The sequence below is a fragment of the Cetorhinus maximus genome, chromosome 15 (genome assembly GCF_964194155.1).
Source record: "Cetorhinus maximus chromosome 15, sCetMax3.hap1.1, whole genome shotgun sequence".
NCBI lineage: Eukaryota > Metazoa > Chordata > Chondrichthyes > Lamniformes > Cetorhinidae > Cetorhinus > Cetorhinus maximus.
This window is the reverse complement of record NC_135893.1, coordinates 18,570,566-18,642,654: the sequence shown is the minus strand read 5'-3', so window position 1 is coordinate 18,642,654 and position 72,089 is coordinate 18,570,566. Positions and strand designations below refer to the sequence as shown.

The window sequence follows — 72,089 nt, the reverse complement described above, 5'->3', positions numbered from 1 at the left end:
GCTTGCTAGGCCATTTTAGATGGCAGTTAAAAGTCAACAACATTGCTGCGGGTCTGGAGTCACATGTAGGCCAGGCCAGGTAAGGATGGCAGATTTCCTTCCCTGAAGGACATTAGTGAACCAGATGGGTTTTTACAGCAATGGTTTCAGATTAGCTTTTAATTAAGATTTATTCATAGAATTTAAATTTCACCAGCTGCTGTGGTGGGATTTGAACCCATGTCCCCAGGGCATTAGCCTGGGCCTCTGGATTACTAGTCCAGTGACATTACCACTACTGCCTCCCCACTTGTATTTTATCTGTCTTCAGCCTCAGGATGCAGATTCCTGACTGGTGACATGAACCATCTTTTTAGCGATAACACTTGCCTCCAAAATCTAATCATCCAGTTGTGCTGCTGGCATGAAGAGCTTTGGCACCTGGCAGTGCTTGAGGCTATAGACTTTGTGGCTACTCTCAGGGTACGGTACACACAACTGCAGGATCCGCTGGCAGTAATCGCACACAATTTGCACATTCATGGAATGAATCCCTATCGGTTTACAAATGCATCTGGCTGACTCCCAGTGCCTGATAGCCACATGTATACAGTCGATTACCCCTTGCATTTTGGGGAATTCAGTGATGGCCCCAAAGCCACTGACTTTCTCAGCATGGCTGTCTCATCACTGTTAAATCTGATGTAGTTCTCCATTCTCCTAAACATTGCATCTGTGACAAGCCTGGTGCAATGTTGGGCTGCTGACTGGGAAATGCCTCAGAGATCTCCTGATCCTTGATATGATCCTGAGGCATGGAAATTCAAAGCCACCATGATCTTTACAGCCATAGGCATTGGATAGTCATCCACACTATTTGAGCTTATATCCCCTGCCAGCATCTCGCAAATAGATGTGACTGCCTTCCTGGAGAGACACAGCTGCCTAAGGCACTGGCATTCTGACATCTGGAGGTAATTTTAGCACTGTCTGCACACCCTGCCTTCAGAGTAAGCTCTTCTCCTTGGGCAGCCCTATGCACAGCACTCTCTGAAGCCTTCTGGTGTTTCAGCTTCACCATGCCCCACAAGTGCCTGGCCAGCAGGACTCTGCTGTCCCTGGCCAGTTGCCCTCCTTCTTCTTCTCTCATCGCTTGAGGAGCCTCTGCTATTCCCATGGCCACAGGACCCTGTGACTCCTCTGCATCAGCTTGGCCTGTAAATATCCCTGCATGGCTGCAGGCCCCCTTCACTCTGACTCCCATCCAAGTGATGCCTTCAGTGGCTCCCCTTCAGAAGTGTGCCCAAAGTTATCAAAAACAATTCCCTCACGTTTCATACAGTTTCAGCTGCAGCCTCCAACTCTTCATGTTAAGCTTGTCATCAGCCCTTTTATCTATCCCACCTGTGCACTGCTGAGACAATCCTGCTGTGATTCCCTCCCCGCAACCCATGAAAACAATGTTAAATTGCATGAAGAGTGAAAAATTGGGGCCCATGGTAATTCAATTACCTCAACATGGACTTGATTGGCCTTTATCGGAAGGTGGATGGGCTTCAGGCTAGGGCTCTGAGGTTGTGCCCCGCTCATTTTTCATTTAATTGCAGACTGACATCATGACTTCGGGAACCAGACCCAATGTCACGACACCCAATTTTATGGAAGGGTGGAAGGGACAGCTACCCAATCGGTGAGTGTAAAATTCTGCCCTCTATCTGTCCCATTTCTCTCTATCTCTATCTCTTCCTCTGTCTATAGCTCTTCTTCTTTCTTTCTCTATCTCTCTCTCTCTCCTGTCTCTATGATTATCTTATTGATTCTATAATGGTCAGTGATCTTTACTCTCTTGTTCCTCCTAAGCTCCTGCCCTTACTTGTTCTTCATCCGATTAACTACCTCAATGTGTCAGAATCAAAACTCATTGCACCATCTGCTTCTTTTCCAAGACAATTGCAACAATAACTTTATTTGTGTAGCACCCTTAACATAGAAAGAAATACCCCAAGGTGCTTTATCCTTTCCTTTAGAAGGAACTAAAAGCTTGATCATGGTGGTGGATTTTAAGCAGGTTTCAGATAAGATAGAAAGGCAGAGGGCTTTAAGGAAGGAATTCCAGAGTTTGGGTCTAAGTGGCCATGAGATGTAAGCTGTAGAATGGAGTATAGTCATTAGGACTCTTTTTTATTTATTCATAGAATGCGAGCATCACTGGCAATGTCAGTATTTATTGTCCATATTGCTCATCTCTAATTGCTCTTAAGAAGCTGTTGATGAGCCACCTTCTTGAACCACTGTTATTCGTTTTGTGAAAGTATTCACATTGTGCTGTTAGGTCAGGAGTTCCAGGATTTTATCCAAGTGACAAGGAGGAGGTGATATTCCTATGCACCTGCTGCCCTTGTTTTTTTTTGATGGTAGAGGTTCCAGGTTTGGAAGATGATGTCAGAGGACTTTGCAAATGCTGCTGTGCATCTTGTAAATGGTACACACTGCTGCCACATTATGCCGGTGGTGGAGGGAGTGAATGTTTAAGGTGGTGGATGTGGTGCCAAGCAAGTAGGCCACTTTGACATGGATGATGTCAAGGTTATTGAGTGTTGTTGGAACAGCACTTATCCAGGCAAGTAGAGAGCAATGTTCTGTCTAAACTGCATGGGTGCACAGCCACACAAACATCAAGGAACTGTGTGGTGCAACAAATATGCCACACGTCGCAAAGAGAAAGAATCTCTCTTGTTGGAGATGGTCATTGCTTGTGTAACGCACTTGTGTAACGCAAATTTTGCCATTTATCAACCCAAATGTGGATGTTGTCCGGGTCGTGCTGCATGCAGACACAGACTACTTCATTTTCTCAGGAATTGCAAATGGAACTGAACACTGCTGTCATCAGTGAACATCCCCACTTCTGACCTTATGATGGAAGGAAGGCCATTGATGAAGCAGCTGAAGATGGTTAGGCCTGGGACACTGCCCTGAAGAACTCTTGCAGTGATATCCTGGGGCTGGCATGATAGGCCACCAACAATCACCACCTTCTTCCTTTGTGCTAGGTATGGCTACAGGCAGTGGAGAGATTGCATTCCCCCAACCCTTCCCCCCACCCAAGTCCCCCGATTCCCATTGACTAAAATTTTACTAAGGCTTCTTGGTGCCACACTTGGTCAAATGCTGCCATAATGCCATGGGCAGTCACTCTCACCTTACCTCTGGAATTCAGATATTTTTAACATATTTGAACCAAGGCTGTAATGAGATTTGGAGCTGCATGGCCCTGGCAGAACCCAAATTAAGCATCAGTCAGCAGTAAGTGTGACTTGATAACACTGTTGACGATGCCATTTTCTACTTTGCCTGGTAGATGCTAATGTTGTAATAGTACTGGAACAGCTTGGCTGAGATATGGCTAGTTCTGGAGTACAAGTCTTCATCAGCATTGCAGCTGGGATTTTTTGCTGTATCCAATGCACTCAGCTGTTTCTTGGTGAATTGAATTGGCTGAAGACTAGCCTATGTGATGTTGGGGACCTAAGGATGAGGCTGAGGTGGATCATCAACTTGGTACTTCTGGCTGAAGATGGCTGTGGATGCTTCAGCCTTGTCTTTTGTACTCGTTTGCTGGACCCTGCCATCATTGAAGATGCAGATGTTCATACATTTCCCTCCCACTAGTTGTTTAATTGTCCACCAGCATTCATGGCTGGATGTGGCGGACAATTTTCACTGCCCGCCTGCTTGGTTTCTGCCATTCAGGCAATGTTAAAATTGCTCCTGAAATATGGAGACATTAAGTAAGGACAGCTTCAGGCTCACCTGTAATTCCCCCCATGATCAAATAGACAGTTAGTGCTCACTTTGGTCGGATTGGTCACACAAATAACGTTGTCTTGGGTGGGTTAATCAAGGACCTGCAGAACTGAACAGGAGCAAAGGTCAGCACTTTCAGGAGAGAAGAATAATTAGAAGCAAAAGATCACAGAAATCTGTGGAATCCATTAACAAAGTCTCATGAGTTTAACAAGACTATAGCTTAGTACAAAGAATTTAAACATCCTGTCAGTCGTTCGTACTCTAACAAACAAAAATTCCATAAATTGTGTTCCCCCTACTCTGCTGAGTGTTAATTTGACATATCAGTTCTCCCATCTCAGACTAAATGCCTCCTCCCTTAGCACGGTTCCCTATCCCAGACTGACTAACCACCCCTCCTCCCTCAGCACCGTTTCCCATCCCAGACTGAAAGCCCTCCTCCATCAGCACTATTCCCCAGCCCTGACTGACATCCTCCTCTCTCAGCACCATTCCCAGTCCAGACTAACTGGCCCCTTCCTTCAGCACTGCTCCCCATCCCACACTGACTGCCCCCCTCCCCCCGCACCATTCCTTGGTCCTTACTCTCCTCTCCCCTTCCTCAGGTCAATTCTCAATCTAGTGTTTTGGGGACATACTCCAGTATCTGTGACGTAAGCTGGATCTCAGAGGCTGTCACTAGATATATGACTCACTCACTATGTGGGAGGACAAGTCATGCAGGAAACAATGCTCAACAGAGCCAAAATTATGGGTTTGAGAACAGGAGTCGGTTTAAGAAACTGTTCAGAAATATTCAGGTTCAGTTTAATCTTGAATAAACAACTGATTTCCATTAACCAGTTGAGAACTGCAACATTCAGATCTGCAAGGAAACCCTTCACACTGAAATCCAGCTCAGGGGCTCTTTATTCTTAATGGAAAGTGCCGAGGCTAGTGTGAGACTTCTCCTGTGGAACTGCCTATCTCGGGACCCGAGTGACTAAAAATATGTATATATAATCAGCATCCCAATGTGTAAAGTGCAATGAGTTTGAGTTGAATCACATGTTGAGTCAGCTGCGACTCAGTGGGTTGCTCTCTTGCCTCTGAATTGGAACAATGTGGATTTAAATCCCGTTCCAGAGACTTGAGGGCAAAATCTAGACTGACCCTCACTGGCATTCGCAGTGCATTACTGAGCGAATGCTGCACTGATGGAAGCATGGGCGAGAAGTTAGAGGCTCCACCTGCCCTCTGAGGTGAATGTATAAGATCCCGTGGCATAATTAGTGGAAGAGCATGGGAGTCCTCCTTGAACTAAAATAAAAACTAGTTATTCAGCTCATTGCTATGCACAAATTGTATGCTTCCTGCACAATAACAGTGACTACACTTAAAAGGTCATTCATTAGTGTGAAATACGTAGGAGTGCCCCAAGGGTGTGGTAAGATGCTGTATCTAAATGTTGGTTCTTCTTAATCAACCTCTGCATACGCTCAGTATAGTTTGTACTTTGTCGTCACAATAGTCTTACTCTTTAAGACAAACCTTAACAGTTCACTCGGGAAGTAGATCACCCAGCATAGAACCTATCAATGCAGGTTCCAACTGTGGACTGTGCTGAGTAATGCAGTCTCAGCAAGCAGGCCGAATTGGCAACTCCAACTGGTCTCAGTGCTCTTGACTTGAGATGGCGAAATGACTGAGGATTTCCACTCCTGATCACTATCCAGTGGAAAGGAAGTGTGTTTGTGTGTGTATGCATATCGATGAGATTAGGATCAGGCTCAACTGTGATGTATTCTACGCTCGAATAGTTGCCTGCATCCCCTAAAGCTCATAGAGTTTGCATTTATATAGCACCTTTCATAATGTCTGTGTTTTATAGTCAATTTTTGAGGTGTAGACACTACTATAATGTAAAAGCAGCAGTAATTTGTGCACAGCAAGATCCCACAAAGAGGACTAAGATAGTGACTGGTTTATTTTAGCAAGTTTATATTACTTCTTCGAATAGTATCATGGGATCTTCTGTATCCACTCAAAGAACAAACAGGGCCACGGCTTAATATCAGCATCTGGAAGAAGGCACTTCCTCAGCACAGCTTTTTTGTGCCACCCTAGATTATGAGTTTAAGTCTACCGACCTGGATTTGAACAGCAAACTCCCATTAGCAGAAATGAGAAAATAATCAGAAAATCTTTTTCTTAGTGATTGTGGTATAGATATTGGGAAGCAGCATTAAGGATCATTGCTGCACTCTACATTTACCCAGTGAGCCATCAGAGGAAATGTTGGTATCTGTGTTCATTTTGAAGGTGAAAGGCATTCATGTTCGTTTTTGGAGCTATTTGAATACTTAGGCAGAACTGTAGCATAAAGGAGCTGCCGCGGACATCTGATACAATGTACGGAGTGGGGCGCTTGCTATCTTGAACCTACTGGCGTTGCCACCTTGCAAAGCCCTCCCCTTGCCTCTTCTCCCTTCCACTCCCTCTCCTCCCCGGCCTTCACTCCCTCTCCTCCAATTGCGTCACCTAACCCTCAGCTCTTCTCCTCTCTCCCCTTCCTTCATCCCTTCGCTCGCCTCCCCTCGTTTTTCCATGCCTTTCCTCGAGTCGCCACCCCTAAACCTTCCTCCCCTCGCCTCTCCCTCACACACTCATCAGATTGGAATGGTTCTGGCCGTGGTACAAACTCCCTCTGTGCAGGGTAAATCAGACGATCCGGCACCTCCAAGAAACAGCACCCTGTCAGCGGAAGTGGTTTCATTAGCCCGCACACCTGAAAGGGTTAATTCAGGTCAATTTACACACACTTGTCAAATCCTTGGTGGTGTTGTGGCACTGTTAGGAAGGAGAGGTGCCAGCAAAAGTACAGACCTTATCTCAGAGTGGAGCAATAATTACTCTCCCTCAGGGCGGACTTTGAAATTTATGACTGAAGATCACGGTTAGAGAACTGCACAACATCCTGATGACAGCTGGGAGGATCTGGTTCTGACACGTGCCAGGGTTACATTCCATTGCCTTCGCTCAGCCAGGGCACTGTATGTTCTCCGGCAGAGAAATGGGTTCAGTATAGCTCAGAGGCGCGGCATCAAATCAAGAAACAGGAGTTAACAAAAAACCCATAATATACTTAAGTTATATAACATGCCTCTCAGCTTTATGTATCAGTAAAAGCAAGGGTAACGATTCTGGTGCAGAGAAATTAATTGAAAAATTGTTCAGATTCAAAATAATCTGGGCTCATAATATATAAACCGCCGGGACCTGGGGTTAATTTGGTGCCCAAGTGATGTCTGAGAGTCTGTATCTAAGATCTTGTAGCGTTGTGTACTCAATGCTGAACAAGGATCATGTGGGGCATTTGAGACTAAGACCGCTGGGTCAAAATTCTGAACTGCCTTCCTACTTCACACTGTGGGTGTACCTACATCAGATGGGCTGCAGCTATTTAAGAAAGCAGTCACCATCACCTTCTTAAGGATAATTAGGGATGAACAACAAAAATTGGCCTTCCCAGCAATGCTCACACCCCATGAAAAAGTAATTTAAAAAAACTTACCAAGGATCCCTGTAAATAAAAACACACTTCCCGAGAACCCCTGTGTCTGTGCCAATTAACTGAATGTAGTTGATGTGGCAATAGACTGTTCCATGGTTGTCTCAGCCTAAAACTGAATAGATGGTAAAAGTTTGGCTTTGAACCAAGACCATGAGCCCGCATTGGGCTTTGGAAACACTGATAACTACTCCTCAGCTCGTCTTGTCCCCGTATAGTCTGTACTTGGCATTGCCTCACTTGGATCTTACCTGACAGGCACATTGTGAAATGATTTACTGCATAGGTGAATGTTGTGTTTTCCTTCAGCTCCTTTTTGCATGTCATCTTCTCTTGGCCTTTTGCTGTGTTTTTCTAAATTCTCCCCTTCTTTCCTGAAAGCACTGATTCCTACTGGGGCACAATTCCAAGCTGGCTGCCCTCCAGTACATCACCAAATGCCCACTCTACATGTTGAAGCCCAGAGAATAAAATATCAGTAAGTTATTCAACTATAGAGGGCATCACTTACCAGGTCTGATCCAGTCCTCATCCACCATATGCACACTTTCCAACAGGTATCCCTGGATAATGATCACAATGTGAACCCTACCCCTCTTTTGGAGGAGACGTTAAACTAAGGCCATATCTATTCAGGCAGATGTAAAAGATCCCATGCACTATGTCAAAGAAGAGTAAGGGAGTTATTCCCTGGTGTCCTGGCCTATATTTATCCCTCAATCAACATTGCTAAAACAGATTATCTGGTGATTAACACATTGCTGTTTACTGTGTGTAAATTGGCTGCCTCCTTTCCTACCTTACCACTTTAAATGTACTTAATTGGTTGTAAAACACTTTTGGATGTCCTGAGATCATGAAAGACACTATATAAATGCAAGTCTTGTCTATTGTTTCCCAGCTCAGGGGTACAGGGGCTAACATTAGTGCCTTTACCACAGCCCCCGAGAATTGACTACATCCTAATCAAAACTCATTCAGGTAACCAACTGGTTCTGTGGCTAATACTGGTCACTTGTAGTACCTGAACTGATACAGTGGATGGAAGGGGATGTTCATCAATTCTGTGAGTCCAACAGGCAGCCATGCTTCAGGTTCATTTTTGTTTTATTCGTTCACAGGATGTGGGCAACACTGGCTAGGCCAGCATTTATTGCCCATCCCTAGTTGCTCTTGAGAAGCTGGTGATGAACTGCCTTCTTGATTGACTGTAGTCCATGTGGTGTAGGTACAGGCCTGACTTGGAGTAACATCTATTTAGTGTTGATTCTCCAGCCGACACTCCCCATCCAGCATTGCCGCTAGTTGGGAGAATGAGATTGGGGAATGTCTTGTCTCTGACAGCTTTTCAACTGGGACCGTCCACCGTCCATCACAGACACACCATCTTGGGAGTGTTGATATAACTACATTCTACATAAATACATATATATATAATATAAATACACTGGGATAGAACGTCCACTGGGATTCATCCAATCTCTATAGCTACACTAGGTCATCAGTGGAAACCCTGGAGAGAGTGTGAAATTAGAGTGAAATTTTACCCCACTATATATAAGGACACTATATACAAATATAAAGTGTACAAATACAGTAATTTATATAAATACAGTACACTGTAAATAGTCAACACACAAATATATTGTATTATATAAAAACATTATACAACAAATCACTGAATATTGCACATGGAATTATGAATAATTATGCATGCCAAGTTAGACATAGAATTTTCTGCTATTAGCATTTGAATGTTCACTTAGCTTTAAAGCCAACTAAAATAGAAGAGGGAGAATCTGGACCAACAGGGGCCAAACAACCAGGTGCCCATGGGCTCTAGAAATATGTTTGACTCCATATGGGGTCAGATGATTGTTTTGGGCATCTGGGGCAGCCACCTAAAACTGATGTGAAGCCTCTTGCATACACTAGTGAGGGATTAACCCTGTTTTAGGAGCCCTCTGGAAAATTGGTCTGCCAGGAGCCCGAACAGACCCGCAATCATTTTAAAGCAGTTCTAGCTAACTGTTCATACCTAAACCCTATATTGTATCACTCCATATACTTACTATAAATGCCTTAGCTTTAAATGCATCCTATAAATGCATTATACATAAATACAATATAAAAATACACTTTATACAAATACAGTATATAAATACACTACATATAAAGACACTACTTGTATAAATAACACTACATATGAATACTATGGATGATTTTTTGTTTCACTTTTCTGTTAGGGTGATCGCATGCTTTCTATAGAACCCCCTGATTTTTATTCGATTGATTCTGGAGTTTCTGCATTGTCACATTTAAGCCTCACTGGCTCCCATCAGGATCATGGAATGACCCCTAATTTATACAATAGTCTGGAGGTGCTTCAGGGTGAACTCATTGCTACTTGTTGACTTACAGGGAATCACTGTCTCACTTTGTTTAACATAAAACACAATTTCCTTGGCATATTTCAACTGGAATTAAAACCCAGTTTCAGTTACAGCTTGTAAATCTAATCATGACTCCATGTTTACTGCAGCCAGATTGAGTCATCCGATAATTGAAGGGGAAATGTAGTCCCAAGGTTCCATCTAGTGCTTATATTCATGCACTACAGGTTTTTATTCAACACAGAATGGCAGGGCCGGGGGGAAATTGCATTAGGCTGGAAAACTGGAGCAGAGGCCACAGTGTGAGATTAACCCTCTCCTGTTAGTAGCAAAGCCATCAGGACACAAACTTTGTGTTGCCTGCTAGTTGCCTGCAGAGGAGATTTACCAGGATGTTGCCTGGGCTGGAGGGTTTTAGTTATGAGGAGAGATTGGATAGACTGGGGTTATTTCCCCTGGAGCAGAGGAGATTGAGGGGGGACATGATTGAGGTGTATAAAATTATGAGGGGCATAGATGGGGTAGACAGGAAGGAACTTTTCCCCTTGGTGGAGGCATCAATAACCAGGGGGCACAGATTTAAGGTAAGGGGCAGGAGGTTTAGAGGGGATGTGAGGAAGAATTTTTTCACCCAGAGGGTGGTGGAAATCTGGAACTCACTGCCTGAAAGGGTGGTACAGTCAGAAACCCTCATAACATTTAAGAAGTTTTGGCTGTGCACTTGCGATGCCATGGCATTCACGGCTATGGGCCTAGTGCTGGAAAATGGGATTAGAATAGTTAGTACTTGTTTGACTGGTGCAGATTTGATGGGCCAAAGGGCCTTTTTCTGTGCTGTAGGCCTCTATGACTATAGTGTAAATGAGTCTGCTATATGGTAGCACACTTCAGCAAGGGGCCCCAAGATTGTGCAAGGCTAGCACCACTTAAAGCCAGGCTGCAGCTCTTAAAGGTGAGGTGCATTCTGTCCTGACTGGAACTGGTATGGAAGACTGAGCAGAAAGAGTGGAAATGGAGCAACAGGCTAAGGAGCATGCTCTAAGGCTCGCTGTGCAGCACTGAAGGGTTTGGCACAGGAGAGGGCCAGAAGGAGAGAAAAGTTCTCTTCCCTCAGAGGGCCAGAATACCTTCCAGACAGACACTAAGGCAGCATTGGTAGCAGAGAGCCATCATAGTCAATGCCAGCAGTCTAGCCCCAAAGACCTGGATGCAGTGCAGGAAGAGGTTTTTAACAACCACTGATGAGTGGTCAAGGTCAGTGAATGCATCTTCACATGCCATATTCTTAAACATGAAACACTAGCCTCACACAGTGCTCCATTCACGGTAACCCCTTCCCACAACTACCATCAGTATCTATCAAGTACAACAGATCTCACATTCATAGCTTCAACTCACTCTCACACACTTAGCATTGCCGTAAGCCTCATACCCACAACTCACAGCTTGTACACACTACCAGCTGTTCAGCTATCACATCAGTAACAGATCACCCAAACACATTGCACCACACTCATTGATACACTTCCCTCTCTCCTGCAGGACAAGGTGGCACATTACCAGAGGCTGAAGCACCTAAATGACAGGGGCAGACATTGGTGCAAGCCCTCACTGGAGGAGAGGGTGCTGATCATCACTTGATTGGCCATAACTAAAGTCATGGCCAATGGTGGGGCTGAAAACAGAGGATGACAGTATGTTCCCACCTAACCCACCTTCTTACATCCCACTTTCCCATCATCCCACAATCTCTTCTGAGTTACAAGCTGCAGATAATGTAAGCATCCATCTCTTGCTTTCCTGCCATTCCCTAACCACAGCCCTGTCTTTATACCTTATCTTTTCAGATACTCAAGAACTGTTATTTGGTTACATGCAGGTGCAGTGTCATGAAATGTAGAAGGAGCAGGACACTGATGAAGAAGAAACACCACCCCTCATTCTCATGCTCTCAGCCACTAGCTCAGAAACTGGCACTGCATCAACTTTAGTGTATAGCATAGAGGCAGGATCAAGGTGAGTCACAGCACACGACTGGCCTGTAGTCAGAACAGGAGGAAAGGATAGCTCAAGTGCCAGGTCCCTGGAGGGAGGGCTCGCACACGAATTCTATTCAGATGAGGGCTTAGATGAGGCAGTGTATAGAAAAAGGTTGACGTGTACAGAAATGCTTGGTACATTGGCAGGACTGCCGAAAGCCTGGTATCACTGCATAGGAGAATGGAGGGGTCTGGCTCCTACTTGGCACAGAGCTTTGTGCAGAGATTGAAGCCTATCCTTTCCAGTGTGGAACTGGTGGTCAACTCCATGAGAACACTTGTGGACCTGAACATGTTGCAGCGCCTGATGGCTAATGTTTCAGCTTCCATTGCAGCTCAAGCAAAAGCCACCTATTGTCTGAATGCTGCAGTGGAAACTCAGAGTGAGGTTACAAAATCAAATTGTTGCCATTATGATTGCAGATTCAAGTGCTCAAAGGGGCTATTAGGATCTCATTGCAGTCTAGCAATCTGTGCTGCAATGGATTATTAGGATTGTCGAGGCGCTGCCTGGGAGGATGGCAGGAGCTCTGTGGATCACAATCTTGCTGTCTTCTCTCAGGATGACAGCATTTGTGCTCTCACCACTGTGATTCCACCAGTGCCCCTGCTGTTGCCTGTCAACTAGTCAGCACAGACTGCTGCCACCCATGTCGAGATAGTGCAGTCCAAAGCCAGGCTTTCTAGGCCCAGGGCTGCTCAAAGGTTTCTGTAAGACCATCTTCAGTCCCCCCCACTGAAATCAGCAGCCTTCCACGGGTCACGCAGCAGCCACTGGGGTAGCACGGTGAAAGAGCACTAGGACACGCAAAAGCATCTGTAAGACAGGCAATAACAGAATTCATAAGGGTGATTAGCCAACTCTTGTATGGAATATTGAATGGTTTGCATAAGGTTAGCTTGAATTGGTTGTTTTGTGGTGGCTTTTCTTTAAGCATTGTGGCCAAGAGGATGCTATAATGGTCCATTACAGAGCGATGGTTTGGTATGTGACTGTTGTATAATAGGAATTTGGTGTTGCATTAGTATTATGGGGTGGTGATGGTGTAGTGATATTGTCGCTCAACTAGTAATCCAGAGACCCTGAGTAATGCTCTGGGGGACCGGGTTCGAATTCCACCATGGCAGATGATTAAATTAAATTAAATCTGGAATTAAAAAGTCTAATGATGACCATGAAACCATTGCCGACTGTTGTAAAAGCCTATCTGGAAATCTGCCGTCCTTACCTGGTCTGGCCTACATATGACCCATGAGGTGTCTCTGACTCTGAAATGACCTAGCAAGCTACTCAGTTGTACCAAACCGCTACAAAGCCTCAAAAAGGAATGAAACTGGATGGGTCACCCAGCATTGACCTAACTCAACCCTGTTGACTCTGCAAAGTCCTCCTTACTAACATCTGTTAGTCTCACAAACGAGTCAAGCAACAGCCTGACATAGTCAACCTCACTGAGTCATATCTTACAGATAATGTCCCAGACACCACCATCACCATCCCTGGGTATGTCTTATCCCACCAGCAGAACAGACCCAGCAGAGGGGACAGCACAATGGTATACAGTCGGGAGGGAGTTGCCTTGGGAGAGTCCTCAACGTCGACTCTGGACCCAGGTCAAATATGGGAAAGGAAACCTCTTGCTGATTACCAGATACCGCCCTCCCTCAGCTGATGAATCAGTGCTCCTCCATGTTGAACATCACTTGAGGAAGCACTGTGTGTGGAAAGGGCACTGAATATACCCTGGATGTGGGAATCCGATGTCCAACACCAAGAGTGGCTCGGTAGCACCACTACCACAGAGCTGGCTGAGCCCCAAAGGATAAAGCTGTTAGACTGGGTCTGCGGCAGGTGGTGAGGGAACGAACAAGAGGGAAAAACATACTTGACCTCATCCTCACCAACTTGCCTGATGCAGATGCATCTGTCCATGACGGTATGGGTAGTAGTGACTACCGCACAGTCCTTGTCGACACAAAGTCTCGCCTTCATATTGAGGATACCCTCCTCTGTGCAACTCAAGACTGGGCATCCATGAGGCACTGTGGGCGATCTGCATCAGCAGAATTGTACCTAAACATAATCTGTAACCGCATGGCCCGGCATATCTCCCACTCTACCATTACCATCAATCCAGGGGATCAATCCTGGTTCAATGAAGAGTGCAGGAGGGCATGCTAGGAGCAGCACCAGGCATACTTAAAAATGAGGTGTCAACCTGGTGAAGCTATAATACAGGACTACTTGCATGCTAAACAGCATAAGCAGCAAGTAATAGACAGGGCTAAGCGATCCCACAACCAACGGATCAGATCTAAGCTCTGCAGCCCTGCCACATCCAGTCGTGAATGGTGGTGGACAATTAAACAACTCACTAGAGGAGGAGGCTCCACAAATATCTCCATACTCAATAATGGGGGAGACCACCACATCAGTGCAAAAGATAAGGCTGAAGCATTTGCTACAATCTTCAGCCAGAAGTGTCGAGTGGATGATTCATCTCAGCCCCCTCCAGAGGTCCCCAGCATCACAGATACCAGTCTTCAGCCAATTCGATTCACTCCATATGATATCAAGAAACAGCTGAAGGCACTGCAAAGGCAATGGGCCCTGACAATATTCAGGCAATAGTACTGTACTCCAGAACTTGCCCTAGCTAAGCTGTTTCAGTACAGCTACAACAATGGCATCTACCCGGCTATGTCGAAAATTCCCCAGGTATGTCCTGTACACAAAAAGCAGGACAAATCCAACCCAGCCAACCCCATCAGTCTACTCTCGATCATCAGTAAAGTGATGGAAGGGGTCATCAACAGTGCTATCAAGTGGCACTTGCTTAGCAATAACCTGTCCACTGACGCCAAGTATGGGTTCCGCCAGGGCCACTCAGCTCCAGACCTCATTACAACCTTGGTTCAAATATGGACAAAAGAGCTGAACTCCTGAGGCGAGGTGAAAGTGGCTGCACTTGACATCAAGGCCGCATTTGACCGAGTGTGGCATCAAGGAGCCCTAGCAAAACTGGAGTCAATGGGAATCAGGGGGAAAACTCTCCACTGGTTGGAGTCACACCTAGCACAAAGGAAGATGGTTGTGATTGTTGGAGGTCAGTCATCTCAGCTCCAGGACATCACTGCATGAGTTCCTCAGGGTAGCGTCCAAGGCCCAATCATCTTCAGATGCTTCATCAATGACCTTCCTTCCATCTTAAGGTCAGAAATGGGGATGTTCGCTGATGATTGCACAATGTTCAGCACCATCCACAACTGCACAGATACTGAAGCAGTTCATGTTCAAATGCAGCACGACCCCAACAATATCCAGGCTTGGGCTGACTAGTGGCAAGTAACATTTACGCCAAACAAGGGCCAGGTAATGACCATCTCCAACAAGAGAGAATCTAACCATTGCCCCTTGTCTTTCAATGGCATTACCATCACTAAATCCCCTACTATCAACATCTTGGGGTTACCATTGAGCTGGACAAGCCATATAAATACTGTGGCTACAAGAGCAAGTAAGAGGCTAGGAACCCTGTGACACCCCAAAGCCTGTCCACCATCTACAAGGCACAAGTCAGGAGTGTGATGGAATACTCCCCACTTGCCTCGATGAGTGCAGCTCCCACAGCACTCAAGAAGCTTGACACCATCCAGGACAAATCAGTCTGCTTGATTGGCACCACATCCACAAACATTCATTTCCTCCACCACCGACGCACAGTAGCAGCAGTGTGTACCATTTTCAAGATGCACTGCAGGAGCTCACCAAGGCTCCTTATACAGCACCTTCCAAACCCATGACCACTACCATCTAGAAGGACAAGGGCAGCAGATAAATGGGAACACCACCACTTGGAAGTTACCCTCCAAGTCACTCACCATCCTGACTTGGAAATATATCACCGTTCCTTCACTGTAGCTGGGGTAAAATCCTGGAACTCCCTTCCGAACAGCACTGTGGGTGTACCTACACCTCATGGACTGCAGCGGTTTAAGAAGGCAGCTCACCACCACCTTCTTAAGAGCAACTAGGGATGGGCAATAAATGCTGGCCCAGCCAACGAAGCCCACATCCCGAGAATGAATTTTTTTATAAGTTGAAAAAGACAGCACTGGTGTCAAAATAAATGTGACACACTGACATCAGAATCTGCCTCCTCGGCATTCTTCAGGCACATCCTTCAAAATCCTGTGCTAATGCCTCACCAAGTTGGTTTTGGTGTTCTGAGAAATATGCATGCGTGGCACAAGTGCCATTTTGGTACCAAAATGACACCTTAAGTACGGAGACTACGGGCACTACAGAGCTCAATTTTGTGGTCAATGCATTTTTCCTCTACTCTCTTATATTTATTTCTTTTCTATCTTCTTCCTTTTTCTCCTGAAGGTGCTGACTCTCACCAGGGTTCAGCTCCCCTCCTCTCCTGAAGGTGCTGACTCTCACCAGGGTTCAGCTCCCCTCCTCTCCTGAAGTTGCTGACTCTCACTGGGGTTCAGCTCCCCTCCTCTCCTGAAGTTGCTGACTCTCACTGGGGTTCAGCTCCCCTCCTCTCCTGAAGGTGCTGATACTCACTGGGGTTCAGGTCCAGGGGCACCAATAGCAGCAGCAACAACAACTCGTATTTATCTAGCACCTTTAACTTACTAAAATATGCCAAACTGCTTCGAGTGGGTATAGGGATCTTGGTGGTAGTGTAGGTATGTGGTCAGAACTCATTTCAGTGTCAGTTGCCAACAGTCTGGTTCAGCTCAGACAGTGGGCAGAGTGAGGCATGAAGTCGGTGACTAGGGAACAGATTTTGTGGTGGATGAAGGCAATGGCTTCAGTCCTCAGATAAAAAGTTGGTGAAAATTTCTGTTCATCCAATACTGGATGGCAAACAAGCAGCCTGACAATTTAAAGACAGTGGAAGAATATAGAGAGATGGTGGTGAGGCATAGCTGGGTGTTATCAGTGTACATTTAGAAACTGAGGCTGTGCCTTCAGATGATGCATCCAAGGGGCAACATGTAGATGAGAAATAGGAAGGGTCTATGATAAATCATTGGGCAACACTGGACGTAACAGTTTAGATGCAGGAAGGGAAGCCATTGCAAATGATACTCGGGCAATGACTGGATAGATAAGAATGGAACCAAGTAAATGTAGTCCCACCCAGCTGGATTACAGTGGAGAGACGTTGAAGGAGGATGGTATGATCAACCATGTCAAAAGCTGCAGACTGATTGAGAAGGGCTAGTTTACCTTTGCCACAGTCGCATTTGTTGTTGATTGTGACTTTGATAAGACCTATTTCTGTACTGTGGCTGGGTGCAAGCTTGATTGCAGGGATTCAAACTTGGAATTCTGGGAAAGATGGGCAAGGATTTGGAAGGAACAGCACACTCAAGGACATTGGAGAAGAAAAGGAGGTTGGAAATAGGGCCGTAGATTGCAAGAATGGAAGGATCAATGATTTACTTTTGGAGGAGAGGGATAATGAAGGCAGCTTCGAAGGAGAGGGGACAGTATCTGAGGAGAGAGAACAGTTAACAATACCAGCTAACATGAGAGCAGGGAGGGAAGTTGGGTGGTCATCAGTTTAGTGGGAATAGGGTTGAGGGAGCAGGAGGTTGGGTCACATGGACAAGATGAACTTGGAGAGGGCATGGGGGAGGTAACTGAGAAACAAAATGAACATGTGAATACAGGATTAGGGCAAGGGGAAAATTAAGAGGAAGTCTGGCCCAGTGGGCTAGGGAAGGGAGGCCTAGTTTGTGTAATCTCTGCTCAGAATTTAATGCCTGGAGCGCAGGTAACATTCTACTGAATGTGCGTTGCATTCTCTGCAAGGCCAATATATTCTTTCTGAGGTACAGTGCCCAGAACTGTAGCCGGAAATCCTGATGTGGTCTAACCAGGGCTTTGTATAGCTGTAGTAAAATTTCCTCCCCTCTGTATTCTAGCCCTCGAGCTTTAAAGGCTAACATTCCATTTGCATTTTTGATATTTTTTTTGTACCTGACTACCACATTTTAATGATCTGTGTATATGGACCCCTAAATCTGTGGACTACCCCTGTTTCCTAGCTTTTCACAATTTAAATACTTGAATGTATCCATTTTTAGTCAAAAATAGATGACCTCACACTTACCTGCATTGAAATCCATCTCCACAGTTCCGCCTACTCACTTACTCTATTATTGTCTCTTTGTAATTTTATTCTTCCATCTAAACTACTTACAATATCAATGTTTGGGTGGAATCGTCCCAGATTTGCACAAAGTGTGGTAGCGGGCGGGAAAAAGGATGTTTTACCTGCTGGTCACAATGGCGACTTTTCACACCGTATCATCCCATTCCTGGCACATCCTACCTCATTAATATATTCTCTGGAAAAATGCCAGATCGCTGGTGGGACATCCTCTGATTAGCCCGCTCCGTCGTCACCTCAGGCCTCCAGTAATCCGGACGCCATATTTAAAGGGCACCCCTGCACAGAGCTAGCTCTCTCTAAGGCATCGGAAGCTACTGGAAAGTCATGGCTGCCAAAGGGAGGAAACTTGCTGTCCCCAAATTTAGCGACGCCCCCTTTGGGTGCCTACTGGACACTGTGGAGGCCTGCTATAAAGTCCTCTACCCATGCTCTGGGCAAAGGCCAGCAAGCAAAGTCACCAATCCAGCATGGGAGACGGTGGCAACGGTGGTCAGCAACACTCCACAAAAGAGGACAGCCACCCAGTGCAGGAAGAGAGTAAATGATCTCCTCTATTCTGCCAGGGTAAGATACTCATCTCATCACTCTCAATTCACACACTCACAAGCCCATCACATATTCACAGGTATCTCATTCACTGCCAGCTCAAGGGATATCACCATTCACTTTCTCACACACACCTTCATCTGCCCTGTGGATCATGTCCTCATCCCGTCCATAGCACCACTCAGCACCCACACATGCGAGGCATCATCTGACCTGCCAGGCATTCTGCCTACACTCTCTCCATCTGTATTCATGCAGGACAAGCTAGCAGACAACAAAAGGCAGAGGTCGCAGACTGGTGGAGGAATGACTGACATCAAGGTCCTCACAGACTTTGAAAACAGAGTCATCAAGCTGCCTGGCAACAATCTGGACCGTTCCTGTGCTGACGGTGAGGTCGGCTGTGCTCAACCAAGTGAGGATCCAGCAGCACAACATCCATCAGACAACCATGCTGTGAGTCCGTTTCCTGGTTCCGCAGTCCCTGCCATGCACTAATTATCTTTCCTTGCTTTCGCAATCTGGGAAGCAGCTGAGGAGGTCCACGACCCAGCTCCTTGCTTCGAAGGCGCCTCAGAAGAAGAATCTGATGACACCCTAACTGAAGATCCATCACAGCGCTCACCCATACTCTGCATCAGCGCAGAGACGCACACCTCGGTGGGATCTAGTTCTAGAGTAGCCTCAGGGTCACAATCTGGTGAGCACATCACACTGCCTGTGTCCACAGCAGCTGGCGGCAGGGACTTCCCAGGTTTCTGGCACTCAGAGGACTGCTGGAGGCCAGAAATCCGCAAGTCAGATGATGAGCCTCTGAACTTGGCCATGTCACAGTTGCTGGAGTTGCAAATGCAAGCTTGGGAACATCAGGAAGGGATGTTCGCTGCACTCCTCAGATTGCAAGGCACGATGGAGGAGTCCGTCCGCCTTCACTCTGAGGTGATAGCACCGGCATGCCAATGCACTGAGGCCAACGCTGGTAGGATGGCGGCCACCATGGAGATCTTGGTCCAGGCTGAACTGATGCCATAGTTGACCTCCAACGGTATCAACGCGAGAGGGGTGTGGGGCAGCTCGATCTCACTCCACCTTCCCCTTCTCCTCAAGAAGTCAGTCAAAGGGCCCTTGGGAGGAAGATCATCAGATGCACACCCTGGGGCCATCCACCCGGGTAACTCCGGGAGTGTCCAGTCCATCCAAATCCCCTCTTCCTGTGACCCTTGCAGCTCCAGCACCACAGGCCGTGCAGGGGCCACTGCCATGCAGCAGGACCCTGAAAGCAGGCCGGGGCCCTCCAGGTCTCGGCCCTCCAGAGGACACCTGTCAAGGCCATCACAGACAGGGCGTAGCAGTCAGCAGGCTGCCTCCACCTCCACTGTGGATGTCAGGGGAGCATCAAGACATAACAGCTGGGTTAGAAAGGTGAGGAAGATATAGTTGCACAGCCTGGGCACAGGTGTTAGTCACTTGTACTTAATGTTCTCTATTGTAAATAAACTCCCAAGAATGTCTGGAGGAACAGCACCTCATCTTCCAATAAGGAACCTTACAGCCTTCCAGACTTAACATTGAGTTCAACAACTTCAGACCATGAACTTTCTCCTCCATCTTGACCCCTTTTTTTAAATCCATTATTTATTTATTTATTTAAAATTTGTTTTATTCTTTTATTTATTTGTTCATTTTTGAATTGTTTTTCCCCAACCCCCACCGCCGCCCCCCCCCCCCCCCCCCCAACTCCCCCAACAGGACCATCTGCATTTGTTTTTATGTTTTGCTTTCAGAGCGCTGACCCTTGTTCTGCTATTAACACCTTCTGCTATCTTACCTTTATGCCACTATCAGCACCTTCTTTGTTCTTTACCACGACCATTTACACTCCCTTTGTCTTATGTCTATGACAGCTTTGTCAATCTCTCCTTAGCTGTCACCTATCCCTGACTTTCTATCTCATTCCATCTCCTCCACCCTCTCTTAAACAGTATAAAATCCATTATATTTCTACTTCTCTTTAGCTCTGAAGAAGTCATACGGATTTAAAACGTTAACTCTGTTTCTCTCTCCACAGATGCTGCCAGACCTGATGAGTTTTTCCTGCATTTTCTGTTTTTATTTCAGATTTCCAGCATTTGCAGTATTTCGCTTTTATCCCAAGAATGGCTCCTTGACAATGGCTCCTTGTTCTGACAAGCAGTGTTCATGTCATTCAGATGTGAAACTTTAGTTCCTGCACAAGATGAAGGCAGGTGTCTCAGTCCAGGGTCTCTTTCCTGTGCAGTGTGTAACCTTCAGACCAAAGTGATGTCTGGCTTAACACTCACTGGATACATTACCAATGCCTGCATCTCGATGGTGCTTATCATTGCTGCCAGAATGTCATGGGCTGGCATCACAGAGTTTTGTCATTTTCTCTGTGTGCTCTCAGCACCTCTGAGGTAGGGCTGGCCCTCCATCTCTTCAGCATCTGTGACCGGTAACACTGTGCTCCTGAAGAGTTCAGGTGCTGAAGGCTGACAAAGGATCAGGCGCATTTAAAATTTTACGGCTGCATCTCCATGATATGATCCTGATCATGGATCGCAAGCGAGATGCCCTCAGCTAGACAGGCATCAAGCATTCACAGAGGCTATGTGAAGATCTATGGAGTGTCCTCACTTCATGTCATCATCATCCTCCTGGATTCTAGCAACTATTATGGCCTCTGCTGAGTCTCCACGATATAAGCCTGAGCATGAGGGTATGTGCGCTGCCATCAGCCACACAGGGATCAAATGTTCACCAATGCAAAGTGAGGATGTCAGGACTCTCCTCATTGCATCTCGTCATGATCCTCAATGAATCTTGCAGCTATGAGGGCCTCCCGAGCATGCTTGCCTTGTCTGGCCAGTGCGATGGTGTCATCAGCCACATATCTGTGGGTAGCCCTTGAGCCTGAGGAGCCAACCCTGCAGCCTCTCTGGACCCTGGAAGATGTCAGGGATCTGAGGTCTGCTAAGGATGTAGGAGTCGTGGACGCTCCCTGGGAATTGTGCGCAGACATGCTGGATGTGTTTGTGGTGGTCGAACACCAGCTGAACATTCAGTGAGTGGAAGCCCTTGCGGTTGACGTAGTTGACTGCTTATTGCCACGGAGATCTAAGCACCACAGGAGTGCAGTCGATGGCGCCCTGCACCTGTGGAAAACCTGAGATCTGCGCAGATCCCGGCACCCTTGTTCCCTCCTTTTCCCAATTCTGGGTGAAATGCACAAAGTTCTGTGCATTTGCGAAGGTGGCGTCCGTGACCTCCTGGATACACTTGTGCATAGAAGCTTTCAAATTCCCACACAGGTCACCTGAGTGTCGCAGTCACTTTCATGGCCACTGACAGTGGATGTACTCCACGTCCCTGTGGTGCCAAAGCCTACAGCAGGTGGCATATGTGACCGACCAGTTCCCTAGACATGCGCATTCTTTGGCGACACTGGTTCTCAGTCATCTGCAGGAATGACAGGTGCCGTCTATAGACCCTGGGTCTACTGAGGCGTCTACAAGTGACGGCTCTCTGTGGATCTTCAGCTGCGTGCACAGCAGGCCCTGCCGTCCCTTCATCTTGAGGGAGCTGCTCCTCCCTTTGCCAAGCCAGGCAGCTCCGCCACTCTCTTCTTCTACTTCTCTGGTCTCTGTAAGCCATGAGGCATGCTGCTAAATCAGCAGGCTCCAGGATCCTAATGTTCTCCTCCTGCAGGATCAAAGAGAGAGATGCGTGCGTTGGTATATGTGTCCTAAGAACCTCTCTTGGTTAAGTCTGAAGGGTCCTTCACGCATGCGGGAGAGTGCTAGCCACCACTTGGATTGCCAGTGTGTACTGCACTCATTGGCTGTCTGAAACCCTACCCACCTCCGCCTCACTCCACTTGACTGGCGGCAGCTTCGGCTACTGGACTGCATGCTGTGCTCTCAGCTCAGGTGCAGGCATTCTCCAAACCGCACTGCAAGGCTGCGCTGTTAGCTTAAACCATAATAGATACTGGTCCACAACTTAATAAAGACATTGCAAGGGGCTGTAAGCTCCTCCACCAGTGAATGCACCGTGGCCACCTTTCACAAGGTGATTGTACTACTTGCCTGGTTGGCCAATTGCTCTGCTGCCCCCTTAAACGCACATTAATTTGTAGTCTGCGCCCGAGGGGTGAAAAATTCTGGAACATTTGATGGCATTTCCATGTTTTTGCATTGTTTGAGTGGGCAGAAGAGCTTCAGAGGGCCGACTCCAAGTATGTCAATGGAGCTGCAGCTGAATGGCCTCAGCTGCAGAAGAATGCTCACTTTTGACAACCTTTTCCAAGTGCATGGTCGCTTCCCTCACCACCCCACCACCAAACCCCCGGCATGTGCTTGAGTCTTTCCTTCAGTCTGTCTGTGCTGCCTTTCCGCCCCCCACCCCCTCAGCCCCACCTGCAGTCTGACCCGCTCTGGAACCCTTGCCTGGCACCACATTGAAAGCCAGCCAGGGAAAAGCGACTTGTCTGTGCCCCTAGCAAATGCAAAGCACCTCATCCTTGATGTCCTACGGATGATGTGCTTGAGCGTGCCCAAGGTTCTGTGCACTCGCCTCCGAGTTCCCCTCGAAGTTCAGGTCACCAAGTGCATACCTTTTAAAGGCAGTAGTGAAGAATGCTGTTCTGAAGTCACGCTGATGTGGGCGGTAAATTTGACTTGGGAGGATGATTCCAGCGAGCAGGGCTTATAATTAGATGCAAATGTATTAAAACGGAGTTCCCAACATCCGGCGGTGGGAAATGTGGCCCGCCATTGATGAGTGGAGTGGACGATTGCAAACTGGTTTCACAACGGCATAAAGCCGATTTTTGGCCTTCTCGCCATATTGTATCGCCCGCCCGCCATGTCACCTGACGCAATGGGGCCATAAAATTCCAGCCTTTGTGTCATTGGCAAACTTGGATAACTGGCTCTCTATTGCATTATCTAAGTCATTAATAAATAGGGTGATTTTTTTTTAATTCATTCATGGGACATGGGTGTCACTGGCAAAGCCATTTATTGCTCATCCCTCATTGCCTTGAAAGGGAGTGGCAAGCATTTTTCTTGAACTATTGCAGGCTGCATGGTAAAGGTACTGTTAGGTCGGGAATTCTGGGACTTTGACCTAACAACAATGAACAAGTGGTAAGACATTTCCAAGTCAGGATGGTGTATGACTTAGAAGGGAGCTTGGAGGTGGCAGTGTTCCCATCTGCCTGCTGCATTGTCCTTCTAGGTGGTGGTGTTCATGGATTTTGGAAATTCTATCAGGGAAAAAAAATAGTTGAGGCCTCAACGCAGATCCTTGTAGCTCAGACTAGAACTAGGGGACACAGTTTAAAATTAAGGGGTCTCCCATTTAATGAAGAGAAATTTTTTCTCTCAGAGGATCATGAGTCTGTGGAACTGTCTTCCCCAGAGAGCGGTGGAGGCAGGGTCATTGAATATTTTTAAGGCTGAGTTAGATAGATTCCTGATTGACAAAGGAGTCAAAGGGCATAGGGGGTAGGAAGGAAAATGGAGTTGAGGTGACAATCAGATCAGCCATGATCTTATTGAATGGTGGAGCAGGCTTGAGGGGCCAAATGGTCTGCTCCTGCTCCTAATGTGTATGTTCATATGAATGACAGCACCAGTCACTTCCTTCCAATTCAAGAACATGCTCATTATTGCTCCTTAACAGCTTTTGGTTGCCTATCATAATATCTCTTCATGCAGCTCTGTGTCCAATTTTGTTTGAGAACTCTCCTATGAAGCACCTTGGGACCAGGATTTTCCCCTTGGTGATTTGGGGGCGGGGCCCGCTCGCCGAGGGGAAAATGACGCGGGATGACGTCGGGAGGAACCCCCAACGTCATCCCGGTCCCTTTAAATATTCATGAAGGCGGGTGGACAGCGAAATCAGCTGCCCGCCCGCTGACCTGTCAATGGCCAATTAAGGCCATTGACAGGCTAATTAACATTATTAAACATCCTGCCCGGCCAACCTTAAGGCTGGCGGGCAGGCCAGGAGCCCCAGCGGGCTGCAGATTATTAATGAAACTTCATCCACTGGCGGGATGAAGTTTCATGTACGTTTTTAAAAAAATTTAATAAATTTTATGTGTTTATTATTAACATGTCCCATCTCATGTGACATTGTCACATGAGGGGGGCATGTTAATAATTTTAATATTTCTCTATTTTTAGAGTTTACTTACCTTTCACTAAACTCCCTGAGACAGGACTTTGCCTCAGGGAGCAGTGCATGCGCGAAAGAGCGCACTTTGACAGATGGGGATCCCCTCCACCCCCTGTCGGGCTTCCGCTGGGCGGGACTTAATTGGCCCGCCTGCTCAAAAATGGCGGCGGGCCCTGTTTCGGTGGCGGGGTTCGGCTGTCCACCCGCCAGCCAAGGGCTAAATTCTGCCCTGGGTCATTTTACTACTTCAAAGGCACTAACTAAATGCATGATGTTGTGTATTTAATTTGTACCATTCAGCACCAACTCCATTTTCCATTATATAGAAATACTAATTCAATACATAATGCCAGTTGCTTCCTTTTGCAGCACCTACTGTTGTCCTTTCCCATTTATCAAATGAATACAGCTTCCTGAAACTGAAAAATCTGCATTCAATGTCATGTTTTTAATGAAATTCCCTCATTTAGCAGGTGGCAACATACTGCTGAAACTGCGCTTTGCTGTAGGGTGAATCTCAGTTCAAAGGTCCAATGGTCACCACTTTAAAATTGGATCAGATTTCCCTGCTTAACAAACAACAGTTAAAGCTAAAGGCTAAAAGCTAAAATTACGACAGTACAAGGAAAAGTCAATAACAATGCTGCATTTGTTGTGGTGGTGTGTTACAGTTCATTCAGAAAGTCCATATTTCTGTGGCAACATACACTTTCACATGCATGTTGTAGTCTGGAACCATGGATAATAATGGTAGAGGCGCCAACATTCTTTCCATCACATGGCTGACCAGGAACCTCTCCCACTCTTCCCACCTGCCAACAGCATATATTGGAAGGATTTGCAGGATGATAGTCAGCCTGTTTGGCTGCGTTACACACCTTCCTTGGTCATCAAGTCCTGTAGTGGGAGTCAAACCTGGAGCTTCTAGCTCACAGGCAGGGACACTGCCCACTGTACCACAAGACCTCCACACACACAAACAAAATGAGCAAACAAATTAACAGCTACTTAAAGGGGCACTGTAACAAAAGACAAAACTTTAAAGGAAACTTAATAAATCAAATTATAATGTGCTTCTGGGGATGATGATGCACTCCAGCTCCTGCAGCGTCCACCGGTCATGGAAAGCCTCAGTGTGTCAGTGGACACTGCATGCTCCTTCTCCAGGGGCACCGGGGCGTGAACATAGCTGTGAAATAGGGGCAGTCAGGTCTAATGACCCTCTCCATGGCCTTCTGCCTGGACCTGTTAATAGCCAACTTGACTAGGCACAGGAGCAGTCCAGCGAGGAATCTGTCCGATCGGCCCACCCTGCACCGCACCAGGTGGCCAAAGATCAGAAGCGTGGGGCTGAAGTGCAACCAGAACCTGAGGAACAGAATCTTCAGATAATCAAAAAGGGACTGCAACCTCTGACAATCTATATACACATGGAATACGGACTCCTCATGGCCGCAGAAAATACAGGTGACCTGGCAGCCCGTGAACCATCTTAACCTATGGTTGCAAGGGACTGCTGCGTGCAACACCGCCCACACCAAATCCCCGATGGTAAAGAGGAGGACTCCCACATAGACAGCCCTCCAATGGGGGCCTCCCCACCTCCTCCAGACTGCAGGACGAATGCCACGGCGTGCCCAGATGGTTGACTAGGGTGAGGAGGTGAAGAGGAAACCTCTCCATGCAGAATGAAAAAGCACAGAGGAAATTCTGCGAGACGGCTCAAACAGTGGGGCCAAGGTTCCTGAGGGAGGTTTTGGACACAGGGGCAATGAGAAATTCTGTCCGAATGGTGGTCAGTTCAGACAGAAGTCCACTGCTTGCTTAAACCTCCAATGTTTTTTTTATTCATTCATGGGATTTGGGCGTTGTTGGCTAGGCCAGCATTTATTGGCCATCCCTAATTGAGAAGGTGGTGGTGAGCTGCCTTCTTGAACCGCCACAGTACATGTGGTGTTGATACACCCACAGTTCTGTTAGGGAGGGTGCTCCAGGCTTTTGACCCAGCAATAGTGAAGGAACGGCAATATATTTCCAAGTTAGGATGGTGAGTGACATGGAGGGGAACTTCCAGGTGGTGGTGTTGCCATGTATTTGCTGCCTTTGTCCTTCTAGGTGGTATATGTCATGGGTTTGGAAGTGCTGTCTAAGGAGCCTTGGTGAGTTCCTGCAGTGCACACTGCTGCCACTGTACGTCGATGGTGCAGGGAGTGAATGTTTGTGGATGAGGTGCCAATCAAGTGGGCCGCTTTGTCCTGGATAGTGTCGAGCTTCTTGAGTGTTGTTGGAGCTGCACTCATCCAGGCAAGTGGAGAGCCCAAACACAAATGACATACACACTCTCCACACTCCTGACTTGTGTCTTGTAGATGGCGAACAGATTTTGGGGAGTCAGGAGGTGAGTTACTTGCCGCAGGATTCCTAGCCTCTGACACGGTCCTGTAGGCACGGTATTTATATGGCTAGTCCAGTTCAGTCTCTGGTCAATGGTAACCCCTGGGATGTTGATAGTGGGGGATTCAGCGATGGTAATGCCATTGAATGCCAAGGGGAAATGGTTAGATTCTCTCTTGTTGGAGGTGGTCATTGCCTGGCACTTGTGTGGTGTGAATGTTACTTGTCAGCCTAAGCCTGGATATTGTCGATCTTGCTGCATTTGGACATGGACTGCTTCAGTATCTGAGGAGTCGCGAATGGTGCTGAACATTGTGCAATCACCAGCAAACATCCCCACTTCTGATCTTATGGTAGAAGGAAGGTCATTGATGAAGCAGCTGAAGGTGGTTGGGCCTCGGACGCTACCCTGAGGAACTAAGGAAATATTAGCACACTTCAAATCAATCTGATTAACTTTCCTTACACAGGCGCAAACACAAATGACATACACAAGATACACATGCACATTCAAAACAAAGACGAGTACATATACAAACACAGTCACGCAACACATATACACAAAATAACAACATGTTTGATACAGTGCCTTCCACATAGTAAAGCATTCCAAAGCACTTAAACAAAACATCCATGACATAGACACGCACACACATAAAGACACAGACACAGACACAACACAGACATACAACTACAAGAACCTAACACCTTTAACATAATGAAACCTCCCAAGGCAGTTCACAGGAGCATTGTAAAACAAAGTATGACACCAAGTCACAAATGGAAATATGACAGATGACCAAATGCTTGGTCAAAGAGGTAGGTTTTAAGGAGTGATTTAAAAGAGGAAAATGAGAAAGAGAGGCAGCGAGATGTCGGGAAGGTATTCCAGAGCTTGGAGCCTAGGCGACTGAAGGTGCGGCCACCAATGGTGGAGCAATTAAAATCAGGGATGCACAGGAGGCCAGAATTAGAGGAGCACAGATATCTTGGAGGGTTGTGGGGCTGGAAGAGATTACAGATATAGGGAAGGGCAAGGCAATGGAGGGATTTGAAAGCAAAGGTGAGAATTTTAAAATCAAGATGTTGCTTGATCGGGAGCCAATGTGGTTAGCAATAACAGGGGTAATAGGGGAACAAGACTAGGTGTGAGTTAAGACATGGGCAGCAGAGTTTTGGATGACCTCAAGTTTATGGAGAGTAAAATATGTGGGAGACCAGCCAGGATTGCTGGTTGGAACAGTCAAGTCTAGAAGTAACAAAGACATTAGGGTTTCAGCAGCAGATGAAATAAGACAGGGGTGAAGTCAGATGATGTTACGGAGGTAGAAATAGTTTTCGTGATGGCACAAATGTGAGGTCAAAAACTCACCTTGGGGTCTAATGTGACTGGCTTAATCTCAGACTGTTGCTAGGGAAAGGGAGGGAATCGGTAACCAGGAGATGAAGTTTGGAGCGGGGACCAAAAACAAAACTTCATGTGAAAATTAACATTGTGCTTTTGGATGATTTCACCAAAGGGTAGCATGTAGATGAGAAATAGGAGGGGCTAAGGTTAGATCATTGGGAACACCAAAGGTAACAGCAGCAGGAAGAGAAGTCATTGCAAATGATTCTCTGGTTATAATTATCCTGGAATCCACAATGATCCTGGAATAGTGAGCAGTTTTAACAGATGAGAGTAGGATCCAATAGTGTTTTAAATGATCCATCCAGGTCTGGCAGTGAAAGGCTAAATCGGTTGTCTACGATATCCTTTCAAGTCTACAGCCCTTGACTTCAGAGAGCAGAGATGAGGGCTGCACTGGGGAACAGCCAGACTGAGACAAATTAATGGTTTTATTGGGGACTAGGGCATCAAAAGTGGAAACAAGGATTTGGCTAAGCAAATTCAGAAATGTTGTGGCAAACAGAGGGCCAAAGGCTTGACAGTCGGGATTTTGCAGTGAAGTTGTAAGTGAAATGGAGAATCGATTTTTTTTTCCAGGCACAGATACAGAAAGGGATAGGATTGGGGTGTGAAAAGGGGATGTGGTAGTGAGTGATACAAAGAAATGATCAGAGATGGCCTTAACTGTAATTCATATGATGCAACTAGCAAGAACATGTGAGATGACAAAGTCAAGGGGTGGCCAAGAGTAGAGGCTCGGGATTTTACATGGAGGGAGAGACTTAGAAAGGAAAGATACACAACACATACACACACAGCATAGCCACACCCAAAACAGACACAGAAAACACAGACACGGCATAGATACACACACAAAACAGACAATATATACACAACACAGATACTTGCAGCACAGATACACACAACATAGACACATGGAAAACAGACACAGCATAGATACACACATAAAACAGACAATACAAACACAACACTGACATATAATACAAAAACAGAATTACCTGGAAAAACTCAGCAGGTCTGGCAGCATCGGTGGAGAAGAAATCAGTTAACGTTTCGAGTCTTCATGACCCTTCGGCAGAACTGAGTATAGTTAGGAGAAAGGTGAAATATAAGCTGGTCTAAGGTGGGGGGCGGGGGGAGAGAGAAGTTGAGGATGGGATGATTGTGGAGATAAGCAAGCATTGATAGGAGCAGATAATCAAAAGATGTCACAGACAAAAGGATCAAAGAGGTGTTGAAGGTGGTGATATTATCTAAGAAAAGTGCTAATTAAGAATGGAAGGCAGGATACTCAAAGTACAGCTCTAGTGGGGGTGGGGTGGAAAGACTAACAAAGTTTAATTGTTGGAGTGTCTGTGACATCTTTTGATTATCTGCTCCTATCACTGCTTGCTTATCTCCACAATCATCCCACCCTCAACTTCTCTCTCCCCCCGCCCCCCCACCTTAGACCAGCTTATATTTCACCTTTCTCCTAACTATACTCAGTTCTGCCGAAGGGTCATGAAGACTCGAAACGTTAACTGATTTCTTCTCCACCGATGCTGCCAGACCTGCTGAGTTTTTCCAGGTAATTCTGTTTTTGTTTTGGATTTCCAGCATCCGCAGTAGCTTTTAGCTTTTTGTTTTTATCACTGACATATAATAATCTAGAGAACATGGAGTTTGATAGAGAGGAAAGGATTGATGAGGACGGAGAAAGTGACAGAGAAGGAGTGGTCATAGGGACGGAGAGTTATGGGAGGAGAGTTTGTTGAGGAGGGAGGAGTGGTCAAGTGGGAGGTGGTGATGGGGAGGGAGGCAGTGATGTGTGGGGGAGGGAAGGAGTGATAGGGTTGAGGGGGTATTGGGGAGGGCAGTTGTTAGGGTTGAAGACTGGAGAGGAGAGGACAGGGTAAAATAATTCTCTCTCATTGGCTAAAATTCCCATCTGCTCTATCTTGATAATAGTCCCATCGACCACATGGTCCCAGGACCTCATCCCTCTGGGGTTCCTCCTGCCTCCCCCCTGCACTCCTCTCAATGGCCACCTCCACCATCACTACCCCTGCTCCTGTCCATTCACACTTCACACACCACTCCCTCCATGCCCATTTCTCTAGGCAGCTGCTCTGCTACTTGCTGTCACATCCCCTCACTGCCCCCAACTATGCCTTTCACCCCTCAGTCTCCCCACCTCCTGCCCCCCTCCCCCTTCTGTTTCTTTCACTTGCTTCTGCTCTTTGCTGAACAAGTTTTCCCCATTTTAATTCTGTTCCGAAAAACAGTCATATTGGACTCGAAATGTTAACTCTGTTTCTCTCTCCCTAGACGCTGCCAGACCTGCTGAGTTTTTCCAGCACTTTCTGTTTTTTATTATTAATTCTGTGGGCCTTAAATGCTGGGGTTTGCTCTCAGCTCTGCGATTGGTAGATTTAGGATCTATTATCCACACACAGGCTTTGTAACAAGGAAGCTTTGGGTCTGGGCTCTGCATTCCCATTGGTCAATAAGGCTGCACCTGCCTCTTTGCTGGTACTGGTCCAGTGTCAGTGCCTGGGGCTGTCTCCAGGAGCTCTCACTGCACTGTGATGGCATAATGCAGGAGGGGGAGACAGAGAGAGCGAGAGAGAGAGAGAGAGATGGAGAGACAATGAGTGACTGAAGAAAGGAAACATGCAGGAGGAGGAGGAGCAGGCTAGAACTCCCCACCCCAGGAACAGGAGCAACCTAGCCGGAGGTAATTACAGCCAATCTCAGACTGAGCTTTTGTGCGCAGGCTGTTGAGAAACATGAGCAGCCTAAGCTGGTGAGGAGGATGGGTGATGGGGCTCCTGTTACTGTACAGCTTGCCTCTCCCTGTCACATGCTGAGACTGCTGTAGGATGAGGGAGGCTGCTTGGCGGAGGGGCTTTTGTTAACCTTGGGTATTTTGCAGCTGCCTTTTATTCAAGGCAAATAAATCAGAATATTGAAACAATGAGAGAGTGTGGGGATCTGTCAGGAGTGATCAAAGACACCAAGAGCAATCTGAGGGCGACTGCAAAGAACGGGAAGTAAATCAAGGTGTGAAATGCTGCTGTTTAAGGATTTACAATATTAAATTACATGAATTATTACAGGGAGATTTTGTTTTAATCAGGGAGAATAATTGATGCTATCAATTGTACTGTGAATTCTCAGCTACAATAAATTATTTTGTTTTAAAGGCACAGCTTAAATTGAAAGAGAGTTTTGCAGATTGCCTGTGTGACGTTCTAATGCAGCAGCGTCGCTGTGATAGAGGAGCTATAGAGCTGCTCCATCATGGCCTACTCTCCCTTCTCTGTCTCCGGTATCCCTCACACAGGGTAATAGCAGCAATGTGTCAGCTCTTTCCCGGGCAGTCAGCTGTGGAAACTGTTATTTTAGGCCTCATCTAAAGCATCGTGTTATTGGGCTCCTGGTTCTTTGCTGGTGATGTGTCAGGTGCAGGACTATAAACAATCTGAATGTTCAAACTAAACAAATGAGACTGAAAATATACAGCATTTGCACAATACAGATCGTTAAAGCAATGTGGCTTTTATGTGCATATGGATCATAACCAGCACATTTATCTATCATAAAAATCCCTTGTGTATCTGTGTGAGAGGGTGCACGGGTATGTGTGAGATTGAGATTAAGTGAATTTGTGACTGTGAATGTGCTTGTGAACATGAGTGTGACTAATTGTACATGTGGGAGTGTGTTAGTGTAAGAGAGTGAATGAGGGAATTCAAGTGTGTGTGTGAACAAGAGAATGTAAGTGTGAATGACTGTGTGGGATAGTGTGTTTCCTGAGTGCATTCTCTGATCAGAGCTGTAACAAGTTCAGAGAGCAGCTCTCTGTTTCCTTATTTATTGCCTTCCTCCTTCCCCCTCACTCCCCCACCTCTCCCCTGTACTCCCCTCTGCTCCACACTTCCCCACCGCACTCCCTTCTCCCCGCACTCTTCCCCCGCACTCCCCTCTCCACTGGCCTCCCTCTGCTCCACACTACCCCCACACCCCTCCCTCCACACTGCCCTCTCCGCTATATGCCCTCTGCTCTGCACTCCCTCCCACACCCCCTTTCCCCTGTTCTCCCTCTGTTCTACACTCCCGCCGCATTCCCCTCTCCCCTGTACTCCACTCTGCTCCACACTCCCCCACTGCACTCCCCTCCCCCCACGCTCCACTCTCGCCTGAACTCCCTATGTTCTGCACTCCCCCCACGTTCCCCTCTCCCCTGTACTCCCTCTGCGCCACACTCCCGTACTGCACTCCCCTTGCCCCACAGCGCTCTCTGCACTCCCCTCTCCTCTGTACTCCATCTGCTCTGCACTCCCGACACTCCCCTCTACTCCACACTCTCCCACTGCACTCTCCTCTCCCACACTGCCCTCTCCCCTGTACTCCCTTCTATTCCAAACTCCCTCACTGCACACCCCTCCCCCACACTACCCTCTCTCCTGTACTCCCTCTACTCTGCACTCGCCCACCGCACTCCCCTCCCCCTGCAGCCCCTCTGCACTCCCCTCTCCACTGTACTTCGTCTGCTCCGCACTCACCCCCACACTTCCCTCTACCCTGTATTCCATTTACTCTGCGTTCCCCCAGCAATCCCTTCCCCCTGTAGTCCTTCTCCCCCGCACTCCTCTCCCCCATATTCTTCTCTTCTGTCCCCCATACTTCCCACACTCCGCACTCCCCCATCGCACAGCCCTCTTCCCTGTACTCCCTCTACTCTGCACTCCCCCCAACACATCCTCTCCCTCTGCTCAGCATTCCTCCACCAAACTTCCCTCTTCCTCGTACTCCTTCTGCTCCACACTACCCCCTGCACTCCCCTCCCTCACACACTCCTCTCCCCTGTACTCCCTCTACTTCGCACTCCACCTGCACTCCCCTCCCCCTGCACTCCCCCCACACTCCCCTCTCCCCTGTACTCCCCTCTGTTCCACATTCCCCTCCACCACACACCCCCTCCCTCACCCAGTCATATTTGCAGTTTGCAGTCATTTTCTGTTCACTTGAAGTCTATAGTCAGTCTCCAGGTCCTCATCAGAGATTGAGTTTGGTTCTTTTTTTTAACCTGCACCTGAATGACCTCCTTCTGTCACAGATTCCCACATCTCATTGGCAGATCCACCTGGGATCACAGGAAGGCCCCCAGATTGGGTATTTTGGCCTCTATGAAGTTGAGACTTCACGGTAAAGATGTACGCTGAGCAAGCTGATCTCAGTCCAACTGATGCGATATGATTGTCCTGGTTTGGGTGCATGGGACAGTGTTAGTCCATCTTTTGTCCCTGGCTCACTGTAGAATGATCTCAGTGGAATCCTTAATGGAGTCTGGATCAGACTCCTACATTCACACAGTCAGCTGGAGAAGCGCAAAGGGTCCACACCTGAAAGAGTAACTTTCTCTCTTCACAGATGCTGCCTCACTAGCTGAATGTTTCCAGCATCTGCAGTATTTCCATTTGTGTATGGAGAAGATCAGCTTTCCTTTTTTTAATTTGGGGAGTAGTGGAGTGGAAAATGTCTCTGTTCAGTAACATTCCTATTAAACCATTAATCGAGTAAATTTTCCCTTCTTCTTTTGCCTTGATGACAGAGGGATTCTTATCATCCGGGGAGCACCTTGGTGCTGTTACTGTGCTAACTGAGCATCCTGGAGCTGAATTAATAGTGGTGGGACTTTGTCTGGGGCCAGGAGAGCTTCTCAGGATCTCCCTAGTGACATCAGATTCAATAACACCTCCAGGAGCAACAAGCTCCCAATGACGTCACCAACAATCCTTGCTTAACCTGAACAAAATTGAAGAGGATTATTGGACACAGATCCTCTGCCACCTGCAGTGACTCCAGGGCTAAGTGCACTGCCATGTCAGTGGCTGAGACAAACAAACAGCAGTCCTCAGCTTTGATTCTGAATCTCTGCTGGGGCAACATGGGTGGAGCTTTAATCTGCCACAGCATCTTTGAGGTAGGGAAGGAGTAGTGCCTATGAGGGTTCCTGTGCCTGATCCCTGTGCAATGCTCTAGAATTAAATAAGCTTTACAGCATGGATTCAGGCCTTTCAGTCCAATATCTATGCCAGTGTATATGCTTCAGGCTAACCTACTCTCCTCTATTTCATCTCAGCATATTCTTTATTCCTCCCTCCATCATGTGCTTATCCAACTTCCCCTTAAATTAACCCATGCTATTTGCCTTAACATGTGATGGCGAATTCTGCATTCTAACTACTCTCTAGCTAAAGACATTTCTCTGGAATTTCCAAATGAATTTATTAGTGACTATCTTATATTTACGGCCCATAATTTGGACTTCCCCAAAATGGAAAAAATTTCTTTATGTCTGCCTATCAAATCCTTTGTCATTTTAAAAGTCTCTATTGGCTCACTCCTCAGTCTTCTCTTCTCCAGAAAGCAGTGACACAGCTGGAAAGTGCATGATGGAGGGAGGTTCCTCTCTCCAAATTCCCCAAATCTGCAGGACTGTATCATTGATTATGTGAACTGTCAGGTGATGTAGTCTGGATTGTTAAGCAGTTGCTTGTGAATGGATTACCATGTACATAACCCAGTTTTCTGTCTTTCCTCTGTAGAAAGAAGTTAATCGGAGGGAAGGTACCAGGGCGACATGATGACCTCCCCAAACACAACCACACCCAGCGATGTCCTCTTTCCAAATCCAACTTCTCAGGCAAACTGGTGCCCCCCCACTTGCACCTTCCCCCATTCCACCGCCCAACATATTAGTCACCGTGCCAACAATTACAAGCGGCATCCCAAGAGAAGGAAGTTAATCCGGCCTTCTCCCCCTCCTCCTCCCAATACTCCCATTCCCATCGAGCTCATTGATTTCAGTGAGATCCCGCCACGACACTCCTTCTTGGAACTGCTTTTCAATGGGTGTATTCTGTTTGGGATTGAGTTCAGCTATGCAATGGAAACAGCCTATGTCACTCCTATCCTCCTACAAATGGGCTTACCAGATGAACTGTACAGTATGGTTTGGTTCATCAGTCCCATATTAGGTACAGTACATTTCTTCAATGTATATTCAGGGGATGCTATGTCTAGTTAGAGACTGGGGCCTAGCCCTGATATTGGGTTGGCCACAGATGGAGGAACATGTGACTGTATCTGGACAAATGCTGTGTACTGAGGAGGCAACTTGTCCCCTAAAAAGAAAGACTTGTGGTACCAAGGAGTGACAAATCCCCAGGACCAGATAGTTTACATCTCAGGGTTTTAAAGGAAGTAGGTGAGAACATTGCAAGTGCCCTAACTAATAATCTTCCAAAGTTCACTCAATTCAGTAGCCATTCCTTTAGATTAGAAAAGTACACATGTCAATCTGCTATTTAAGAAAGGGAAAGGGAATTATAGACCAGTTAATCTAACATCTGTTGGGAAATTGCTAGAGTCTAGAATTAAGGACAAGATGCCTGAACGTCTTGAATATTTTCAGCTGATCAGAGAAAGAAAGGGAGAGAGAGAGAGCTTGTATTTGTAAAGGGTAGGCCATGACTGATGAACCTACTTGAATTTTTGAAAAGATGTCTGAAATAGTGGACAAGGGAATGTCTATGGATGTTATCTATATGGACTTCTACAAGATGTTTGATGAAGTCTGCCATAAAAGACTGTTAGTTAAAGTTGAAGCTCATGGAATCAAAGGCAATTTATTGACCTGGTTAGGAAATTGGCTGAATGGCAGGAGACCGAGAGTAGGGACAATGGGCAGATACTCTCATTGACAGAATGCGGCTAGTGGTTCCATGCAAGGATCAGTGTTGGGGGATTTGTGGGGGTTATTTGCAGGAGGGTCTCATTCTCACACCTGGTTGTTTGTGGTTGCAGGTTTCTTGGTTCAGCCTGTGTTGGGTGCCTGGAGCGACAGCTGTTCCTCTCGCTTTGGCCGGCGCAGACCCTTCATACTGGTTCTGGCAATTGGTGAGTTACAGGGAATTGGAACCTCTCAGAAGTACCTCAGTCCGAAGGAAAGGTTCATGGTTTTTGTCTGGGCTTCTGAAGTGGCCAAATGGATGCTATGGAAGGAATCGAGAGATTTGAGTGCATTATTGGTTCTCGGAGATGTAGGATTCAAGACCCGGGAACACTAGGAGAACATTAGGAGTGAGGACGGATGTTGTGGAACTTTCTCACTCAGAGGTTAATTGAGTAGGGAATAAATTACCAGGGGAGGATATTATATCAGACAGTAAATGGGGCTGAGGCAATTGATAAGTATTGAGGGAAATGGGGAGAATGTGGGTAGGTATTGTTGAGGGATACGATGAGTTGGTAATGCTGCTTTGTGTTAAATGAGAAGGGTTTTGGTCTGTTTCTCTTGTGATGCCTGTTGTTCCTGCTTCAATTTTATTCTGAACATGCTGGTCCATTTCCAGTTTTGATCCTGGTTTGATTCCAGATTCTGGTTTGTTTCTGTTCCATGTCTAATGTGAGTTTGATCCTGTTTCCAAGTTTGATCCAAATTTGATTTTGTATTGGGTTTGATTCTGTTCCAAGGTTGAGCCTGTTGTCAAGTTTGATCCGGGTTTGATTCCGTGTCTGTGTTTAATTTTGTATCCAAGTTTTTCCGTCTTTGATTCAGTTCCAGGTTTGATTCTGTTTTGGGGTTTAATCCAGGTCCTGGTTTGGTCCTGTTATCATGTTGTTCTGTTCCGGGTTTGATCCAGTTCTGGGTTTGTTTCTGCTCTGGATTTGATCCTGTTTCCATGTTGTTCTGCTCCAGGTGCACTGATTGGCCTCTCGTTGCTACTCAATGGCCAGGATATTGGTCTTGCTGTTGCTGACACAGTGACTAACCACAAATGGGGCATCATTCTGACTATCTGTGGTGTTGTATTAATGGACTTCAGTGCCGACTCAGCAGACAACCCGAGCCACGCCTACATGATGGATGTCTGCTGCCCAGAGGATCAGGATCGAGGCTTGAATATCCACGCTCTCCTGGCAGGTGCATCTTGATTCATCATCATCATCTTGGTTGCTTCATGAGCTTAATGCGCCTCAGTCAGAGTCTGGGGTCCGGTCAGAGACTGGGGTCCAATCAGACTCTATTCCAGTATGACATTTCTATTTCTTGCACCAGCCCTTCAATTAACACCGACCTGGCCCTTCCCCATTCCCCTGTCTTTCCCCAGTCTCCTATCCTTCCCCTGTCTACTACCCTCCACATGTATGGAGTGTGGCATCAAGGGGCCCTAGCAAATTGGAAGTCAGTGGGAATCAGGGGAAAAACTCTATAATGGTTGGAGTCATAGCTAGCAGAAAGGAAGGTGATTGTGGTTGTTAGAAGCCAATCATCTCAGCCCCAGGACACCACTGATGATGTCCTAGGCCTAACTCTCTTCACCTGCTTCATCACCTTCTCTCCAACATAAGGTTAGAATTGGGGATGTTCATTAATGACTGCACAATGTTCAGTGCCATTTGTGACTCCTCAGATACTGAATAATATGCTCCCAGATCGGGAGCATTAGACACTTCACTGAGTGAATATGGGGCGTGATGAAGTTGGGCCCCGTTTCTGTATTCATCATCATGCTGGCTTGCAATAATATGGTAGGTGGGCGGGTCAAAAAGTCAGAAACTCAACCGCATTATTCAAATGGAAATTGAGAAGGCAATTAAGGTCGGTAATGACCGAACTCACAGCAATAATACATTGTGAAGACAATAATATGCCTTCATTAATCATGACAGGTGGGGAATCCATTTTTTTGATGGGTAAGCTTTTCTGGGTGGGTTTTCAAACTGCAGCTGAGACCAGTTAACACATCAGCGACTACAGGAACTGCTCATGTGAATGAGCAGAGGAACCTTTTGGAGATTGTTTCATCAGGAGGACTCTCCTCTGATTCAGAGGGCTGCATTTGCTAGCAAGACCTGTAGCACACTGGAACAAGATTGCTCATACTGCTGCCTTACTCATCCTGGCTGACCTCATGAGGTCATTGAGTCTTTTGTGGCACTTGGACCAAATCCTTCTCACCATTCCCACACTGTTGACCTCTTGGGCCACCTCCTCCCACACAGCACATGTCTGGCTGGGCTTCCTCCTCTTGCCAGTGGTTGGCACGAGCTGGTCACATAAAAATGAACTGCATGCAGGAGGGCACCAAGGGTGGCCTCACTGAATCTGGGGGCTGGTTTGACCTTTCTCTCCCCTCGCTCCGATGGCACTAACCATTTATGTATGGAAACATATAACAAATGTACAACTCCTCAATGCCAAAGGGTGGGAGACTTGCTGATTTTTAAAATTTCTGCCACCTATGAAGTTTGACATGAATTGCAGAGATTAGTTACAATTTAAGTGCAGTTACCTGACCAGACTGGAAAATGCACAAATCTTACCTCTGTATAGTTAATTCACTAGATTGATCATCTGATGGGTCACCTGACACTGTCCCGTGCCAAGAGGCCCTTGAAAGTGCCGGCCGTGATCTTGTTCCGGGTCACGGCGTGCAGCCTCCGAGACCAGGCGTCTCGCTCTCCAGCAGTCATTGGGAGAGATGGAGTTCTACAACTCGCTCTTGCTGCTAATTGGCAGCAATTAACACATTATCAGGCACACACTGACGGCAGGCCCAGAAGTCAGAACACCATTGACTTCTGGGTGCGGATCCCGCCGCCGACGTGCGAACATATTATTCTGCCCAGTGTGTTTGCATGCAGCAAGACCTGGACAACATTCAGGCTTGGGCTAATAATTGGCAACTAACACTCGTGCCATATGTGCCAGGCAATGGCCATCTCCAACAAGAGAATATAACCATCTCTCTTGATGCTCAATTGCATTACCATCACTGAATCGCCCACCATCAACATCCTGGGGATTACTATTGACCAGAAACTTAACTGACCCAGCCATATAAATATTGTGGCTACAAGAGCAGGTAAGAGGCTAGGAATTCAGGTGTGAGTAAACACCTCCCCAAATTCTTTCCACCGTCTAAAAGCCACAAGCCAGGAATGAGATGGAATACTCTCCACTTGCTTGGACGAGTGCATCTCCAACAATATTCAAAAAGTTTGACACCATCCAGGACAAAGCAGCCCACTTGATTAGCACCCCTTCCACCATCTTAATTATTCAATCTCATTCAAGCAGCGCACAGTGGCATCAGTGTGTACCATCTGCAAAACGCACTGTAGCAACTTGCCAAGGTTCTTTCAACAGCACCTTCCAAAGCTGCAACCTCTTCCACCCAGAGGAACAAGGGCAGCAAAAGCATTGGAACACTACCACCTGCAAGTCCCCCTCCCAGGCACACACCATCCTGATTTGGAATTATATCGCTGTTCTGTATCTATACCAGATGAACTGCAGCGATTCACCACCACTTTCTCAAAGGCAATTAGGGGTGGGCAATAAATGGTGGCCTTGTGAACGATGCCTACAATGCAAGAATGAATAAAAAGAACATCCCCCTACCCTTTATTTACCCCATGCCTCCACTTGCCCCTGCCCTTTGCTTTCCCTTGCTTCTGTTCAGTTTTATGTGGTGTTACTGGGACCTGGAATGATATTTGCCCAAATGCTTTGCTGCATTATGTTTTTCTTTTAAATCTATCCAGGTCTGGGAGGTGGATTTGGTTACATCATTGGTGGGATCAAGTGGGACCGGACAAATTTTGGAAAAGTGTTAGGAGGTCAGCTCCGGGTTGTCTACATTTTCACTGCAATAACACTGACCATAACCACCATCCTGACACTGACCAGTATCCCAGAAAAGCGGCTGAACACACAGGGCAAAAGGAAGAAAGTGATGAAGAGTCCCAGCCTTGCTCTACCTCCCTCTCCACCAATGGTTCTCGAAGATGGTGGAGGCCAGACTGCTAGTCAGAATGCCACGCGGATGTACACCAGCATGACTAGTCCCATTTCTCCACTGAGCCCCCTGACCCCCAAGTACGGGAGTTTTATGAGCCGCGACAGCTCTCTGACTGGGATTAATGAGTTTGCCTCATCCTATGGGACCTCTTATATTGACACTGTCCTCATCGACTGCTACACAGGGGCCAATGACCAGTACATCAGCTTTCCCAGACACACACTGAGCGCCAGTCTCCCCCGGATACCCGATGCAGTGGAAAATGAGGAAATGGGGTCCTCAGTGGTCAGTGAGAATACAGGGAGCCTGCAGGTTGCTTCGCTCGATGCCACGAGAAACCCAGCATCAGGAATTCTCAAAAGACCCGAAACTTTGAGCATTCCAAACAATTACCTCGGAAACGGTGGTGACAACAATCGGAGGAGAACAGTAACCTTCAGTCAACAGGTACAAACACTTCAGAGGGACAAACAGCACAGTGAGGGGAGCAAACTGCACAGTGAGTGGGGAGAATCAGCCCAGTGAGGCCAAACTGCACAGTGAGGGGGCAAACAACTCAATGATGGGCAGAATCATTTAGGAGTTATCTTACAGGAATAATAATCCAAAGAACATTAGTTCAAATTCCACCAGGGGAATTTGAGAATTTTGGTTTAAAAAAAAACCTGGGAAAAAAAGCCAGTGTCAGTAAAAATGACTACAAAGCTGTCAGATTATTGTAAGGTCCTAACTGATTCACCAATGTTCTTTAGGGAAAGAAAGCTGCTAGCCTTACTCAGTCTGAGCCTATATGTGACTTCAGTCCCACACCAACATTGTTGACTCTTAACTCCCCACTAAATTGGTTACTTGGTCATATCAAACCATAAGTGGGTTAGTTAGGCCAAGACATTACTGGTCTTTAGCCACAGAGACCACCTCCTCAGGATTCCGATCAGTCAGACTGCTTTTAGTCAAGAAATTCCAGACCATTTTTGGTGCAGAAACAAAACAATCTGAGTGTAGTAGGGCACCTGAGCTGGAGTTGGTTCTGCCTGGGTAATTTTCAGGCATTCTGAGGGAAGGAATAGGGTCTTCCCTCATGATGTGAGACAGCTAGGATGCTGGCTCCTGCTGGAAACCCTGCCAGATCCAAGCAGCATACAATCAATGGAAAGCACACCTGGTCCATCTCAGGAAAGCTTGTCATCTAACAGTCCTGGGAAAGTCCTGCGCCATCTGGAAAGCAGCATGGCTCCTCTATGGAATTTGGGAATCCCCGTGGGTCAGCTTCTGGGAGTATCATAAATGGCACAAACATCTATCCCTGAGGTTGGGGGTCATGATCATTGCTGATTCAGAGTTGCTGCAGTCTCCTAATTTGAATGTCTGTGCTCTCTCACTGTTTCAGACCCTGAGCTCAGACTCCTTCAAACCTAGAATGTTCCAATCCAACTTTACCTTCAGTTTATCACCCTTCTTCTGTCCTGTAAACATTCTGTGATTCTACCACAGTCTGATTTACCTATTTGTGATCTCCCATCCCTAATGCAACTCTAATCTACACACTCAAATATAATCAGATGCCAGTGCCTTTCCAATCCGGCTGTGGAACATGACAACAGAAAGTTGAAGAATCTACAAGCAGGAGAGTTCAAATGTGCACAATCAGCCCATTGAGTACCACTTACCAAGTATCAGTAAAATACTGAAAATCACAGTTTCAGTCACAAAAATAAAGAGGGCTACTTTCAGCAGCCTCCTCTGCCTCTTCCCTGTCACAGATTTTGCATTCTCTAACACAGATGATATATTTTACATATAATATAGTTTTAAAACAGATGAATTGGTCATTATCACATTGCTGTTTCTGAACTTTCTGTGTGCCAATTGGCTGTTGTCTTTCCTGCGTTACAACAGTGACTGCACTTCTAAAATAATTCATTTCTTGTACTGCGCGTTAGAACTTCCTGCGTTTGTGAAAGGCACTATATACATGAAAGTTTTTCTCTAAGGTGGAGTCTATTGTTAAGAAAAACCCAAAAGAAACAAAGGGAAGATTCCCAGTTCATGTGGATAGCAGGAAGTTTCTACTAACTGGCTGCTAATAGTAATGTGTGCTCCTTAAAGACAGATGCAAGCGATATTGTAACTGAAATTAAGGAAATGGCAGACATGCTGCATAATCACTTTTTTATCAGTCTTTATAAAGAGGGAAGAGGAATAACTACCAGGGAGATGAAGAAACCGAGGCGCTGTGCAAGTCTGGTGAAACCCCTACTTTGTATGTGTTTGGATATCAGAGAGGGAGAGGTTGGGGCATGACTGTGATAGCCCATGAAGGACAGGTAACTCACTGTCTAGGTACTTGGATGAGATAACAGAGACTAAAATCTTTAAAAGATTTAGCATTTCACAGACTGGGCTGGAGCTCCTTAGACATTTATCTGTTTTAAGTGTTTTTCAGATTACCAAGCCCTTAGAGTACAACAATGTTTATGCACAATTCACGTGTTACTTAAATGTCTGGCTTCTTATTGTTCTTTTGCTGGCACTATGCCAAGGCTGGATTTTGCCACAGTTTGATCACCAATCGGACAATGAAAAAACCATCCATATCGGCAATCTTTAGCCCTTAAAACAAAACAGCTACATGTGTTGGTGTCAGTCCCTTTAGGATGATTGCAAAGCCTGCAAAGGTTCAAAAAGGTTTGAGGCTGTGTAAAGTATGGTGTCAGTGTGACACGTACATAGCACAAGATTGGAGTATAATTCACCCTCAATGACTGCAAAATTATCAGTCTCAATCCCAGGGGCCACAAGTTGGGAAATTGAAATGTGTCACAATGGTAACTGAGGACTAGAAGGTACAGCATAGAGGGTGATTTGTTCTGTATCTAACCAGTGCTGTATCTGCCCTGGGAGTGTTAGAGAAATGGCCCATTTCTTAGCTAGTAAAATTGTTCCTTGTAAGTGAGGGGCTCAAATTCTACAGGGCATGAATTAAAGTTCGGATCAACAGGGAATATGCAATAACATTTTTAGAGAAAAGTTATAGAGGAAATTGTGGAATATGTTAACAGGGAAGGACAATGAAACAGAGAGTGTAGATATGTTCAGGAGACAGTTACTGTAGACGTGTGTCTAGAGGACGAAGCAATCAAGAAATTTTGAGTTGATGGGTATGTAGGGTTGAAGGATTAGTTGAGAGCCACAATGAGAGTCAGCAGCTTCAGGAGAAAGAAAAGCTTGTACCTAAATAGTACCTTTCACAATCACTGGATATCCTAAAGCACTTCATATTCAAGTACTTCTGAAGCGTAGTCACTTTTATAAGGAATTCAGGCATGATAAATAAGTCTGTCAAATTGTAGCAAAGTGGAAAGGTTTATAAAGCATGAAATGTGACCTAACAACCTACGCAGTAATTAACACAGCTTAACAGTTTATACTTTCCTTTTCGGCTATTGACTGGATTCACCTTGTAAGCTTCTCAAACTTCTGTGGTTTCTTCAGTCTTCTGTGATCTGCTCAGACATCTGTAGTTCATTGATCCTGGGTAGGGGCAGTCCCTTCCCTTTGGATCTTTCTTCTCTCCGCTGCAATGAACATGGTTTCGACCTCCTTTCTTATACTCTAGACAGTTAATTAGTCCCCTCCTCCGCAAACCATTTGAGTCAATTGACCAGTTACCAGGGCACATAATTGATATTTAATTGGTCCCTAGCATCTGATGTTAACTGTTGATCTACCTTGAGCCACTTGGTGATGGGTTACTGTGATTCGGCAGGTGGCAAGGAATGTCTCAGCAAAACCTGGGAGAACAGACAGGCTGGGGCTGGCCTCGGCCTCATTGGCTCAGCCTATCATATTGGTGCATTGCCACCTACAGATGTTGTTGAAGCAGTGCAGAGAACAGCCAATGGCACCTTAACTATGGCTGCACTTGATGCAATTTTTGGAGTGACCACTTGCCTAACTGCGCAAATCTGAGAAATAGAAAATGATCCATTGAATTATTTCATTGGAGGTTGTACTTCAGGAGTCTTTCTCAGAGTGAGAGCTCACAGCTACATGACTGGTACCTCAGCCTGCCTTGGCCTTGGCGTAATTGCAGCTCTCACGAAGATGGGAAAGATGGAGGGTTGGCCCTTAGCAGGATCTCCAAAATTTGAAAACAGCTCAAGCAGCGCAAACTATTGTAATATACTGCATCCAGTCCAAAAAACAAATATATTTCTAAGTAAGAGAATTCACACACATCCAGACACCTTATCAGTTATATACTGGTTTTGACTAGTTCAGTACAGTTGCATGCATTTACAAACAAATATGCAAACTAAGGTTACAAAGGTTCAAACAGACCCAGATTTTTGTCCTCGGGTTGGGTGTGTAGAGTTGGGAAATGTCCCCCTATGGCGGTCCCAGCCTTTAAAAGTGTCCACCCACAGGTCGGATTTTCAGTCGGGGGATGTGGGCTCAAATAGGAGTCGGGGCAGGCAACCCTGGAAAGAGTGTGGAGGCTGCTGGGTGTGGAGGTGGGCTGTGCAGAAGGCAATGGAGCCCTCCAACCCTCACCCCCCTCCACACACTCCCTACGCCCCATCCATGCCAACTTATGCCAATCCAAGCCCCCCACTCACCCACCCCATGATCCCTCAAAACCCCTATGCCAACTCATGCCCTGCTACCCAACCCCATGGCACCTCATACCACCATGTGAACAGTGCCAACTCATGCCCTCCACCCACCACTCTTTGCCCTTACCCCCTCCATGCCAACTCACCTCGTATCCTTGGACACTTCCTTGACAGCGTTGACAGCTGGACAGCTCTTTAACAGTTCTTTAACAACTGGAACATTTCCAAAGAGTTTGTGCGTAAGAATACATAATCATGTTCACTTTTAACAATCCCAAGGGTGCCTTACCTCTCCCAAAGGGGTCCCCGTACCCTATCCAAAGGACTACCATACCTCTCCAAAGGTGTACCCTGGCTACCCAAAGGAACCCAGCAAGTTCAGACCTTCTCTTCTTACCTGTTCTAATCCGCACACTTTGTGTTTCACCCTCTTGGCCTAACAAAATCCCGCTTCAGTGGAGGCCGCTGGTGATTTAAATGGTCAGCTGCCTCTGAGAATTATGCATGCATGAACCCTGGCCTGACTCCACTCCCACCTCCGCAAAGATGGGAAATGCCGGTTTGGGGTGGGACTTAGATATTTCGGCCATTTCTGGGATTTTCGTCACAACGGAGAGACTGTCCCTCATGGCAAAAATCTGGGCCTTAGCATCTAAGCTGTTGTACTTCAGGTTATACAGACATGTGCTGCATAAATTTGAATACATGGTTTAATTCCCTTACAAAGCATGATTTTCTCACACATTATTCTACTGTAGGGAAGCACAGCAGCTCATTTGCACATAGCAAGCTCTCACAAACAGCAATGCAATAATGACCAGATAAACTGTTTTTTGTGATGTTGATTGAGGGATAAGTACTGAGTTTGGGACTCCTATCTCAAAAAACAGTGACCACATTAAAAGAGGTCCACATCCCAATGTTTGGGTAATAATGCACAATCACCAATGCTCTTTTTCTAATAATAATATGGGATTTTTTTACGTACACCTGAGAATGCAGACAGGGTCCCAGTTTAATGTATGATCTGAAATATGGCACCTCTGACAGTGAAGTACTCTGCCAGTACTGCACTGGAGTGTCAGTCTAGATTGCTGTGCTCAAGTCTCAGCAAAACCTGGGAGAGGTGGTACGAGTGCTAACAACTGAACCAAGGATGGGTTCTGAATCCTAGTGAGAGTCAGCACCTTCAGGAGAGGAGGGGAGTTGAACCCCTGTGACAGTCAGCACCAGGAAAGGAAGGGAGATAACTGAAAAGGTACAGAACTGCAGAATGAACTGACAAACTCCTATGTAGAGAGGTTGATGTGCTCAGATTGCAGTGATTGAGTTTAATTTTGTTGCAGGTTGCGAATATCTTGCTGAATGGAGTGAAATACGAAACTGACTTGAATGGATCAGGAGAATTATCAGAAAGGCCTCTCTCCACGTCCTCCTTGTTCTCATCAATCTGTCAGATGCCAAAACCGTTGCGGAATCTGTGTGTTAATCACTTCTTAGGTACAGTCTCTCACTGTCTGTTCAGTAGTTATTGAATGTCAGGCTGGTAAATACTGAACTGGGAGGATGGGTAGGGACAGATGGGTGAAATAGGAGAGAGGTCGAGCACATCCCACTAAGACAGCAATGACGTTGCCTCTCCGACAGCCCTGACCCAGCCCTACCCCAAATTCACAAATAACATTCTCTGTGACTGTGACCATGGTGCTCTATCCCTCCTCATCCTTCTCAACCTGTCTGCAGCCTTTGACACGGTCGACCACACCAATCTCCTCCAATGCTTCTCCTCCATTGTCCTACTCAATGAGACTGCCCTCGCCTTCTGTCTTTCTTACCCATCTGACCATAGCCAGGGCATCTCAAGCAATGGATTCCCTTCCTTCCCCTGCACTGTTAACTCTGGAGTCATGGTATCTATAAAGGTGGCTGCATGGGATATAAATTTAAGTTTCTTTTTGCAATCTCTGATCTGTTCATTGTGTCTGCGACCAGCTGTAGTTCTACAGTGCCACCACCAGGTGTCAAATGACTACAGGCAGCCTTCCTCCCTAAAACACTGCTCTGGGTCCCAACACGCCCATGTTCTGCTGTGTGGTTGTTCTGCTCTGTGTGGCACTGGTGATTGTGCAGCGGGACATGAACATTGGGATGTGGACCCCCTTCAATGTGGACATTGTATGGTTTGAGATAGGAGTCCCACACCCATTCCCACTGACCACTATTGCAAACATAAAAAGGCTGAGAAAGACTCTGAAGTCTCAGAATAAATTGCTGCATCATACTTAATTGGCAAAAGAACCAAATGTCTACACCGCACGTTGTTGAGCTGGAAGCAGATTCAATTTTTTTAAAAAATTTCGATAAATACTTGAAAGGGAGAAATTTGCTGGGCTATGGAGAAAAAGTAGAGGAGTAAGACGAATTAGATTGTTCTTTCAAATAAGCACAATGAGCCAAATGGCCTTCTATGATATTGACTGTCTGGTCTCCAGTCCTACTCCTGTGTTTCGTGTCTGTTGCCTCATGTGTTCTGTCTCTGCAGGCTGGCTTTCCTTTGAAGGCATGTTGCTTTTTTACACTGACTTCATGGGGGAGGTGGTGTATGGAGGGGACCCCAAGGCCCCTCGTGACTCAGAAGCATTTCAGAACTACAACGCAGGAGTGAGTGTGGGCTGCTGGGGTATGTGCATCTACGCATTCAGCGCTGCGTTTTACTCAGGTAGGGCATTCGATATCCTGGTGTGTGGGACTCTGCTCCACACAGGTTCAACTGCCCGAGTTTCCTCTTGCCATACATTATATTTTCCATTGTTCTGCCAGTATAAGTGTGTTAAATTGTTTTCTGGAGTACTCCATAGTTGAGTAGGGGTAAAAATGTCCATGCACTAAATCTCTGTACTGCACATCAATAGATGAATTAAACTGCTACACCACGCCTCAATGCCTGGACATTCTATGCCATGACTCAATGACACGACTTTCTAAACCATGACTCAATGACTAGACGTTCTTTACCACGAATCAATGACTAGACGTTCATTACCACGAATCAGTTACTAGATGTTCTTTACCCACGAATCAATGACTAGACATTCTAAACAGCGACTCAATGACTAGACGTTCTTTACCATAAATCAATTACTAGATGTTCTTTACCCATGTATCAATGATTAGACGGTCTTTACCACGAATCAATGACTAGGCGTTCTTTACCACGAATCAGTTACTAGATGTTCTTTACCCACGAATCAATGACTAGACGTTCTAAACAGCGACTCAATGACTAGACGTTCTTTACCATAAATCAATTACTAGATGTTCTTTACCCATGTATCAATGATTAGACGGTCTTTACCACGAATCAATGACTAGGCGTTCTTTACCACGAATCAATGACTAGATGTTCTTTACCATGTCTCAATGGCTAGACGTTCTTTACCACGACTCAATTACTAAACGCTCTTTACCTCGACTCAATGACTAGACGTTCTTTACCACAAATCAATAACTATACGTTCTTTACCATGAATCAATGACTGAATGTTCTTTATCATGACTCAGTGACTAAATATTCTAAACCAAGATTCACTGACTAGACGTTGTATACCAAGACATAATGACTCGACATTCTTTACCACAACTCAATGACTAGATATTCTAAGCCATGACTCAATGACTAGATGCTCTAAACCACGACTCAAGACTTCACACTGTATACCACAACACAGTGACTAGTCGTTCTTTACCACTACTCAATGACTAGACATTCTTTACCATGACTCAATGACTAGACATTCTTTACCACTATTCAATGATGAGACGTTCTATACAACGACTCAACGACCATATGTTCGAAGCCACCACTCAACAACTCAATGTTCTATACCACAACTCAGTGACTAGACTTTTTTTAACTACAACTTAGTGACTAGACGCTCTTTACCACAACTCAACAACCAGACATACTATATAATAACTCAAAGACTAGACATTCAATACCGGGACTCAATGGCACCACCTTCTTTACCACAACTCAATGACAAGATGTTCTTTACCACAAATCAATGACTAGACGTTCTTTACCAGGAATCAATGACTAGACGTTCTTTACCATGACTCAATGACTAAACGTTCTTTACCACGATTCAATGACTTGACGTTCTAAACCGTGAATCAATGATTAGATGTTCTTTACCAGGACTCAATGACTAGACATTCTAAACTAGGACTCAATGACTGGATGTCCTTTACCGTGACTCAATCTTCTAAACCATGATTCACTGACTAGACGTTGTATACCAAGACACAATGACTCAGCATTCTTTACCACAACTCAATGACTAGATGTTCTAAACCACTTCTCAATGTTTGAAGCCACCACTCAACAACGCACTGTTCTATACCACAATTTAGTGACTAGACTTTTTTTACTATGACGCAGTGACTAGACGTTCTTTACCGCGACTCAATGACTAGACCTTCTAAACCGCGACTCAATGACTAGGTTTTCTTTACCATGACTCAATGACTAGATGTTCTTTATCACAAATCAATGACTAGACATTCTTTACCACGACTCAATGACTAGATGTTTTTTTATCACAAGTCAATGACTAGACGTTCTTTATCATGAGTCAATGACTAGACGTTCTTAACCATAACTCAATGACTTGGCGTTCTTTACCACGACTCAATTAATAGACATTCTAAACCGTGACTCAATGACTAGACGTTCTTTACCACATATCAATGACTAGATGCTCTTTACCACAACTCAATGACTAGACATTCTTTACCACAACTCAATGACTAGACATTCTATACCACGACTCAACGACTATATATTTGAAACCACCACTCAACAACTCAACGTTCTATACCACAACTTAGTGACTAGACTTTTTTTACTATGACTCAGTGACTAGACGTTCTTTACCACAACTCAACAACTGGACATTCGATACAACGGTTCAATAACTAGACATTCAATACCAAGACTCAATGGCTCGACTTTCTTTACCACGACTCAATGATTAGATGTTTTATACCATGACTCAATGACTAGAAGTTCTTTACCACAAATCAATGACTAGATGTTCTTTACCACGACTCAGTGACTAGACGTTCTTTACCACAACTCAACAACCAGACATGCGATACAACGACTCAATGTTTGGATGTTCTTTACCACGAATCAATTACTAGATGTTCTTTACCACGACTCAATGACTAGACACTCTTTACCACGATTCAATGGCTGGACATTCTTTACCATGTACCAATAACTAAACATTCTACACCATGGCTCAATGACTAGATATTCTTTACCACGTTTCAATGACTAGACATTCTTTACCACGAATTAATGACTAGATGCTCTTTACCGTGACTCAATGACTAGACACTCTTTACCATGACGCAATGATTAGATATTCTTTACCGCGACTCAATGACTAGACATTCTTTACCACGTTTCAATGGCTAGATATTCTTTACCATGACTCAATGACTAGATGTTCTTTATCACGAGTCAATGACTTGATGTTCTTAACCACGACTCAATTAATAGACGTTCTAAACTGTAACTCAATGACTAGACATTCTTTACCACGAATCAATGACTAGACATTCTTTACTACATATCAATGACTAGATGTTCTTTACCAGGATTCAATGACTAGATGTTCTTCACTACAACTCAATGACAAGACATTCTAAACCGCAACTCAATGACTAGACGTTCTTTACCACGACTCAATGACTAGACATTCTAAACTAGGACTCAATGACTGGGTGTCATTTTCTGGGACTCAATGGCTAGACATTCTAAATGATGACTCAATGACTAGACATTCTTTATCACAACCCAAAGACCAGACATTCTATATCACAAATCAATCACTAGGCGTATGTTACCTCGTTACAATGACTAGGTGTTCTAAGCCATGAATCAATGATTAGACGTTCTATACCATGACTCAGTGACTAAACATTCTACACCATGACTGAATGACTAGACGTTCTAAACCACAATTCAATTACTAGATTTTCTTTACCATGATTCAATGACTAGGCGTTCTTTACCACGAATCAATGACTAGATATTCTTTATCGTGACTTAATGACTAGACATTCTTTACCGCGTTTCAATGGCTAGATTTTCTTTACCATGACTCAATGACTAGATGTTCTTTATCATGAGTCAATGACTTGAAGTTCTTAACCATGACTCAATGACAAGACATTCTAAACCACGACTCAATGACTAGACACTCTTTACCACAACTCAATGACTAGACGTTCTTTACCACAACTCAATGACTAGACATTCTAAACTAGGATTCAATGACTGGTTGTCCTTTACTGTGACTCAATGGCTAGACATTCTAAATGACGGTGAATGACTAGACATTCTTCATCATGACCTAATGACCAGACATTCTATATCACAAATCAATCACTAGGTGTATGTTACCTCGACGCAATGACTAGGTGTTCTAGGCCACGAATCAATGACTAGATGCTCTTTACCACAAATCAATGACTAGATGTTCTTTACTACAATTCAATGAGAAGACGTTCTAAACCGCGACTCAATGGCTGGATGCTCTTTACCATGATTCAATGACTAGACGTTCTTTACCACAAGTCAATGACTTGATATTCTTAACCACGACTCAATGACTAGGTGTTCTTTATCACAAATCAGTGACTAGATGTTCTTTACCACAATTCAGTGACTAAATATTCTGTCACTGAATATTTCAATGATTAGACGTCTTTTACTACAACTCAATGTCTAGATGTTATACGCTATGACTCAATGACCGGACATACTAAACCATAACTCAATAACTATATGTTCTATACCAAGACTCAACGACTAAATGTTGCATGCCACAACTCAATGACCAGGCATTCTATGCCATGACTCAATGTTAGACGTTCTATACCATGACTCAGTAACTAGAAATACTAAACCACGACTCAATGATGCGATGTCCTAAACAATGACGCAAAGATTAGATGTTCTTTACCATGTTTCAATAACTAAATGTTCTTTACCATGACTCAGTGACTAAATATTCTAACCCACGATTCACTGACTAGACGTTGTATACCAAGGCACAATGATTCGACATTCTTTACCACAACTCAATGACTAGATATTCTAAGCCACGACTCAAGACTTCATATTCTATACCACAACTCAGTGACTAGACGTTCTTTACCATGAATCAATGACTAGATATTCTAAACCATGACTTAACGATTAGATGCTCTTTACCATGACTAACTGAAGAGACATTCTTTACCATGAATCAATGACGAGATGTTCTTTACCACGACTCAACGTTCTAAGCCAGGACTCAATGACTGGATAAAGGCAAAATCCTGCGGATGCTGGAAATCTAAAACAAAAACAAAAAATGCTGGAAAAACTCAGCAGGTCTGACAGTATCTGTGGAGAGAAAGACAGAGTTAACATTTCCTCCAAATAAAAGGTGTGGCTATGGGTACCTGCATGGGCCCCAGTTATGCCTGCCTCTTTATTGGGTATGTGGAACATTCCTTGTTCCAGTCCTACTCAGGCCCCCTCCCACAATTCTTTTTTTGGTACATCGATAACTTTCGGTGCTGCTTCATGCTCTCATCTGGACCTGGAAAAGTTTATCAATTTTGCTTCCAATTTCCACCCCTTCGTCACTTTCACATGGTCCATCTCCGACACTTCTCTTCCCTTCCTTGACCTCTCTGTCTCAATTTCTGGTGATAGACTGTCCACCAATATTCATTACAAGCCCACCGACTCCCACAGCTACCTCGACCACAACCCGCTTCCTGTAAGGACTCTATCCCATTCTCTCAGTTCCTTCACCTCCGTCGCATCTGTTCCGATGATGCCACTTTCCAAAACAGCACTTCTGACATGTCTTCCTTCTTCCTCAACTGAGGTTTCCCACCCATGGTAGTTGACAGGGCCCTCAACCATGTCTGACCCATCTCCCGCGCCTCGGCCCTCACACCTTCCTCTCCCTCCCAGAACAATGATAGGGTCCTCCTTGTCCTCACTTTTCACCCCACCAGCCTCCACATTCAAAGGATCATACGCCGCCATTTCTGCCAACTCCAGCATGATGCCACCACCAAACATATCTACCCTTCACCCCCCCTGTTGGCATTCTGTAGGGACCATTCCCTCCGGGATGCCCTGGCCCACTCCTCCATCACCCCCAACACCTCAACCCCCTCCCACGGCACCTTCCCATGCAATCGCAGAAGGTACAACACCTGCCCCTTTACCTCCCCCCTCCTCACCATCCAAGGGCCCAAACACTCCTTTCAAGCGAAGCAGTGCTTCACTTGCACTTCCCTCAATTTGGTCTACTGCATTTGCTGCTCCCAACGCGGTCTCCTCTACACTGGGAAGGCCAAACGCAGACTAGGTGACCGCTTTGCGGAATACCTTCGGTCTGTCCGCAAGCATGACCCAGACCTTCCTGTCGCTTGCCATTTCAACACACCATCCTGCTCTCATGCCCACATGTCCGTCCTTGGCCTGCTGCAATGTTCCAGTGAAGCTCAACGCAAACTGGAGGAACAGCACCTCATGTTCCGAATAGGCACTTCCGGACTTAACATTGAGTTCAACAACTTCAGACCATGAGCTCTGTCCTCCATTCTCACCACATTTTTATCCCCTTTTTTTCAATGTTCATTTTTATTTATTTATTTTTATTTATTTATTTATTCCACTTATTTTAATTTATTTTCATTTTTATTCATTGTTTTATCCCCAACTTTTAGCCTATTTTCGATCTTTTTTCCCACCACTGTCCCCTCCCCCCACCCCATCCCCACTAGGACCATCTGTCGCTTGCTCATGTTGTTCTTTCCAGAGTGCTAACTCTTGTTTGGCTATTATCACATTCTGCTTTCCATCCTTATTGTCACCACTAGCACCTCCTTTAGCCAGTACCACCACCATCAACACCCCTTTGACCTTTTGTTTATGATACCTTTGGCAATCTCTCCTTAGCCTCCACCTATCGCTGGCCTTCTATCTAGCTTCACCTGCTCCACCCCCCTTAAACAGTATAAATTTCACCACATTTTTACTTCTCTTAGCTCTGAAGAAGAGTCATATGGACTTGAAACGTTAACTCTGTCTTTCTCTCCACAGATGCTGTAAGACTTGCTGAGTTTTTCCAGCAATTTTTTTTTTTTTGGTTAATGATTAGACGTCCTTTACCACGACTCAATGACTAGATATTCTAAATGATGACTCAATGACCAGACGTTCTATATCACAAATCAATCACTAGGCATATGTTACCACAACGCAATGACTAGGCGTCCTATGGCATGAATCAATGATTAGATGTTCTATACCACAACTCAATGACTAGACGTTCTAAACCACAACTCAATGATGAGATGTTCTATATCACGAATTAATGACTCGGCGTTCTTTACCACAAATCAATAACTAGACATTCTATGCCACGAATCAACGACCAGATGTTATTTACCATGTCTTAATGACTAGATATTCTACACCACGACTCAATGACTAGACGTTCTAAACCACGACTCAATGACTAGACTTTCTAAACCACGACTCAATAACTAGATATTCTATACCACGACTCAATAACTAGGCATTCTTTACCTCAACTCAATGACGAGACATTCTGTCCACCACTCAATGACTATATGTTCAAAGCCACCACTCAACAACTCAACGTTCTATATCACAACTCAGTGACTAGACTTTTTTACTATGACCCAGTGACTAGACGTTCTTTACCACAACTCAACAACCAGACATTCGATATGACTCAATGACTAGACATTCAATACCAAGACTCAATGGCTCAACTTTCTTTACCACGACTCAATGATTAGACGTTCTTTACCACAAATCAATGACTAGATGTTCTATTGCTTGATTCAGTGACTAGATATTCTTTACCATGAACCAATGACTAGATGTTCTTTACCACGACTCAATGACTAGATGTTCTTTATCATGACTCAATGACTAGACGTTCTAAACTGCAACTCAATGATTAGACGCTCTTTACCACAACTCAATGACTAGACGTTCTTTACCACGAATCAATAACTAGAAGTTCTTTACCACAACTCAATGACTAGATGTTCTTCACCACAAATCAACGACCAGACGTTCTAAACCACGACTCAATGACTAGACACTCTGGCGTCGTTTACTGTGGGTTGGGTGGCCATGTTTATTGTGGGTTAGGTTGCCATGTGTATTGTGAGCTGGGTGGCCGTGTTTATTGTGGGTTGGGTGGCCGTGTTCATTGTGGGCTAGGTGACCATGTTTATCATGGACTGCGTGACCATGTTTGCAATGGGCTGGGTGACCATTTTTATTGTGGGTTGGCTGTCCATGTTTATTGTGGTCTGGGTGGCCATGTTTATTGTGGGCTGGGTGGCCATGTTTATTGTGGGTTGGGTGGCCATGTTTATTGTGGTCTGGGTGGCCATGTTTATTGTGGGCTGGGTGGCCATGTTTATTGTGGGCTTTGTGGCCATGTTTATTGTGGGTTGGCTGGCCATGTTTAATGTGGGCTTTGTGGCCATGTTTATTGTGGACTGTGTGGCCATGTTTGCTGTGGGCTGGGTGGCCATGTTTGCTGTGGGCTGGGTGGCCATGTTTATTGTGGGCTAGGTGACCATGTTTATCATGGGCTCGGTGACCATGTTTGTTATGGGCTAGGTGGCCACTTTTATTGTCGGCTGGGTGGCCATGTTTATTGTGGGCTGGGTGGCCTTGTTTATTGTGGGCTAAGTGGCCTTGTTTATTGTGGGCTGGGTGACCATGCTTATTGTGGGCTGGGTGGCCATGTTTATGTGGGATGGGTGGCCTTGTTTATTGTGGGCTAAGTGGCCTTGTTTATTGTGGGCTGGGTGACCATGCTTATTGTGGGCTGGGTGGCCATGTTTATTGTGGGATGGGTGGCCTTGTTTATTGTGGGCAGGGTGGACTTGTTTATTGTGGGCTGGGTGGCCTGTTTGCCGTGGGCTGGGTGACCAGGTTTATTGTGGGCTGGGTGGCCTTGTTTACTGTGGGCTGGGTGACCATGTTTGCTATGGGCTGGATGGCCATTTTTACTGTGGGCTGGGTGACCAGGTTTATTGTGGGCTGGGTGACCTTGTTTACTGTGGGCTGGGTGACCATGTTTGCTATGGGCTGGGTGGCCATTTTTATTATGGGCGGGGTGGCCTTGTTGTCTGTGGGCTGGGTGGCCATGTTTATTGTGGGCTGGGTGGCCATGTTTATTGTGGGCTTTGTGGCCATGCTTATTGTGGGTTGGCTGGCCATGTTTAATGTGGGCTTTGTGGCCATGTTTATTGTGGACTGTGTGGCCATGTTTGCTGTGGGCTGGGTGGCCATGTTTGCTGTGGGCTGGGTGGCCATGTTTATTGTGGGCTAGGTGACCATGTTTATCATGGGCTCGGTGACCATGTTTGCTATGGGCTAGGTGGCCATTTTTATTGTGGGCTGGGTGGCCTTGTTTATTGTGGGCTAAGTGGCCTTGTTTATTGTGGGCTGGGTGACCATGCTTATTGTGGGCTGGGTGGCCATGTTTATTGTGGGATGGGTGGCCTTGTTTATTGTGGGCTAAGTGGCCTTGTTTATTGTGGGCTGGGTGACCATGCTTATTGTGGGCTGGGTGGCCATGTTTATTGTGGGATGGGTGGCCTTGTTTATTGTGGGCTGGGTGGCCTGTTTGCTGTGGGCTGGGTGGCCATATTTATTGTGGGCTGGGTGGCCTTGGTAATTGTGGGCTGGGTGACCAGGTTTATTGTGGGCTGGGTGACCTTGTTTACTGTGGGCTGGGTGACCATGTTTGCTATGGGCTGGGTGGCCATTTTTATTATGGGCGGGGTGGCCTTGTTGTCTGTGGGCTGGATGGCCATGTTTATTGTGGGCTGGGTGGCCATGTTTATTGTGGGCTTTGTGGCCATGTTTATTGTGGGTTGGCTGGCCATGTTTAATGTGGGCTTTGTGGCCATGTTTATTGTGGACTGTGTGGCCATGTTTGCTGTGGGCTGGGTGGCCATGTTTGCTGTGGGCTGGGTGGCCATGTTTATTGTGGGCTAGGTGACCATGCTTATTGTGGGCTGGGTGGCCTTGTTTACTGTGGGCTGGGTGACCATGTTTGCTATGGGCTGGGTGGCCATTTTTATTGTGGGCGGGGTGGCCTTGTTGTCTGTGGGCTGGGTGGCTATGTTTATTGTGGGCTGGGTGACCATCTTTGCTATGGGCTGGGTGGCCTTGTTTATTATGGGCTGGGTGGCCTTGTTTATTGTGGGCTGGGTGGTCATGTTTGCTGTGGGCTGGGTGGCCTTGTTTATTGTGGGCTGGGCGGCCATGTTTATTGTGGGCTGGGTGGCCATGTTTATTGTGGTCTGGGTGGCCTGTTTGCTGTGGGCTGGGTGGCCATGTTTATTGTGGGCTGGGTGGCCTTGTTTATTGTGGGCTGGGTGGCCTTGGTTATTGTGGGCTGGGTGATCAGGTTTATTGTGGGCTGGGTGATCAGGTTTATTGTGGGCTGGGTGGCCTTGTTTACTGTGGGCTGGGTGACCATGTTTGCTATGGGCTGGGTGGCCATTTTTATTGTGGGCTGGGTGGCCTTGTTGTCTGTGGGCTGGGTGGCCATGTTTATTGTGGGTGAGATGGCCATGTTTGCTGTGAGCTGAGTGGCTATGTTTGCTGTGAGCTGGGTGGCTATGTTTTGCTCTGGGCTGGGTGGTCATATTTACTGTAGGCTGGGCGGCCATGCTTATTGTGGGTTGGGTGTCCATGTTTATTGTGGGCTGAGTGGCCATGTTTATTGTGGGACTTGTGGCCCCTATTTATTGTGGTTTGGGTGGCCCTGTTTGTTGCTGTTGGCTGGCCATTTTTATTGCTGGTTGGGTGGCTTTTTTTATAGTGGGCGGGGTGGCCATGTTTATTGTGGTTTGGGCAGCCATTTTTATTGTGTGTTGGGTGGCCATGTTTATTGTGGGCTGGTTGACCATGTTTATTATGGGCCGTGGGGCCAAGTTAATTGTGGGCTGGGTGGCCATGTTTATCGTGGGCTGGGTGGTCATGTTTATTGTGGGCTGGGTGGCCATGTTTATTGTGGGCTGGGTGGCCATGTTTATTGTGGGCTGGGTGGCCTTGTTTATTGTGGGCTAAGTGGCCTTGTTTATTGTGGGCTGGGTGACCATGCTTATTGTGGGCTGGGTGGCCATGTTTATTGTGGGATGGGTGGCCTTGTTTATTGTGGGCTAAGTGGCCTTGTTTATTGTGGACTGTGTGGCCATGTTTATTGTGGGTTGGGTGGCCATGTTTATTGTGGGCTTTGTGGCCATGTTTATTGTGGGTTGGCTGGCCATGTTTAATGTGGGCTTTGTGGCCATGTTTATTGTGGACTGTGTGGCCATGTTTGCTGTGGGCTGGGTGGCCATGTTTATTGTGGGCTGGGTGGCCATGTTTATTGTGGGCTTTGTGGCCATGCTTATTGTGGGTTGGCTGGCCATGTTTAATGTGGGCTTTGTGGCCATGTTTATTGTGGACTGTGTGGCCATGTTTGCTGTGGGCTGGGTGGCCATGTTTGCTGTGGGCTGGGTGGCCATGTTTATTGTGGGCTAGGTGACCATGTTTATCATGGGCTCGGTGACCATGTTTGCTATGGGCTAGGTGGCCATTTTTATTGTCGGCTGGGTGGCCATGTTTATTGTGGGCTGGGTGGCCTTGTTTATTGTGGGCTAAGTGGCCTTGTTTATTGTGGGCTGGGTGACCATGCTTATTGTGGGCTGGGTGGCCATGTTTATTGTGGGATGGGTGGCCTTGTTTATTGTGGGCTAAGTGGCCTTGTTTATTGTGGGCTGGGTGACCATGCTTATTGTGGGCTGGGTGGCCATGTTTATTGTGGGATGGGTGGCCTTGTTTATTGTGGGCTGGGTGGCCTGTTTGCTGTGGGCTGGGTGGCCATATTTATTGTGGGCTGGGTGGCCTTGGTAATTGTGGGCTGGGTGACCAGGTTTATTGTGGGCTGGGTGACCTTGTTTACTGTGGGCTGGGTGACCATGTTTGCTATGGGCTGGGTGGCCATTTTTATTATGGGCGGGGTGGCCTTGTTGTCTGTGGGCTGGGTGGCCATGTTTATTGTGGGCTGGGTGGCCATGTTTATTGTGGGCTTTGTGGCCATGTTTATTGTGGGTTGGCTGGCCATGTTTAATGTGGGCTTTGTGGCCATGTTTATTGTGGACTGTGTGGCCATGTTTGCTGTGGGCTGGGTGGCCATGTTTGCTGTGGGCTGGGTGGCCATGTTTATTGTGGGCTAGGTGACCATGCTTATTGTGGGCTGGGTGGCCTTGTTTACTGTGGGCTGGGTGACCATGTTTGCTATGGGCTGGGTGGCCATTTTTATTGTGGGCGGGGTGGCCTTGTTGTCTGTGGGCTGGGTGGCTATGTTTATTGTGGGCTGGGTGGCCATGTTTATTGTGGTCTGGGTGGCCTGTTTGCTGTGGGCTGGGTGGCCATGTTTATTGTGGGCTGGGTGGCCTTGTTTATTGTGGGCTGGGTGGCCTTGGTTATTGTGGGCTGGGTGATCAGGTTTATTGTGGGCTGGGTGATCAGGTTTATTGTGGGCTGGGTGGCCTTGTTTACTGTGGGCTGGGTGACCATGTTTGCTATGGGCTGGGTGGCCATTTTTATTGTGGGCTGGGTGGCCTTGTTGTCTGTGGGCTGGGTGGCCATGTTTATTGTGGGTGAGATGGCCATGTTTGCTGTGAGCTGAGTGGCTATGTTTGCTGTGAGCTGGGTGGCTATGTTTTGCTCTGGGCTGGGTGGTCATATTTACTGTAGGCTGGGCGGCCATGCTTATTGTGGGTTGGGTGTCCATGTTTATTGTGGGCTGAGTGGCCATGTTTATTGTGGGACTTGTGGCCCCTATTTATTGTGGTTTGGGTGGCCCTGTTTGTTGCTGTTGGCTGGCCATTTTTATTGCTGGTTGGGTGGCTTTTTTTATAGTGGGCGGGGTGGCCATGTTTATTGTGGTTTGGGCAGCCATTTTTATTGTGTGTTGGGTGGCCATGTTTATTGTGGGCTGGTTGACCATGTTTATTATGGGCCGTGGGGCCAAGTTAATTGTGGGCTGGGTGGCCATGTTTATCGTGGGCTGGGTGGTCATGTTTATTGTGGGCTGGGTGGCCATGTTTATTGTGGGCTGGGTGGCCATGCTTATTGTGGGCTGGGTGGCCATGCTTATTGTGGGCTGGGTGACCATGTTTATTGTGGACTGGGTGGCCATGTTTATTGTGGACTGGGTGGCCATGTTTATTATGGGCTAGGTGGCCATGTTTATTGTGGGCTGGGTGGCCATGTTTATTGTGGACTGGGTGGCCATGTTTATTATGGGCTGGGTGGCCATGTTTATTGTGGGCTTTGTGGCCATGTTTATTGTGGGTTGGCTGGCCATGTTTAATGTGGGCTTTGTGGCCATGTTTATTGTGGACTGTGTGGCCATGTTTGCTGTGGGCTGGGTGGCCATGTTTGCTGTGGGCTGGGTGGCCATGTTTATTGTGGGCTAGGTGACCATGCTTATTGTGGGCTGGGTGGCCTTGTTTACTGTGGGCTGGGTGACCATGTTTGCTATGGGCTGTGTGGCCATTTTTATTGTGGGCGGGGTGGCCTTGTTGTCTGTGGGCTGGGTGGCCATGTTTATTGTGGGCTGGGTGACCATGTTTGCTATGGGCTGGGTGGCCTTGTTTATTATGGGCTGGGTGGCCTTGTTTATTGTGGGCTGGGTGGTCATGTTTGCTGTGGGCTGGGTGGCCTTGTTTATTGTGGGCTGGGTGGCCATGTTTATTGTGGGCTGGGTGGCCATGTTTATTGTGGTCTGGATGGCCTGTTTGCTGTGGGCTGGGTGGCCATGTTTATTGTGGGCTGGGTGGCCTTGTTTATTGTGGGCTGGGTGGCCTTGGTTATTGTGGGCTGGGTGATCAGGTTTATTGTGGGCTGGGTGATCAGGTTTATTGTGGGCTGGGTGGCCTTGTTTACTGTGGGCTGGGTGACCATGTTTGCTATGGGCTGGGTGGCCATTTTTATTGTGGGCTGGGTGGCCTTGTTGTCTGTGGGCTGGGTGGCCATGTTTATTGTGGGTGAGATGGCCATGTTTGCTGTGAGCTGAGTGGCTATGTTTGCTGTGAGCTGGGTGGCTATGTTTTGCTCTGGGCTGGGTGGTCATATTTACTGTAGGCTGGGTGGCCATGTTTATTGTGGGCTGGGTGGCCATGTTTATTGTGGGCTGGGTGGCAGTGACTGCTTTGGGCTAGGTGGCCATGCTTGCTGTTTGCCTGTGGCCATGTTTAGCTGACTGACAATTTAATCCTGATTACAAGGTTGGCTTTGGCATGAAGGTTTCTGTATGAAGGCAGAAAAAAATAGAAAATATGGATTTGCAAAAGAAGAGCATCAACACCTGGAAAGCTACATGCTTTCTGAGATAAAGGTCTCTATCCAACATGTAAAAACCTGTCTTTCCTCTTTCAGTTGCTGGTAGAACTGTGTGAATGTCCAAACTTTTCTGTTTGTTTTTAACGTTTTCAACATTATTCTATTTTTGTATTGTCCCTATTGATGTACACAAGCTGTGGGGCACCCCTGAGGCTCAGGTAATTCTCAATTGGCCAGTCACACCCCAGAGTTCTGTCTCAGTACAGAGATTGCAAAACACATTTAGCTCTCGAATTCAACGTGACAAAAAACAAGATCTGAATCTCAGGGAAATTGAACCACAACCTTTATCAGAAGCTGTGATTTTCTACAGAATACGGAATTACTTAAAGTGTCATCTTTCAAGAAACGTCTTTTTGAAAAAAGTAATCCCTATTCATATCCTAATTCCAGTAAATCATTAGGCAACTGCTTTACACCCCAGTTACCTATTGAGGATCCTCTATATTCCCCCAGGTACCCATTGAGAATTATCTGCGTGCCACCAGTTACCCACAAAATATCCTCTCTATGCCCCAGCAACCCCACTCAGGGTCTGCCAGCTTTTGAAGAACTTAACGTTGAAGTTAGTTACTGAGCTCCCCAGATTGACATTGGTGAAAGTAGTGACTAGTATGCAACGAATGTACAATCATCGCCCAATGAACTGTTACCCAACACATCACCACCTAACACACTGCCACCCAATGCACCAGGGCCCAAACACACCACCTCCCAACCCACCGCCACCCAACCCACCGCCACCCACCACACCGTCACCTCCCACATCGTCACCCAACACACCGTCACCCAACACACCGTCACCCAACACACCGTCACCCAACACACTGCCACCCAACACACCATCACCTTCCACACCGTCACCCAACACACTGTTACCTAACACGCCGTTACCTAACACACCATTACCTAACACACCATTACCTAACACACCATTACCTAACACACTGCCACCCAACACACTGTTATCTAACACACTGTTACCTAACACACCGGTACCCAACACACTGCCACCCAACACAATGTTACCTACCACACCATTACCTAACACACCACCACCCAACACACTGCCACTCAACACACCGGTACCCAACCCACCGCCACCCACCACACCGTCACCTCCCACATCGTCACCCGACACACCGTCACCCAACACACTGCCACCCAACACACCATCACCTTCCACACCGTCACCCAACACGCTGTTACCTAACACACCGTTACCTAACACACTGCCACCCAACACACCACCACCCAACACATCGTCACCCAACACACCGTTATCTAACACACTGTTACCTAACACACCGTTACCTAACACACTGCCACCCAACACACCACCACCCAACATACCACCACCCAACACACCGTCACCCAACACACCGTTATCTAACACACTGTTACCTAACATACCGATACCCAACACACTGCCACCCAACACAATGTTACCTACCACACTATTACCTAACACACCACCACCCAACACACTGCCACTCAACACACCGGGACCCAACACGCCGTCACTCAGCACACCGCTACCCAACACACCGCCACCCAACTTGCTGCCACCCAACATATTGCCACTCAATACACATCCACTCAACACACCGCCACCAACACGCCATCACCCAATACCGCCACCCAACACACCGTTACCCAACACGCCACCACCCAACACCGTTACCCAACACACCATCATCCAACACACCGCCACTCAACACACTGCCACCAAACACAGCGCCATCCAACACACCGTTACCCAACATGTCATCACCCAATACACCATTACCCAACACAATGTCACCCAACACACCGTTACCCAGCACACCGTTACCCAACACACATCACCAACACACCAGTACCCAACACACTGTTACCCAACATGGCATCACCCAATACGCCATTACCCAACACAATGTCACCCAACACACCATTACCTAACACACCGTCACTCAACACGCCGTCACTCAACACACCGCTACTCAACACGTCATCACCCAAATTGCTGTCACCCAACACACTGCCACTCACCACACATCCACCCAACACTCAGCCAACACGCCATCACGCAATACCGCCACCCAACACACCGCCACCCAACACACCATTACTTAACACACCGCCACCCAACACACTGCCATTCAGCACACATCCACCCAACACACCGCCACCCAACACACTGTCACCCAACACACCATTAACTAACACACCACCACCCAACACACCATTACCCAACACGCCGTCGCCCAACACACCATTACCTAACACAACGTCACCCAACACACTGCCACCCAACACACCATTACCTAACACACCGTCACCCAACACGCCGTCACTCAACACACCGCCACCAAACACGTCATCACCCAACTTGCTGTCACCCAACACACTGCCATTCAGCACACATCCACCAACACGCCATCATGCAATACTGCCACCCAACACACCATTGCTTAACACACCGCCACCCAACACACTGCCATTCAGCACACATCCACCCAACACACAGCTACCAACACGCCATCACGCAATACCGTCACCCAACACACCGCCACCCAACACACTGTCACCCAACACACCATTACCTAACACACTGCCACCCAACACACCATTACCCAACATGCCGTCACCCAACACACCATTACCTAACACACCGTCACCCAACACACTGCCACCAACACACCATCACCCAACACACCGTCACCCAACACACTGCCACCCAACACACCATTACCTAACACACCGTCACCCAACACGCCGTCACTCAACACACCGCCACCAAACACGTCATCACCCAACCTGCTGTCACCCAACACACTGCCATTCAGCACACATCCACCAACACGCCATCATGCAATACTGCCACCCAACACACCACCACCTAACACACCGTTACCCAGCACACCGCCACCCAACACACCATTACCCAACACACTGCCACCCAACACACCATTACCTAACACACCGCCACCCAACACACTGCCATTCAGCACACATCCACCCAACACACAGCCACCAACACGCCATCATGCAATACCGTCACCCAACACACCGCCACCCAACACACCGTCACCCAACACACCGCCACCCAACAAATCATTACCTAACACACCGCCACCCAACACACCATTACCCAACACGCCTACACCCAACACACCATTACCTAACACACCGCCACCCAACACACTGCCATTCAGCACACATCCACCCAACACACAGCCACCAACACGCCATCACGCAATACCGTCACCGAACACACCGCCACCCAACACACCGTCACCCAACACACCGCCACCCAACACACCGCCACCCAACACACCATTACCCAACACGCCATCACCCAACACACCACCACCCAACACACCATTACCCAACACACTGCCACCAATACACCGTCACCCAACACACCGCCACCCAACACACCGTTACCTAACACACTGCCACCCAACACACCACCACCCAACACGGTCACCCAACACACCGCCACTCAACACACCGCCACCCAGCACACTGCCACCCAACACACCGCCACCCAACACACCATTACCTAACACACTGTCACCCAACACACCGCAACCCAACACACCATTACCTAACACACCATCACCCAACACCGTTACCCAACACGCCATCACCCAACACCGTTACCCAACACACCGCCACCCAACACACCACCACCCAACACGTCGTCACTCAACACACCACCACCCAACACGTCATCATCCAACTTGCTGTCATCCAACACACTGCCATTCAACACACATCCACCCAACACACAGCCACCAACATGCCATCACGCAATACCGCCACCCAAGACACCACCACCCAACACATCGCCACCCAACACACTGCTACCCAACAGACCACCACTCAATACACCACCACTGAACACACCGCCACCTAACACACTGTCACCCAACACACTGCCACCAATACACCGCCACCCAACACACCGTTACCTAACACACTGCCACCCAACACACCGCCACCCAACACGGTCACCCAACACACCGCCACTCAACACACCGCCACCCAACACACCGCCACCCAACACACCATTACCTAACACACTGTCACCCAACACACCGCAACCCCCAACACACCGCCACCCAACACACCATTACCTAACACGCCATCACCCAACACCGTTACCCAACACACCGCCACCCAGCACACCACCACCCAACACGTCGTCACTCAACACACCGCCACCCAACACGTCATCATCCAACTCGCTGTCACCCAACACACTGCCATTCAACACACATCCACTCAACACACAGCCACCAACATGCGATCACGCAATACCGCCACCCAAGACACCACCACCCAACACATCGCCACCCAACACACTGCCACCCAACAGACCACCACTCAACACACCACCACTCAATACACCGCCACCTAACACACTGTCACCCAACGCACTGCCACCAATACACCGTCACCCAACACACCGCCACCCAACACACCGTTACCTAACACACTGCCACCCAACACACCGCCACCCAACACACCGCCACCCAACACGGTCACCCAACACACCGTCACCCAACACACCGCCACCCAACACACCGCCACCCAACACACTGCCACCCAACACATCGCCACCGAACACACCATTACCTAACACACTGCCACCCAACACACCGCCACCCAACACACCGTTACCTAACACACTGCCACCCAACACACCGCCACCCAACACGGTCACCCAACACACCATCACCCAACACACCACCACCCAACACATCGCCACCCAACACACTGCCACTCAACAGACCACCACTCAATACACCACCACTCAACACACTGCCACCAAACACACTGCCACTCAACACGTCATCACCCAATACACCATTACCCAACACAATGTCACCCAACACACCGTTACCCAACACGTCGTTATCCAACACAATCCCCCAACACACCGCCACCCAACACACCATTACTGATCACACCGTTACCAAACACACCGCTCTCAACACATTGCCACCCAACACGCCATTACCCAACACGTCATTACCCAACACACTGCCCTGAACACACTGTTATCCAACACACCGTTAACCAACACACTGTCACCCAGCATGCCGCTGTTCAACACACTATCAACCAACACTCTGTCACCCAACATGCTGTCACCCAACATGGCCCCTGTCCAACACACCGTCAACCAACACTGTGTCACCCAACATGCTGTCACCCAACATGCCCCTGTCCAACACCGTCAACAAACACTGTGTCACCCAACATGTTGTTACCCAACATGCCACCGACCAACACGTCACAATCCAAAGCGCTGTCATCTAACGAGATGGAATTATATAAAAATTATCTTTGTTTCTCTTTACATGGATGCTACCTGACTTGCTGAATATTTCCAACATTTTCTGTTCTTATTCAGATTTCCAACTCTCGCAGTATTTTGCTTTTCACTATCATCTGATACAGAGCACCCAGCATATGACAACCAATAAACTACCATCCAAAGTATGACAACCCAATATACCTAAACCATGACCACCAGCAGCCATGTAGCTGGTATTCTATCACCTGTTTCTTATTTTCTACAGCACTCCTGGAGAAGCTCGAAGAATATTTCAGCATCCGAACTCTCTACTTCTTTGGCTACCTTTCCTTTGGGATTGGCACTGGCATTGCCACACTGTCCAGGAACAGCTATGTTCTTTTATCGCTCTGTGTTACATATGGAGTGCTATTTTCTTCACTTTGCACCCTACCCTACTCGCTGCTGTGTGAATACTACCAGAGCAAAAAGGTATAAACATAACAAAAGGTGTACACTCAAATAATACAATTTATACGCTTAAAATAAGACAGAATCCAACTGGTACCTTGAGTATCTTGAGGTTGTGGGATATTCTGGGGAAAAGGGAAAACTTTGGGAGCTATTTTAGGGTCTACTACCTTGAACAGTTTCAGACTGGTATTTGTAAGTAATAAGATCATGAAGCAAGGGGCTTGCTCTCTCCATCCTCCTCAGTACCTGCCCTGGGAGTGATTGGGACATATAAAAGGAGCTTTACCCTATATCTAACCCATTCTGCGCCTGTCTTGGAAGTGCTTGATGGGTCAGTGTAGAGGAAGTTTTGCTCTGGATTTAACTTAAGCCGTACCAGTCCTGGAATTGTTTTATGCTTAATCTGGGATGGGATTTTGCATTTTGGGTCAGGATTCTGACATTGGGATCAAATGTGGGTTGGAAACAGTTAACTAACCTTGATTTTGCCTGGACTGGCAATTTAGTGGCCAGAAAGAAGGCTCCAATAGGAGCTCCTTCAGCATGGAAGGAACTGCAGCATGCCCTATCGGTAAGGGGGGGGGGGGGGGAAGAGAGAGAGAGAGAGAGAGAGTGCCTCCGTCTTGAGGTGCTGTTGGGCCACCATTACGGAGGGGAAGCCCCCCTTCCTCCCCTAACAGGGCGGTCTGTAGCAACTGTGGGCAAGTAAGCATGGGGAAGTCTTCCACATCCTCCAACAATGCTGGCTCCCACCCCCGGTCTGCCTCCAGGCAGCTACTGTGCTCCCAACATCGTGAGGGTCCACAGGATGAATGGAAAATTCCAGTTGGTCTCTGATCTATGGCCTTGATTGGCCTGTTAATGAGTTTGACAAGATACCTGCTGTTTGTGGGCGGGTAGCTGTTCCACTCCTGACCTGGCCTTCCCCAAAATGATTCAGGGGGCAGTATGGTGCCGGTAATCTGGCATACCAGCCGGCAGCATGAAATTAGGTGCCTGCTCGCCTCCATTCCTGCCCCATCAACTCATGAAAATCCTCCCCATGGTCTTCTGAAATTGTGTTTAATTCACCTTCACCTTGGTATACAGAATATTAACTAGAGTGTTTAAAGATTATCAAACCCTCTTGTTTGGGAATTGTGCCATAGATCTCTTGTAATGATATTGATGCTAATAGGTTTCTTTCCCTGACACACAGTATAACAGTTGTTGTTATTTTTGTCTAGTTTGTAGGACCGAATGCGAATGGGACCAAGCGGGGGATGGGTGTGGACATTTCACTCCTGAGTTGCCAGTATTTCCTTGCACAGGTCATCGTTTCCATAGTGATGGGCCCACTAACATCAGTTGTGGGCAGTGCCAATGGGGTGATGTACTTTGCCAGCCTGACCTCCTTCATTGGGTGCTTATACTCTTCTCTGTTTGTGATTTACGAGATCCCTCCTGATGATAATGGTGAGGAGCAAACTCCCCTACTTGTGAACGTCTGACTCTATGAGTTCCACTTTCAATATGTTCAAGGAACTAGCTTCTAAAATAATCCACTGAATATTCCCCCTTTCCCCAAGGTCCCACAACCTCAAATCATCATTACTCAAACAGGAACAGAAACAAAGAAGATTAATTTCTCTTTTTTTATTGGTGCTGGTACCTCCCAGATATAAATATATATATAATATAAAAGCAATGCTAATTAGTAAATTAGTGCCAATAACATGCATGGACTGCAAGTGATATGGTTCGACTCCATTCAGACATGTGTGAGACGGTTAATGTGACGCCCTAGCCAAATGTTGGTCAAGGAAGAGATGCTTTGTTGCCAACATGCAGTCAACCAAGTATTGAGGTGGCATTATGTCCCTGTTTCATTTCCAGCCCTTAAAGACTCATCCACTTTGGCTCTTTCCTAAATCAGTGCCCCTTTCACAAGGTGAACACTATGGAAAGTGCTGGGATTTTGGTAGAGTTTAAAAGTGGTTATACGAAAACTTCTCAGGAGAAACAATGCAGTGAGTCTTCATATCGGGCAAGTTGGCACACATACTATTACTGCCCCTCTGAAAATCCTAGCCAGCAGCTTTCCAATACTTGGCCATGGTATATGAGGTTCTTCAGCCTGTGCAAGGACTCAGAGTTTCTCCCCTACTGTGTCCACCAAATTATGAGAAACACCCAGTAAATGTAGGTGTTGAATTCAGAATAAAACTCAAGGAGTCCCCAGAGTTTATTCAGTTTGACTCACTGACAATCTCATCTTTGATCTTCCCTCAGTTAACCAATCTCAGCTGGGTAGCAACAGCAGTTGCAATTTGCCTCAGTGCCCTAGGTCAGGGAAGGATGTACCAGCCAAGGCTCCCACTTAATGATTGCTATCCAGTGACTGGTACTGGACAGTGGGCATACATAAGCATTGGGTAAGGGCAGGATCAGTGGTGCTCTCTGTGACCAGGTAGACTGTCAACATTTCAGCTGTTTCACAAGTTGCTCACTAAATGCTCAGTACCATAAGCAGTGACTATTTTAATGATGTTTGGGAGAATGTCCATTGAACGCATCAAGGAGCGGGAAAAGAATGCTGATGGTGGTTTATCCCCACACTTTTAATGCTAAAGAAATCTGACATTTAAACAAGCTGCCTTCATTTTAAAAATAAGCATCACTGCAAGTACATTGACATACAGGTGTACTGTATGTATGTATGTACAGACAATGAGTTCATGCATATGTACCTCAGGTATCAGGGCAAGTACAACATGGGTTAGATACAGAGTAAACCACCCACTACACTGCCCCATCAGACACTCACAGGGCAGATACAGCACAGGTTCCTGTTGATACTATAAATAATAGACTTAATTGAGCATTCTTTTTGTGAGCACAGTCTCCCCTCTCAGGGGTCAGATTGTACTTCCCTGTTGCTGGTGTAGAGAGTAGAATCTGAACCCCTTGCATTGGAAAGTGTGCCAATATTTCTTGCCTCCCAGAAGAACTTCCTTAGGGTGATAAGGCTAGGGGAGAATGAGAGACACATATGATAGGGAACCTGATTAGATTATTTTGATTGAGTGATTCCCAGTTGTGTTGATGTAATTGAAATCATTGCACAGGGCAGGACTATAGGAGCAGCTAACACTGTCCTGCACATTTACCAGATCAGCCCTCATGGTTTGAATAAGAGAAAGAAAAATTTGTCCATAAATGTATGAACCATTGCTCTACCTGTTAGATAGGAACTGACTGCACTTGTAAAAGGTATTTGACTTGAATATGAATGACACAGTAAGTACCTTGGTTAAAAAAATGAAATTAAAAAGATCTTATACAAGCTATTGTTCTCTTATTTATTTAATTTTACAGAGCTATGTGAACCTGGCACTACCCAGGTTCAATCCCTGGTCTATGCTGAGTGAGTTGATCTCAACGGTCCCTTGACTGTAACGCTACAATTTTTCGCTGTACCTTTGGATTAATGGTATAATCAGCCAGGACTCCTGCTGCTGATTATTAACAAATTGGAATGAAGGTATTGGGTTAAGAATCTGATCAGGCTTGGATATGATGCCCACTAAACTGATTTACGTTGGTTTCTTATACTGGCCCAACGTAAATCTTCTGCTTCACACCAGTCTGAATCACCATTAATTCCCCTGGGATCAGACTAAGGAGCTTTGCTCTCTTTATGCTGAGATTTGTGCTTGCAGATTATTGCGAGCAGGTTGTACACTTTTGAAACCCTTCCTCAATGCAGCTGTTGTACACCAGAGGGTGCTAACGATACACCACTCTGGCCATCAACCTCACCGTTCTCCTCAACCCCTGCCCCCTTTTGGTTTGACTTCGATCACCTAAGTTTTGGTTGTATTTTACAAGCTGCACCTGGTGATTATAAACAGGACATAATTAGCCAATTTCTGAAAAATAGGGAGGTAGGAAAAGGGAAAGCTCGTGGAGCTTTCTGTAATTTTTATCGGTTCTGACAGCAGCATCATATTTTAATCCTAATTCCCTGACATTTCTCCATATCCCATAATGCTCTTACTTTCCTGAGGACAATGTATCCCGTCTCATTTCTTCTATGATTATTGGTGTTAAGGTGTGGAGAACTGCCTTGTTACAGGCCACTGTCAACACGACTCTGCAATGTCTGGGAATCTGCTGAAACTGTCTCTCAGTGGGATAGTCTTTGGTCTTGGTTTTGTGTCTACAATGGTAACAGGGGCAGGGAACAGCTTCTGATCAACTTCCCTACTTTTCTCAGTGATAGGTCCAGACAACTAGAGAAAAAAACAAAAGCTAGAGAACAATGTCAGAATCATACCATGGATGAGGGACTTAAGTTCTGTGGAATGACTATGAGATTTGGGGTTGTTCTCCTCAGAGCAGAGAAAGGCAGTTAAATGGAGGTATTCAAAATTATGACAGTTTCAGAAGCGAAGAGGGTCTTGAGGCTAATGAGAGTCAGCACCTTCAGGAGGAGGAGAGCTGAACCCCAGTGAGAGTCAGTACCTTCAGGAGGAGGGGAGCTGAACCCCAGTGAGGATCAGCACCTTCAGGAGAGGAGGGGGAGCTGAACCCCAGTGAGAATCAGCACCTTCAGGAGGAGGGGAGCTGAACCCCAGTGAGAGTCAGCAGCTTCAGGAGAGGAGGGGAGCTGAACCCCAGTGAGAGTCAGCACCTTCTGGAGGAGGGGAGCTGAACCCCAGTGAGAGTCAGCAGCTTCAGGAGAGGAGGGGGAGCTGAACCCCAGTGAGAGTCAGCACCTTCAGGAGAGGAGGG

At 46.6% G+C, this 72,089-nt stretch overlaps 1 protein-coding gene across 2 annotated transcripts; it reads left to right on the top strand.

The window, feature by feature from the left end:
* The first annotated feature begins 35,076 nt into the window (after positions 1 to 35,076).
* On the top strand, positions 35,077 to 68,825 carry slc45a1 (solute carrier family 45 member 1). Of its 2 annotated transcripts, none has more exons than XM_078557958.1 (8): positions 35,077 to 35,554; positions 36,384 to 36,476; positions 37,279 to 37,503; positions 40,131 to 40,834; positions 46,353 to 46,506; positions 47,549 to 47,725; positions 67,126 to 67,331; positions 68,540 to 68,825. In XM_078557958.1, exons 1-8 carry the CDS (start codon positions 35,158 to 35,160, stop codon positions 68,801 to 68,803), a joined length of 2,220 nt encoding a protein of 739 aa, XP_078414084.1. In that variant the 5' UTR covers positions 35,077 to 35,157; the 3' UTR covers positions 68,804 to 68,825. The 2 variants fall into 2 exon arrangements, with proteins under 2 accessions (XP_078414084.1, XP_078414085.1); XM_078557959.1 differs by having other exon boundaries at positions 46,353 to 46,530.
* Positions 68,826 to 72,089: the final 3,264 nt, after the last annotated feature.

Coding starts and splice junctions, on each gene's coding strand:
- slc45a1 (XM_078557959.1), top strand. CDS start 35,158: ATGATGACCTCCCCAAACACAACCACACCCAGCGATGTCCTCTTTCCA. Junction 37,504..40,130: donor TATCCACGCTCTCCTGGCAG/GTGCATCTTGAT, acceptor AAATCTATCCAG/GTCTGGGAGGTGGATTTGGT. Junction 40,835..46,352: donor CAGTAACCTTCAGTCAACAG/GTACAAACACTT, acceptor ATTTTGTTGCAG/GTTGCGAATATCTTGCTGAA.